Source organism: Lactuca virosa, chromosome 8 (assembly GCF_052849685.1).
Source record: "Lactuca virosa cultivar CGN04683 chromosome 8, Lactuca_virosa_CGN04683_v6, whole genome shotgun sequence".
In the NCBI taxonomy this organism is placed as follows: Eukaryota; Viridiplantae; Streptophyta; class Magnoliopsida; order Asterales; family Asteraceae; genus Lactuca; species Lactuca virosa.
This window is the reverse complement of record NC_136433.1, coordinates 1,401,773-1,473,861: the sequence shown is the minus strand read 5'-3', so window position 1 is coordinate 1,473,861 and position 72,089 is coordinate 1,401,773. Positions and strand designations below refer to the sequence as shown.

At 38.9% G+C, this 72,089-nt stretch overlaps 1 protein-coding gene and 2 long non-coding RNA genes across 10 annotated transcripts in view; 2 read left to right on the top strand and 1 right to left on the bottom strand.

The window, feature by feature from the left end:
• Positions 1–17,836: 17,836 nt before the first annotated feature.
• On the bottom strand, positions 17,837–19,958 carry LOC145134946 (UPF0426 protein At1g28150, chloroplastic). The gene is made up of 3 exons (XM_079069749.1): positions 19,788–19,958; positions 19,466–19,594; positions 17,837–18,119 (listed from the first exon to the last, which is right to left on the bottom strand). The coding sequence occupies exons 1-3, from the start codon at positions 19,827–19,829 to the stop codon at positions 17,931–17,933; spliced, it is 360 nt and encodes a 119-aa protein (XP_078925875.1). The 5' UTR covers positions 19,830–19,958; the 3' UTR covers positions 17,837–17,930.
• Positions 19,959–25,328: 5,370 nt separating this feature from the next.
• On the top strand, positions 25,329–44,564 carry LOC145128908 (uncharacterized). 6 transcript variants are annotated; one of them, XR_013717167.1, is made up of 7 exons: positions 25,329–25,714; positions 25,789–25,863; positions 26,010–26,089; positions 26,203–26,315; positions 27,135–27,196; positions 27,551–27,663; positions 44,176–44,564. It is a non-coding gene; the product is annotated as an uncharacterized LOC145128908 (long non-coding RNA). The 6 variants fall into 6 exon arrangements; XR_013717168.1 differs by adding an exon at positions 26,646–26,783 and having other exon boundaries at positions 25,789–26,089; positions 27,564–27,663; XR_013717165.1 differs by adding an exon at positions 26,646–26,783 and having other exon boundaries at positions 25,789–26,089.
• A 26,979-nt stretch (positions 44,565–71,543) lies between these two features.
• The window catches only part of LOC145133401 (uncharacterized), a 2,722-nt gene continuing 2,176 nt past the window's right edge, over positions 71,544–72,089 (top strand). For all 3 annotated transcript variants that reach the window (XR_013718574.1, XR_013718573.1, XR_013718572.1), the window contains exon 1: positions 71,544–72,089. This exon is cut by the window's right edge and continues 1,218 nt beyond it. This is a non-coding gene — a long non-coding RNA (uncharacterized LOC145133401).

The window sequence follows — 72,089 nt, the reverse complement described above, 5'->3', positions numbered from 1 at the left end:
CCGATCATTTTCAGTCCGCCTTTCACAGCCGGTTAGCGCAGCTCTGCTTATCAACAAACACCTACAACTCAACCACTCTCAACCCCAGTAACCTAACAGATCTACGCTGCCAATCGACTGCTTCCTCCGACCAACACACTACATCGACCTCATCCAAAGTGTCTCAAGTTAACCATCTTTTGCTGATTCCACCTCATACCCTAGCACCTGTCGACCTCCTACAACAACAGCTCCAACAACCTTTGTTTCTTGTTCACCGTTAGCAACTGGAACCAGAGTATCACCGCTGTTGACCTGAAATAAGCATCTTCCAGTCGAGGCAACCCAACACCGCTGCCTGTAGACTACCTCCCCCGACAACAATTGTCGTGGACCAGATTTAAAGCACCGCCATTCGACAACCATCGCTCCCACCTGTTGCTTTGGCCCCGCAGCTCCATATCGTCGGCGTAATAGCAGCACCGATCCTCCTTATCGGTGACAATCCCCGACGAGGAACACAAAAAAAAATAAGAGTTTAACTACTGCTGTTTGCTAAGATCACCAGTCGATGTTTTCTCCTTCCAAGATGCTTTTCACTACAGATGGCGACGAAAGGAATTCGGTGGCTGCCAGCGTAACCTATACGTTCCAAAAAGAAAACAGACAATTGGGCTTACATTGTGCCAATCCGATACCTTTTGTTTCTCGAAACCCACATACGTTTTTAAAAAAAATTGAACCACACATTCAATGCGTTCAAAGATAAGAATGTGGGCCAATAATTTGTTTTTTAAAAAAAAAGAAAAAGAAAAAAGAATGATGTACCACATGCAGTCAATGACTCAATACGTATAAAAAAAGGGAAAGCAAAGAAAAAGAAAAAAGAGGTGGACCCCACTTTTAGTGCGTACACAAAAAAAAAAAAAAAAACTTGGGCTTACTTTTTGCAAATGGGCTGCCAACACTTGTCTTGGGCTCCTTCTTATTATTGAGCTGCAATGCATGCAATACATATATTCTGGGCTTCTATAAAATTGGCATTTTATCACACTTGAGCCACATCAACAAGTAAAATAGGCCCAGACAAATTCCACCAATAAGTACTAAACAACTCAATGTTCGCTCACTACAAGCACCGCTCACCAAAAAACGCGTGGCATTCGGACCGCTCGACATTCACTAATTGGGCTACAACAAAATACTTGGGTTTTTTTTCAAACTCTTTTATGGACCACCTCAACAATAAAAGTGGGTTACTCTTGCAAGAAAAAATTAGCGAGTTAATACTCGTGCACCGCAAGCTCCGTTCAACAAAATACGCTTTCAGAATATCCGTCGCAGCCCGGACCGCTCGAGGTTTGCAAAAAAAAAAAGGGAGGGAGAAGAGTAGTACGCTACTACTAATTGTGACACATTTCGAAATAACCCTCAGTAACTACGTTGCCCGACTATTAGAAGCCGCGTCGACCAGCTCCATGCAGTCTCGCTACTCAACCCTCATCAGTCGTGTTGGCAAAAATCCCAGCAGTCGCGCTGCCCAGCTCTCGGCAGCCGCGCTACCCAACTTTTGTCAGCACTTGCTCGCCTTGCTTTTTCAGCAGTTGTGCCGCCCAATTTCCAGCAACTATGCATCCATCGTTTCCATTCCTTGCCTCCTCTAAGAAAGGGGGAGTAGGGTTGGTACGACGCTATGCAGAAGTGATTTTTATTCCGAAGGCGCAAAGTTAAAGTACATGAAGAGCTGGTGCTATGCACGACAGTGCATTCCCAATGTGACATTAATATTCCGGATTGAAAGAGCAGCCTCGTAGTTCAACCCTCGGGAGTCTCGTTGTCCAGCTCTCAGTGGTCGTGTTGCTCATCTATCGCTAGTAGCTCGATGCTCAATTCTCAACGGCCCTGTTGACCAGCTCTCGATGGCAGTCTCGCTACGCACCACTTGACAACAGCTACATTATCCGACTCCAAGTAGCATCGCCGCATGGCCCTCGACAGACACCCAAGATAGCGGCAAACTACGCATGCGAGGTTAAACACCCTCGCCTTGAGTCGTCTGGCTTCTCAGCCCGACTCCATTGTAGCGGCAAGCTCCGCATACGAGGTTCAACACCCTCGCCTTGAGTCGTCTGGCTTCTCAGCCCGACTCCATTGTAACGACAAGCTCCACATGCGAAGTTCAACATCCTAGCCTTGAGTCGTCGGCTTCTCAGCCCGACTCCATTGTAGCGGCAAGCTCCGCATGCGAGGTTCAACACCCTCGCCTTGAGTATTCTGGCTTCTCAGCCTGACTCCATTATAGCGGCAAGCTCCGCATGAGAGGTTCAACACCCTCGCCTTGAGTCTTCTGGCTTCTCAGCCCGACTCCAGTTTAGCGGCAAGCTCCGCATGCGAGGTTCAGCACCCTGGCCTTGAGTCGCTTGGCTTCTCAGCCCGACTCCATTATAGCGGCAAGCTCCGCATGCGAGGTTCATCACCCTCGCCTTGGGTCGTCTGGCTTCTCAGCCCGACTCCACTATAGCGACAAGCTCCGCATGCAAGGTTCAATACCCTCGCCTCGAGTCGTTTGGCTTCTCAGCCCGACTCCATTATAGCGGCAAGCTCCGCATGCGAGGTTCAGCACCCTCGCCTTGAGTCGTTTGGCTTCTCATCCTGACTCCATTATAGCGGCAAGCTTCGCATACGAGGTTCAGTACCCTCTCCTTGAGTCGCCTGACTTCCCAGCTAGACTCCATTATAGCGGCATGCTCCGCCAACGAGGCTCAAAGGCCCGCAACCTGCCTATATGAATCCACGCGATGCTTTCCTGCATGATGTACTTATGATCGCTGGCAGCCAAGCCCGACCCATTCCACGCGATGCTCTCCCGTGTGATGTATCTACGATCACTGGGAGCCAAGCCCGATCCATTCCGCGCGATGCTCTCCTGCGTAACATCTCCATGATCGGTGGCTGCTAAGCCCAAGCTATTCTCCTAAGTCGCGCAACATAAGTCGCGCATCGTCGTGCACCATAAGTCACGCATCACAAGCTTATTCCACGTCTAACACCATGATCTTGGTGTTTCCTCTCTCATAGTCATCATGGTTCTCTTGTGCTCGGACGATCGATGAAGTGTTATCCACATTACATCCTGCTATAGTGAGGTCACTCTCCAGCAAGAAGGTCATCCCGACAGCGGCCCTGCTACCTACTACCTTTCAGCATCGCTGTTTCCTGGCTCTCAGAAACGGTCTTGCTATGCAACCTTACCTATAGCCTCGCCGCGTACCCCACAACATCTCTGTTTCCTGGATCTCGGAAACGGTCTTGCTGCGTAACCCTACCTGTAGCCTCGCCGCGTACCCCACAACATCTCTGTTTCCTGGCTCTCGGAAACGGTCTTGCTGCGTAACCCTACATGTAGCCTCGCTGCGTATCCCTCAACATCACTGTTGCCTGGCCCTCGGAAACGGTCTTGCTGCGCAACCCATACCTCTGGCCTCACCGCTTATCCCTTAGCACCTCTGCTGCCTGGCCCTCGGCAACAGTCTCACTGCATATTTCATATCAATAGCCTCACTGCCTGTCTGTCAAGAATTCTGTTGTCTGGCTATCGGAAATAGTCTCACTGCGTGACCCTCGCTAGCAACCTAATCGCCCAACTCTCAGAATCTCTGTTACTCATATTATGACTGGGGGGAATCCAGCTAGGTGTAGCCCAAGCAAGAAATACCTCCAAGACGGTTATTAATGCAGACTATGTAGATGGTTATCAGTGACATTCCATCTGCGCATGACTACCACAACAATCGTGTCGAATAACAGTCTCAGAGACTGAATGGCGAGCTTACGCTTCTTAGCTACCTCGGATCGACGCCTCATCGACGTCATTGTCGTATAACAGCCCCACTCCGCATAACATTATTAGCAGCCTCACTCTGCATGATCGCAACGACAGTTACGTTGCATCGCACCGATCGACTCACAATCTCCTCAATGAGGGAGTATCACGTCAGCTTAAGCTGTATAAGCAATGTTTGGGTCATCGCACAACCCCACGAATCTCGTGGGCGAGGTTCGGTCGTTCTCTCTATTATTTTATGTATTGGTGCTTTGTCTAGTCCGATCCGATTGTCAGCAACCCAATCGCATCGGACTAGGGGGACTTGACGACACACAGTTCATATGACTAAGTCCAGTCCGATGTCATTGGCCGCGTATCAATAACATCATACTGGGGGGGACTTGATGATATATGGTCTACTAGCATGGCCTAGACTGCTCTAGCGCGCTAGCCTGGCCTGGCGTACTCCTGCCAGCCCTGCTTGGCGTTCCCTTGCCAGCCTTGCTAGGGACTCCCTTGCCAGTCCTGCTGGGGACTCTCCTGCTGGCCCGACTTGGCGCTGCCTTGCCAGCCTGATGACACACAGTTCATATGACTAAGTCCAGTCCGATGTCATTGGTCGCGTACCAATAACATCAGACTGGGGGGACTTGATGATATATGGTCCACTAGCATGGCCTAGACTGCTCTAGCGCGCCAGCCTGGCCTGGCGCGCTCCTGCCAGCCCTGCCTGGTGTTCCCTTGCCAGCCTTGCTGGGGACTCTCCCGTCGGCCCGGCCTGGCGCTCCCTTGTTAGCCTCTCCTGGTGCGCGCCCGCCAGCCCCGCCCGGCGCCTCCGGGCAGCCTTGCCCAACTTCTTGCTAGCTGGGCCTGAACTGGGCTGGCCCAAGGCCTGATCTAATTCCCCTTGACCTAATTGTCCACTATAAATAGAATAGTGCCTCCTCCATTAAGGAGGACCTTTCCCTTGGATCCTTCCCTTTGGCTCAGCCGCCACCCTAGACTCCGGCCGGGTGGCTCAGCCGCCACCCTCCGCCGTCAACCACCATACACCACCAGCACCAAGATGGTTCTCTCTAGCTAAGGAGAACCATCTCAGATCTACTAGATGATCTAACTTGACCGTCGGAGTCCGCTCCCGGGGCACAGTCCCTGGGGCGGCTCTAACGGCCTTGTCTGTTGTGACCTCGCAGATCCGTCTCCGGCGTAGAAGCACTTTCTTAGAGCAGGTGGTCGGAGCCGATGTCGCATCAATATATATATATATATATATATATATATATATATATATATATATATATATATATATATATATATATATATATATATATATATATATAAGCGTTGTAAAAATCGGCCTAGGCGGCCGATTAATCGGTGCCTAAGTGCTAGGCGGACTGCAACTGACCACGTTTATATGTAATCGCTCAAGCCGGTAAAACTCGAAGCCAATTGGGTCTAATCGGTGCTAATCGGATCTAAGCAGTTTAATTGGTCAACTTCGGTCAACAGATTTTCAAAAAAGATTAGGGGCAAAATTGTTAAAACTGAAAACTTTGCTAGGGCGTTCTCTCTTCACTCATTCCATCGCCCCCTGTGAAAAAGTTTTATGTGGTTTCTCACTTTCTCTCTTGACTCAAAGCTGAAATCGGAGAACTTGAAGCTCATCCTCGCCCTTGCCGTCACCTCTTACAGCCCGAATCCGTGAAATCCGGTCACACCCTCCCGTTTCTCCTCCGTCTTCGTCGTTGTTAGAGTTCTCACTTCACTCATTCCATCGTCCCCTGTGAAAATGTTTTCTGTGGTTTCTCACTTTATCATCTACACAGGTTAGTTCTTCAAACTCGATTTAAGCTATCAAATTTTGATTTTATCTATTAACCTCGATTTAAGTTGTTAATCAATGGATTTGTGAAGAACTGATGGACTCGTCCTCAACTGATTAACCTCAATTTGACCTCTATTAATCTCGATTTAAGCTGTCAAATTTCGACTTTACTCTATTAACCTCGTTCTCTTACTTCTAATTTTTGTTCTTTGATTTAAGTTGAAATGTACTAGTTCAACAATCAACAGATGCACTCGTTCTTTGATTTAAGTTGTTAATCAACTGATTTTTTTCCTGCATTTTCACTACTGGAGGCTTGTGATATGAAGCTTAAGCATTTAATTTTTTCTATACCTGTCTTGGCTTGTGATATGAAGTATATACTCAATTTTTCTGTTAAATTGATATGAAGTATATATACAGAGCCTGCCGATTTGTGATGATATTAGATAAAGTGATGATAAATTGATATGAATATGGTGTTAATGTGATGATATACTCAATTTTTCTGTTAAAATGATACGTGAGTGAATATTTTTAGTGTGTTAATATGATTTTTTAATGTGTTAAACTGATATGAATATGGTGTTAATGTGATGATATAGTCAATATTAGATGAAGTGATGATAAATTGATTTGAGTGAGCATTTTTAATGTGTTAATGTGATTTTTTATAACAACTGACAATCAATGGCATCTAATGCTTCGACTACAGGTGTTGGATCAACCTCCACTGGTGCACATAAACGTAATTCAGATGATGTTGGTTGGGAATATGGTGTTATCCCGGATAAAAACAACATGGATAGATTGAAATGTACCTTGTGTGGAAAAGTGTTTGGTGGGGGGGTTTTTAGGATGAAACAACATATTGCTCATGTGACGGGGAATGTATATTCATGTCCAAAGTCTACAAAAGATGATAAATTGAAATGTCTAAATTATCTTAATGAAGAGAAGTTGAAAAAGAAAGCTAAAAAAGTTCATATTGAAGACTTAAGGGTAGAGGCGAGACAAGAATTACATGATAGCGTGGATGAAGTAGATAATTCTTTGGGGTCGAAGGCACCAAATGTTATAGGCCCCATGCATAACTTCGCAAACATAATAAACCCTGAAGAAGATGTGAAGGCGGGAAAGGGAAAAAATGTTGATCTTAACAATATTGTCCGGAAAGAAAGAATATTAGCAGTCCATAAATTTATTAGTAGGTGGGCATATGAGAGTGCGATTCATTTTCATGCCTTTGAATCCATATTACCATTATAATTATGCACAACTCCAATTTGATCCCAGTGTAATGGATGCGGTTCTTGATTTTTTTGATACATTATATATTGAAGATTATTTAGAGATGCAAAGGCAAGTCGTAACTATTGACTTGCCAAAGTACAAGCAAAAAGTTGATAGATTTGGTTCCGATCTTGCAATTAAACATTGTAAGGTGAATGATGCCGACTTTGATCCGAGTAATTCGTTTTCCTTCTAGTTATCTATTTTATAAATTTTTGATATTTATCGATTAATAATGTGTTTTTGTTTCAAAATCGTAGCTAGTTGGTGGGACTATTTGGTGGCAGAACTCCTCGTTTGACAAAGATTGCAATGATGATTCTTTCTTTAACTAGTAGTTCATCGGGTTGTGAAAGGAATTGGATCACGTTTGAAGGGGTTAGTAATCTAAAGCGTCAAATTTATATTTTATAAAATTTAAATATTAAGCACGTTTAAACTCTTTGTTGTGTTTAAATTTGTAGGTACATACAAAGAAACGAAAGAGATTGGAGACAAACAAATTGAACAATCTCGTTTATGTTCAATTCAATGCTAATTTAACGGAGAAAAACAAAAAGAGAAAAGATAGAAACATGGAAGTGCTATTATCAAATCATTCTCTCTAACCTCAAGAATGGATTGTTGATTGCGATGATTGTGATGTAGATGAAGTGGACCCCAAAACAATTGATGAAGCTCTTGAAACCGATGTTATTCAAGCACCCCAAGAAAGTCCAAAAACGAGGGAACTTTTCGATGAAGATTTCGAGTCCGAGAGTGAGGAGCAAGTGTTAGAAGAAGATGAATATGAGTCAGATGGGGTTCAAATAATGGAAGTATGTGGAGAAGGTTAGAAGAAAATTGTTGTGCTTGTTAAACTTCTTATTAAACTTTTATGGACTTGATGGATGATGATTTTGTATGCTTGTTAAACTTATTATTAAACTTTTATGCTTATTTTAGATGATAAATGGTTGTGCTTGTTAAACTTATTAAGTTATTATTAAACTTTTATGCTTATTTACTTATATTCTTAGTATTAAAGTTAGATTTATAATTTTTGAATTCTTTTTTTAATAATTAATGGTCCCCGATTAATCACCGTCTAACCGAGTACTCCCTAGACTCCGGTCCACCGCCTAGCTAACGTCTAGCATTTTCTGCATCCTTTATATATATATATATATATATATATATATATATATATATATATATATATATATATATATATGGGAGCGTTCAATCGAGAACATTTCTTATTGTGAGAACATTTGAGAACAAATTTGGACCACACAATTTTTTTAATTAAAATTATAAAATAATATTAATATAAATTAAAAAATAGTTACAAACAATTAAAAAACCCACTAACTAACACCACTCACCACCCACCACCGGCACCCACCACCACCACCCATCACTAACCACCACCACCCACCACCCATCACTACCCACCACCACCCACCACCATCTCCACCATCACCACCTACCACCATCACCACCCAACCACCACCATCCGCCACCGCCACCCACCTCCACCACCCATCACCACCGCCCGCCACCACCGCCCACAACCACTACCTACCACCCATCACCACCACTCGCCACCACCACCACTCATCACTACCAACCACCACCAACCACAACCACCACCCATCACTACCCACCACCCACCACCACCTGCCACCACCCACATCCACCCACCACAACCACCACCCATCACTACCCGCCACCACCCACACCCACCACAACCACCACCCACCACCCACCACCCACCACCACCACCACCACCAACCACCACCCATCACCACCACCCATCACTACCCACCACCACCCACCACCCACCACCACCACCACCCACCACCCACCCACCCACCACAACCACCACCACCACCCACCACCCACCACCCACCACGCACCACCCACCACCACCACCACCCACCACCCACCCACCCACCACAACCACCACCACCACCAACCATCACCACCCAACCAGCACCACCCACCTCCACCACCCACACCCACCCACCACCCACCAAAACCACCTCCCATCACTATCACCACCATTCGCAACCACCCACCCATCACCACACACCACCACTACCAATCACCACCACCCCGCCTCCACCACCCCACCCCACCTACAAAAACCACCACCATCCACCAACCACCGTCATCCACTACCACCACCAAACATCACCACTACCCATCACCACCACCACCGTCACCACTCACCCATCAACAACACCACCACCTACCACCCACCAACCATACAACCATCACCCACCAACCACCACCCACCACCCCCACCACCCTTCACCACCACTACCACCTACCTTCCTTCACCAGCCACCACCACCCAACCAGTTTTCACCCACGACCCCCATCACTTACCACCCACCACCACCACCACTCATCACCCATCACCACCACCCACCACACCTCCTCCACCACCACCATTATACATCCCCATCACCACCACCACCCACAGCTACAGCCACTACCACCATATGTGATTAAATTCATATAATTACATAAATAATATGTGATGATATGTATTTAGTCACATAAATTACATGTGATTAAATACATATAATCACATATGATTATATGTATCAAATCACATATGATTTATATAGACAAGATTCGTTTTCATATTCTTCATTCAATAATTTTTCTCATGTATTTAATCATACCTGATTATATAATATTTAATCACATATGATTAATGTGGAAACAGATTTGTTACTGTGTTTTTGATTTATTAGTTTTTCTCGTGTATATAATCACATGTGATTATATGTATCGAGTCACATGTGATTATATATGATTTATATGTTATTAAATACATATAATCACATGTGATTAAATACACATGAAAAACTAGTGAATTGAGAACTCAAAAATGAATATTGTCCATGTAAATCATATGTGATTAGATACATATAATTACACGTAATTATATGTATTTAATAAAATATTATTTACGTGGGCTGTATTTATTTTCGTGTTTTCGATTTAATAATTGGCATCGTGTATTAAATCACATGTGATTATATGTATGTAATCACATATGATTTACATGGCCAATATTTGTTTTCACGTGTTGATTCAATAGTTGTTCTTGTGTATTTAATCACATATGATTATATTTTTTTAATCACATATGATTTGTATGGAAAATATTTATTCTTGCGTTGATTCAATAACTGTTTTAATATAATTAATCACATGTGATTATATGTATTTAATCACATATGATTTATGTGGACAAGATTCATTATTTCTTTCTCAATTCAATAGTTCTACTCATGTACTTAATCACATGTGATTATATGTATCAAATAACATATGATTTATATTGATAATATTCATGATTCAATATTTTTTCTGATGTATTTAATCATACGTGATTGTATGTATTAATCACATATGATTAATGTGGAAAAAGAAAAACGTGGAAATGAATCTTGTGTACAGAAATCATATGTGACTAAATGTACAAGAACAACTATTGAACAAGAATGTGAAAATAAATATTGTCCATATAAATCATATCTAATTAGATACATATAATCTTATGTAATTAAACACACAAGAACAACAACTGAATTGAGAACGCGAAAATAAATATTTTCCACATAAATTCTATGTGATTAGATACATATAATCACATGTGATTATATGCATTTAATCACATATGATATATGCGGACAATATTTATCTTTGTGTTCTCGATTCAATAGTCGTTCTTGTGTATATAATCATATGTGATTATATGTATCTAATCACATATTATTTATATAGACATCATTATTTTTTGTCCGTATAAATCATATGTGATTAGATACATATAATCACATATGATTATATGTATTTAATCACATATGATTACAGTGGACAAAGAACAATTATTGAATCGAGAATGTGGCAATGAATCTCATCCACATAAATCATATATGATTGGATACATAGAATCACATGTGATTATATGTATTTAATCAGATATGATTTATGTAGACACTTATTAGGTTCTTTTCGGACAATATGACAAACACCTGGTGTGCATGAAATTCTACAGTGACCATCAACTCTCTAATAAACTCCAATTCAGCCCCTAGAGCATATAATTTCAATAAAAACAAACCAACTGTACATATAATTCCTCACAAAAGCAAGCAAATGAACAAGCAAGTTCGTAATTCATCAACAACAGGAAAACATAAGGGGAATTTTCAAGTAGAACATCTTCTATGATGTGAAATCAAGTATTAGACATCGATTAGTCGTTCATTATAAGCTTAATTTCATGAATTTCGTGAAAATCGAGTCAATTTAGGTTGAAAAAACGCAGGTGTATAGACTGACAAATTACTACCTGGAAGCTCTCATAGACCGTCTTTGTAGAGATCAACTTCACTGTCGATTGGGACTTGCGGGAGAGATAGTTAACGATGAGCTCCGTCAAATGGTCATGTTGGTTCAAATTACCCAGAAAGATGTATAGAGAGAGAAAGCTATGTAAAGAGAGAAACGAAAGAAAGATATGTAGAGAGAGAAATAGAAGAGAGATATGTAGAGAGAGAAATATATGTAGAGAGAGAAATAGGAGAGAGATACATAGAGAGAGAAAGATGAGAGAGATACGTAGAGAGAGAATGTCTATAAAAATAAAAATAAAGTTCTAATTATGTTTTAATAAAATTAAAATATTTTTTTAACATATCATTAAAATTTCAACATTTAAAAATTAGTAGTTAAAATTTATTCTCAAATGGACATACTTTTATATATATATATATATATATATATATATATATATATATATATATATATATATATATATATATATATATATATATATATATATATATATATATATAACCCTTAAGTTTTTTTCAGGAATTTATGATTTTTCCCTCCGACAAAATTTAGGTTCGTTTATGCCGCAAATTTATACAAAAAACGGTTTTGCCATTTTTACAGGTTCAGCCGATTATTTGTATAGGTAGCAAACCATGTGGACGTTGAATGGGGCACATTTGCGGACGTGTCAGTCGCATGTATGTTGTCGGATGATTTCCTTTTTTTTATTATAAAAAACTAACATTTACACAAAAATAGGGTATGTAAGAGTAAACATGCATCTTCCACCTCAAAAAGTAACAACCATACCACTAACCTACAACACTTCTTTGTTTTTCTCCAAACATACGGAACCGTCGCCGTCATCGTCACCACCACCACCACCATCATCATCATCATCATCATCATCATCATCATCATCGTTGTTGTTGTTGTTGTTGTTATTGTTATATTTTTATGAGTGTATACATACATTAAATTACGTTTTTAACGGTATAAATATATTTATAAATGTAAAAAAAATATGTTAAAATAAATTTTTTAAAGGTATTTATACACTTATAAGTGTATCTACACCTTTAAAAACATAGTTATATATATATATATATATATATATATATATATATATATATATATATATATATATATATATATATATAAAGGTCTTTATATTTTTGAAAGGGTATCTAGACCTTTAAAAACATATTTTTACATTGAAATTGTAGACTTAAAAACTTTTTATTTGAAATTTCAATATAAATATTGTTTTTTTCCGTATTATTAATACAAATATGTTTTTTATATTTTCAATGAAGAAATACATTTTGAAATGTATCTATATATTAAAAAAATACGTTTCAAGTCTAAATACAATTTTCATCATAAAACTATGTTTTTAAAGGTGTAGATACACTTATAAGTGTATAAATACCTTTAAAAAATTTATTTTAACATATTTTTTTTACATTTATAAATATATTTATACCGTTAAAAACGTAATTTAATGTATGTATACACTCATAAAAATATAACAATAACAACAACAACAACAACAACAATGATGATGATGATGATGATGATGATGATGGTGGTGGTGGTGGTGACGATGACGGCGACGGTTCCGTATGTTTGGAGAAAAACAAAGAAGTGTTGTAGGTTAGTGGTATGGTTGTTACTTTTTGAGGTGGAAGATGCATGTTTACTCTTGCCTACCCTATTTTTGTGTAAATGTTAGTTTTTTATAATAAAAAAAAGGAAATCATCCGACAACATACATGCGACTGACACGTCCGCAAATGTGCCCCATTCAACGTCCACATGGTTTGCTACCTATACAAATAATCGGCTGAACCTGTAAAAATGGCAAAACCGTTTTTTGTATAAATTTGCGGCATAAACGAACCTAAATTTTGTCGGAGGGAAAAATCATAAATTCCTGAAAAAAACTTAAGGGTTATATATATATATATATATATATATATATATATATATATATATAAAAGTATGTCCATTTGAGAATAAATTTTAACTACTAATTTTTAAATGTTGAAATTTTAATGATATGTTAAAAAAATATTTTAATTTTATTAAAACATAATTAGAACTTTATTTTTATTTTTATAGACATTCTCTCTCTACGTATCTCTCTCATCTTTCTCTCTCTATGTATCTCTCTCCTGTTTCTCTCTCTACATATATTTCTCTCTCTACATATCTCTCTTCTATTTCTCTCTCTACATATCTTTCTTTCGTTTCTCTCTTTACATAGCTTTCTCTCTCTATACATCTTTCTGGGTAATTTGAACCAACATCACCATTTGACGGAGCTCATCGTTAACTATCTCTCCCGCAAGTCCCAATCGACAGTGAAGTTGATCTCTACAAAGACGGTCTATGAGAGCTTCCAGGTAGTAATTTGTCAGTCTATACACCTGCGTTTTTTCAACCTAAATTGACTCGATTTTCACGAAATTCATGAAATTAAGCTTATAATGAACGACTAATCGATGTCTAATACTTGATTTCACATCATAGAAGATGTTCTACTTGAAAATTCCCCTTATGTTTTCCTGTTGTTGATGAATTACGAACTTGCTTGTTCATTTGCTTGCTTTTGTGAGGAATTATATGTACAGTTGGTTTGTTTTTATTGAAATTATATGCTCTAGGGGCTGAATTGGAGTCTATTAGAGAGTTGATGGTCACTGTAGAATTTCATGCACACCAGGTGTTTGTCATATTGTCCGAAAAGAACCTAATAAGTGTCTACACTTAACACCTAAATTAACATTATTTGATAAATTACAAACATCAAAAAATATAAAAGTTCAAAAAAATCATGTATTTACAACATTCAAAATTTAAAATTTACGTTTTTCATTGAAGAACTTAAATATTGTACAAAAAAATCATTTATTCACATATTAAAACTTATAAAAATCTTGCATTCGTAGTTTAAAACTTATAAAAAATCATAATAATCTATATAAAAAGTTTTGCATTCACAACTTAAAACTTATAAAAATCAAGCATTCGTAGCTTTAAAGTTATAAAAAAAAACATTGCATTTAAAGCTTAAAACCTATGTCTTTCATTGAAACATAAGATCTGTATAAAAAAAATCATGAATTTATTTCTTAAAATTTCTAAAAAGAATGTGTTTTTAGTTTAAAACTTACACAAAATAATATATTGACACAAAATTTATTAACAATTCTTAGTTTAATACAGTGATTTCACAACTTAATACAGTCAATTCACAATTTATTACACAAAATTCACAACTTAATATAGTGAATTCACAACTTAATACATACTTTATTCAAAATTTAAGAAAAATCATAAATGCTTCTTTCATCTTATATTTAAGAAGAAAACACAAAATTTATATTAAAAAAATCACAGCTTAATATAATCAATTCACAACTTAATACAGTTAATTCACAGTCTAATACACCAAATTCACAACTTAATATAATAAATTCCCAATTTAGTACACAGTTCATACACTCATTCACAGATTAATACAGCAGTTCAGACACTCATTCACAGTTTAAAAAGTTATACTAACCTACTAAAACATTTCATTAAACATCTTGTCTAATCAATTTTAAGGCTATAAAATTTATCAATCTTACATTAAAGTTCATTTACTATATATACTAATGAGTAGATAATCATTAAATTAAAGCTTGTATTATTCCACATAATCAATCTCACATTAAAAATATTAAAAGTTCATAGACTATATATATTAATATGGAATTGATAAATTAAAGGTTGTATTAATTAAAAGGTATTTGTGTTTTTTTTATCTTTACTTTGTCGCTAATTCTAACAGTTTATATGAGAACCTAAAAACAATTTATATTGACTAGATTTTAATACTTATGGGAAAAATCGGCAAATTTTGAAAGATATGTGTTGAAATTGTAATCACCACAAATAGGGGAGTAAGTTGACATCCCCTAAAATTTGTACAACCAAAAAAAGGGACATTGGTAGATAAAATCCAAGAGTGTTGTGACAATAATGTTAAAGTTGTCAAAGTTGAGAAAATATGGTGGCAAAATTCAAAAGGAGGTTTTTTGTGTTTTTTATGTCAAAATGTAAAAGTTTTGACTACAAGGACGAAAAGTGTCAAATTCATTAAAGATTTGTGGCAAAAACACCAAAATGTAAAACTTTTCACTGCAAGGACTAAAAATGTCAAAGTCACTAAAGATTTGTGGCAAAAACCTAAAGACACAAAAACTTAATCAAAACATAAAAATGTAAAAGTTTTGACTTTAGGGACTAAAAATGTCAAATTCACTAAATTCTTGTGGCAAAAAACTAAAGGTAAAAAAATACTATTGCTGAGCTCCCTTGGATTTAATATATATATATATATATATATATATATATATATATATATATATATATATATATATAATATGTCTGACTCAAATTCTATGCATTAATGTCATAGGCAATTCAATTAAATATAAATATGTCAGTCTCAACAACCGTAAGGCCACGTTTGGTACGTGGACTCGATGTAACGAGACTGGACTGTATAGAACTGAACTGGACTAAACAAAATATTTATATAGCGTTTTGTGTGACTAGGACAGAACAAAATATAATCTTAAAATTACTAAATTATCCTTATTATATACTTACATATTTTTGGATTGTGTCGAATATATTTCAACAAATTCTAATTATATATAATGATAATTAATTGGATTTTTTATATATATGTATGAAAAATTAAGAGTTTATCTTTACCTCTCTTTTCGTGGCCTCATCCTTTCCACCGTCTATCCCTCTCTTGCTTTACCCTCTTTTCTTACTACTAATCAACATTAGTTCCTTAACGAACAATCATTTTAGCTTGTCATATTTTAATGAAGCCTAAGATTTGCTTCGTCATGTTCCATACAAATAAATTACGTAATTCTAATGAACAAAAGAAAAATATCCTATTAACCGAAGTAGAGTGACAGGCCTGAACCGTGGTGAAGTCATCGGAATCGTTGGACAAAGTGAGATGGGTAGATGGTAGAAGTAAGGCGATGACTGTGGATGGCGATTTAGAGTAAACGACGACTGATGAGTTTTTTGGTAATTCTGGTTTCTGTCCCAGTTTGTTCTACCATTTTGGACGGGACTAAAATTTAAGGTTTTAGTCCCATTTGACTTGGTCATTGTCCCGTCCCATCCACTTGTGTTCCATCTATGCCAAACGCCTTTAAATTTTCTTTTGTTCCATCCAGTCCTGTTTTGTTCCCCTCACCAAACACTACCTAAAGGAACTAAGACACGTCTTGCACAGTCTCGATGTAAACAAATGAAAAAAAATGATATAAAAGAAGAGAAAAAAATAAATTAAATTAGATTCGTACATATTTACCTTTCAATTTTTCCGGCATCTCTCTAACATCTTCGGTGGTGAGAGAATCCATTGCCGGAACTTTTGTGGGGATGAAACTCACAAACGGAAATCCATTACTCCATCGGAAACACCGCCAGATGCATCTCACCAAAGTCTTTTTTGTTGTGCTTTGATTTTCAACAGAGATATAAATCAACGACTACAGATCTAGATCTGTTTTTCGCTATCTCAACACTGTAAATCACATTTTTTTATGCAAATGCCAGTTCACCGATGTAAAAATTACAATGGAACTCATGTCGATCTCAGCAATTACTTTCACATCAACACACATACAACCTCCATCTTCTTTTTGTAGTTAAAAACACATCAAAGGTGATAGGTAGCAGTGGTAGACAACGGCCTGAGGCGGTTGTAGAGCTATGGTCTGGTGATCGACGAGAGTAGTGGCGATGGTAGGGAAACGTCAGAGGGAGGAGACGATAAGCATAGCAACTGTGGTGACGGTGTTAGATTTGTGTCTTCTTGAAGGTCGAGGGTGGAAATCGACAGAGATAGGATGAGGAGGAACAGATCTATAAAACGATGATGGTCCAATGGTCGCAGCGGCAACGTATGGTGGTGGTTCGACGGAGATCGCATTTATGGAGTGGTTGGTGGTTTACCGGAGGTCGCCGGAGAATGTAACATCGGTGATAGATCTGATAGTGGTGATCGATTTTTGTCCGGTTTTATTGCAAAAAAAATAGTGGTATTCCGCCAGTAATTGTAGGATGCGACAGATGAAGAGAGGTGATGGTGGTAGGATTGTCGGAGGAGGCAACGGAGATTGGGCCGGAGCGGCAACAGTGGTGATTTGTTGGATGTGGTGGTCCTGTAGCTATGGTAGGAGATAAAAGATGGATGAGAGAATTTGAGTCGGTGGTTTTGTGTTAATTAGATCTACAAAGCACAATATGATGTTATGATTAAATATTTAGATTCTTTATTTACCATTATGCCATTGTTTTATTGATAGAAAAAAATACTGGTTATAAAGTTACATACAATATGCTAAAAATAAATGGTTCTTAGAGTTGTTAATTTTTAAAGTTTCTCATTTGAACCTTTATATATATATATATATATATATATATATATATATATATATATATATATATAATTTACATTTTCGAGTCACGAGTTTGACAAGAATGACACATACACCATTGATTTATAGTAGTTGAGATTTAAGAAGTGATTTTTAATGTTTAATTTACACACCAGAATATCAATATCTATTCAATCTGTATCTGCTGGGGGGATTCTTGTGATTTTTTGATAGGATCAGATTCGTCTTCTCCTTCTTCATCTGTAGACATCCCAGAGGCTTCCACAGTCCTGCTAATCCATTCCTTGAGCGGATCTTCATTCAAATCCAGCCTCAGAAGCCCTGCAAACATCCCACCCATGAAAGCAACAGGCTCCTGCATGTATTTGTATTTCTTCTACTTTTTTAAATCAAACAAAACCAAAACCCAACAACTCAACTACTTTTGGATAATATTCGGATACAATAACCAGAGTTATAATATCCACTTAACTAAACACGACTGCGACTGTGGGATTTTTTGTTAAACTTGCATTTTTTTTTATATATAACTTCTAGGGTTGAAAAACCCACACAAACTAATAAGAGATAAAAACAAAAAAGTTAGATTTCATAGGATATTCACATCCTATTTTGTAAGTCTCGGTTTCTATCATTAACAATAACATCCTTGTCAATGAAGACACCATTTGCCTAATATCCTTGTCAATCACCACTTAAACACAATTCAAACAACCCAAATTATGTTGTTATTTATATTATATACCACATATTCCAAATTTAAAATCCATTAATTTAAAATCTATATCTATCTATACAGTTAACTTCTTCTGTATCTATTCAACAAACTAGAAAGTACATAGTAAAATCAGCCATCTAAAAGTTTAAAATTTGTATCTTTTCCATTTTTCTAAAGTTCAATCTGTTTTTTTTTTCCAAATTTGTATAAAGTAAAGCTGCAAATAGTCAGCCTGGTCATAGTTTTTACTTTTTAGGGACTGGCTAAGGTAATATATCAATTTTAAGAAAATATAAGGTTGTATTTGAGTAAGGATGTGTAAGGTGAATAATATTATAACTATGATCACAATTAAAGGGTTTTAGATGGATGCTTAATACTTTACAAGGATTTTGTAAAGTAAAAAGTTATCACTAATAAACTATACATTTTATTTACATATTATATAAAAAAATCACTCCATTAAAAAAAATTGAAACTATGTTATACTTAACATCAACTAGGTTTTTTTTCCCGGATTTCTTAATCGAGTACATCCCTCACTAATTAATTAATTCTAAAATCAATATATATATATATATATATATATATATATATATATATATATATATATATATATATATATGTGGTTCGGATTAGATGATTTCATGATGAATTGGTACCAAAGTTTATGAGGAATTCAAGAATAATTGTAGTAAATTGGTAGAAACATGTCATGAATAGCTTCAGGAATGGAAGTAGTAAATTGGTTATAAAATATAAAAGGTACGCAGTTTCCATAATGTCATAGAACGGATCAATGGGATCATTATCATTACTCACATAAACAAAAAAGAAAAAAGCAATTGCACATAACAACCAAAATCAATTATAACAGATATTAAATAATAATAATAATAATAATAATAATAATAATAATAATAGAAAGAAACAAGTGTTCAATTAAACAAATGTGTTATGAAAATCAAAATAACAAAGATTACCTTAAAAGCTTTTTTAAGAATACGCTCATCGGAAGGATTGAGGAAAAATGCTTTGGCCCCAAAATCATTAGTACAGTTGATAGACATTCTTCTTACTTGCTTTCGACCAACAGTTCTCACCGATTTCCACTGTTAGATTTTGACACAACCACAATTTCATCAACTAGTCTAAAAGCATTATTCCGGAATACGGAATTCCAGCTCAATTCTCAATTGAAACGAGTCTTTCATCCTTACAATTGAAATTTATAACCGACCAGGCTTGAAAACAAACTTACGGGAGATTTAAGGAAGATAGCAAGATATGGATAGAGAAGGTTACCGATGCGCACGATGGAAGAGGAATCAGAGACAACGACGACATCTTTCACCCTGCTGATGCTTTGATTTTCCTTTCTTAAACCTGATACCAACCGACTCTTTCTTCCTCACTCAGAAAAAGCCCTAATTTTGTTTTAATCTTTAACTTTTCCCTCTTATCGTCCCCAGCAGCTTCCACGACAATGCTTTATTAGGGGTGTTTGATTCCTTTTCAAAGGGAAAAGCCCTCTTGTAAAAGGATTTTTTTTTTTTTTTTTTGTACTTTTCCAAAAGATATCGTTTAAAAAGTGTTTGAGATTTTTTTATTTTTCCAACCTCAAAAGTTAAAAAGATACAAAAAGTCACGGATGTGTGACCTTTGCAAATGCTAGTTTTTATGTTTTGGTAAAGGGATAATGACTTAAAAGGGTAATATATTTTTCAGTTTGTATACATTTAGTCATTGACGTTTTTTTTGTCAACATTTTCCCATTGAACTTGTTTAACTGTCCGAATAACATCCTTATGACCTGCTATAGCAGGTTTAGTCGGTTTCCGGCATATTTGGCAGATCCGGCGATACTCCGGTGAGTTTTCCGATGATTTCAAACACATTTTGAATTCCTTAATCGGATTTATAGATGTTGCTCTTGAAGACGACCCACCATTTTCCCCAATCTTGAAAATTATGAAATCCCAAAAAAAAAAAAAAAAACATGGAGCTTAAAGAAGATGCATCAAACAAGAAACCTACTCATGAAGGGTTTCTTTCGGATTTGCATATCTGATGAAGGATTTAGATTTCCAGATCTGATGAAGATTTGTTTGTGAGTGTGTGGGTGTTCAATTTGCAAACTTAAGAACTCAAACCCAAAAATCAATTATTCATCTTCATCTTCTTCTGTTCAAACTCAAGAACACATATCATTATTTCTCTCTCTAAAAATGATTTTTGAGTGTCTTCAAGCTGAAGCATGATATGAAGATGAACGAAGTTCATGTTCTTCATCAACTTCGACTTTCCATTTTGTTCAAGAATACAAGTTTGATTTTTGGGTTTGTCTTTATGTTCATCATCAGAGTGTTGTTCCAGATATGTTGTTCATTGTGCTCATCTTCTTTGTTCTTGGAAGTCAACAAAGTACAAACAATGCAACACAATGTACAAGTTCGTCGATGCATTATCCTTTGAACCAGCTCACATAAAATCGATTTTTTCTATGTGCTTGGAAATTGTTTTCTGGAAAGAAGAACATGATCGAACATCAGATTTAGGAAGAAGATGAAGACAATGAAGATCTACAAACCTTGAAGATAATTGTGTGTGTTCATCTGATACCTCTTCAGTTCAAACTCAAGCACATATATCATTATTTCTCTCTCTAAAAATGATATTTAAGTATAGGGTGTTTGATCTTCAAGCTGAAGCACATTATGAAGACACCGAAGTTCATGTTCTTCATTAACTTCAATTTTCATTTTTGTTCAAAAACACAACTTTGATTTATGGGTTTGTCTTCATGTTCTTCATCAGATTTTTCGATTTATGTTTTTGAGTTCTTGTTTGTTTTAGATTTCTGGTTTGGAGATGAAGTATTGTGTGTTGTTGATCAAAAAATAAAAAATTAAATAATTTTAGATTTATGGTTGGAGACTCACCGGAGAAGACGACCGGAGTGTCGCCGGAGGTGGAAAATATGTCGGAAACGGGTTTAACCTCCGATAGCAAGTCATAAGGATGTTATTTGAACAGTTGAACAAGTTCAATGGGAAAATATGAACAAAAAAAAACCTCAGTGACTAAATGTGTACAAACTGAAAAATATGTTACCCTTTTAAGTCATTATCCCTTTGGTAAAAGTTGGTTTTAAAATTCTTTTTCCATTTGCCAAACAACTTTTGGACTTTTCTAACATTTTGGAAAAGTTAAAAGTCAAAAAGTTAGATTTAAAAAGAAAAACAAAAACCCCCAATTACTTTGCTTATCCTTACCCAATTTATATGTAGGGGTGTTTGGGATTGTTTATTAAATTCTAAAACTAAAAATAATTTTGACAAGATAATATTGTAAAAATGGTCCCTATGGTTGTCAAAATTCTATAGTTTTGGTCCAAAACGAAATCTTGGTGCACCACTGGTCCAATTTTAGATATCTTGTGTGGTTTTGGTCCTTATGGTTGTATTTTCTTGTGCTTTTGGTCCACATTCCACCTAAAATGACTAATATGCCCCTTAAATAGTTATATTTTAATTTCTTTTATTTATTTTCTTATTCTTATAATAAAATGAAGTCATAACTTTTTTTTCCTCTTTGAAAAAAAAATCTGAAAAAAAAGTTATAAAAATTTATTTCTCTAGAAAATGAGCATAATCATGAAAATTTGAATTTTTGTTTTATATTTAAAAAAAACTCAGGAAAAAAATCTTAAAAAATTATAAAAAATTTAAGAAATGCTTATACTCACAACTCTAATGACTTTGTAAAAAGTTTTTTTTTAAATAAGGTGTTTTAGATACCAAACATGATTTTAAAATATTAAAAGTTTAAAAAAAAATGAACGTAATATGATACAGATAGAGATCATTCCAAATATTTATGATTTAAAAAATATTATGATTCAATATGTTTCTGATCTTTAAGTTGTTATGATCTAAAAATATTATGATTCAAATATTTTATGATCGTTAATTATTGTATCTTTTATGATTAAAAATTGAATGATTCAAAAAATATAATAAACCAAATGTTGTATTGAAAAAAAAAAACTTTATTTAATTCAATATATTATGATCCAAAATCATATGATTCATAAATTATATGATTCAAAATAATATGATCCAAAATTTTATGATTCAAAATGTTATGATTCAAAAAAATTTATAATGGTTAAACAACACAAACTCGAACCAATATTTAATTGAAAAAGTTATAAAAAAATTTAAAAAGAAAAGAAAAAAGAAAAAAGAAACGAAAAAAATAGAAAAACTGAAAAACCAAGTATATTAATCAAAAAAAGTTATTTTTTTTTAAAATAAACAAAATAAAAAACAAAAAAAATATGAAAAAAAAACTTAAAAACTGAATATACTATTACCTAAACAAAAAAATGTAAATATTAAAAAAAGATGAAAAAGGAAAAAAACGAGAAAGAAAAGAAAAACTCATTTAAATGACGTTCCATGGACGTTCGTCACACAAGATTATTCTCTCGTGTCCGTATTACGTTCCATGGACGTGCGTCGCGTGCGAACTCATCACGACCAAGTAAATAAGTTTGACGTTTGTGTCATTGACAAAATGATTGGTAAAATATAGTCATCATGGTTCCTACCAACTTTTGGATTCCTACCGGATCCGAACAATATATATATATATATATATATATATATATATATATATATATATATATATATATATAGTTTGAGATATCTCATTTTTTAGAGTAAATTACACGAATGGTCCCTATGGTTTGGGGTAATTTGCGCACTTGGTCCCTAACTTATATATTTAACTCGGAAGGTCCCTACTGTTTGTTTTTGTTACACGTTTGGTCCCTACTGTTTGTTTTTGTTACGTGTTTTGGTCCTGTCTTACCTAAAAAAATTATTATTTAAATAGGGAAAATTTGTGGGGTAGGTAAGATAAGGTGAGGGGGTGGGGTTGGGACTGTGTTTATTTAAATAAATTAAAAAACCAAGGACAAATAGTCTTTTTAGGTAAGACAGGGACCAAGCGCGTAACAAAAACAAACAGCAGGGACCTTCCGAGTTAAAAAATAAGTTAGGGACCAAACGCGCAAATTACCCCAACCCATAGGGACCATTCGTGTAATTTATTCTTTTTTTTTTTACTTTACAAAACTAATAATAGCTACTTTATATATAAAATAGCTGGAAAAAAAAATTAAAAAAAAAATTCAATTTTTTTTCAGCGAATTTATTAAAAAACCTACGATTCGTAGCCCTATAAAGCAATGTTTTAAAAACCGGTTTTTTAGTTGAACCGGTATGGTGACCGGTTCACGATTTAACCAGTTCGACCGCTGGGTGAACCGATTTCTATATTTTTCATGTTTTTTTTCCTACACATATATACATATATAAATTATAAATTTGATGTTTACAAGTTCAAACATTAAAAATACATATACAAATAAGTTGTAAATGAATTCAAATACATTAAAATAGCACATAACCATAAGTTTTAATATTTTACATCAATCCATATACGTCAAAAAGAAAATAAAGTATAATATCGAAACGAAATATAGTTTTAGATGAATACAAACACATCAAAAAACTTTATAATATTTATCATATGTTTTTATTTAGAGAAAACAAAATATATTTGAAAAAAAAATCACCAAAGTTTCTATGTAAATGGTTTTTTTTCATGTGTTTTTACTTTTTATTCGGTTTAACCGGTTTATTTTGACCGGTTCAACCGAGATTTTCAAAAAACCGGCCGATTCAATCCGGTTTAGAAATCAATGTAAAACCGGTGATAGTTGAACCGCTCCCTTCTCCGATTCCCGGTCCAACCAGTTCGACCGGCCGGTTCAAAACGGTTTTTAAAACATTGCTATAAAGTAAAAAATAAAAAAGATATTAAATATCGTAAAGTATTTTTTTCTATGTATTTCTATTGATTTTCTAGGGTTTAGGGTTTCCAAACTTTTATACATTTTTTATTGATTTGCCCCTTTTATATATATATATATATATATATATATATATATATATATATATATATATATATATATATATATGATCTTAAGACATTTAAATAGGAAATATATTCCAACAATAGCTTCATGTGGGTTAAAGTGACTTAATAAAATGATAAAATAATAAGCACATGAAAATACAACATGATTATACATCTATGAGTTTGTTAGAAAGGAAGTACAACCCACAACCACCCTCTCATGGTGGTCTGTGGTAGCATTGGAGTGACACCGACAACCACCATCACATACGATGGTGGTGGTTCTTAGTGGTGTTTGGTGGTTTATGAGAGAAAAAAGTCAAAAAAGAGCTAGATGAAAAAGAAACTTACCATCTTAAAAATGTCTAGAAAAACCACTTATTCTTCCTCCGGCCAACCACTCTGGCGATCCTCCTTCCGGCTGCCTCTCTCTTTCTCTTTTGATCTCTCTCTCTCTCTTGTGAGCACCACCAAAAGAAAACAACAATAACGATTAGGGTATGGTGCAAATTTTAACAGTGGGTTGCTTACGGTTGCGTCGAATGAAACTAGAAGAAGGGGTACACCTATGATAATTTCGATACAAGGAATGCTAAGATTAAGATTAAGATTTTGGCACTAATGGCCCTACAAAGAATATCTCTATATTAGAAGTTCCGAAATACCTCCAAATAGTTCCTCATAATCTTTGAAGGTCATAAAGATATATTATTATTATTATTATTATTATTATATAATTTAATAAGATTAAAAAATGTTCCCTTATGAACAGTACCTGACCATAGGTATTGTTCATCGGTTACTTACTAACTAACCATGGTCACAGCTTCTTTATCCTACCTTCGAGATATCCCACCTGACCGTCCCACCGCTTACTTCCTACATCCATCTCTCGATCCTTTTCAAAGAGGCGCTCCACCGACCATCATCCTATTTTTTCAATTGATTTCCTTCTTCTCTCCACCGCTTCACCTCCGATTAGACTAAGCCCCGACTTTCGGTGTCGATGTTTTGTTGCATCTTCAGGATACGTGCCTTCAAATCTTCAATCGGACTGTCGATATCGATGTTTTGTTGCATCTTCAGGATACGTGCCTTCAAATCTTCAATCGAATGGGCTTTTCCGTCCGATCACGTCATCGAGAAGGAAAGGGAATTCAAACTTATAATTGAATTCAACAACCTCATTAATTTTGACTCATCAATTTTTCTCCCAGTCTCCATCGTCTCCAATGAAAGAGGTTCACCAGGTATCCCATCTTCTCTATTAATTTTATTCAAAAATACTCCTCTATATTCTAAGAGTTTTTTCCAGGTGACATTGGAATCCACCTCACATCAGATTGACCCCTGAAATCCTCACGCTTGAAATCTTCACCCAAATCACCAAGTATCCCACCCCAATTTCTCTAAGTTTTAAGATTTGGGTTGAAATAATCACAAATTAGTCTTTCTTCTCACATGGGTTTCTCTAATCATAGGAAATTTGTTGGGTTTTATAATTTGTCTTCCACTTTTTTTTTTTTTTTTTTTCAGGACAAGAGCTTGATTCTCAAGAGGTCATCTCTTTGATGCATCATATCCTAGAGAGTAAACTTTTGACTGATACTACTAAGGTAAGTCGTATGCTATTCATCTTCAACTAAAACATATTTAAAGTTTTCATAGCTTAACAAAAGTCTAATTAGTTACATATATCATATATTTTCACCATGTGTGTGTATTGCAGCCAGAAACTTCCATTATCTTTCATATTATGTTATTCCACAACTACAAGCCCTGACCGCTTTATATTGGGAAGTGTCGACTCTAATGGACATCGATGGGATACTGATGGTAAAGGTACCAATTTTATTGTTCCCTTTTTATATATTTTCTAACTGGATTGTTTAATTTTCTGTTTCAATCTTGAGATCGCTAATATTCATCTTCACCATCTTTTTTCTTTTTATGTCTGAGTATACATTAATTATTAGTCTTTCCAAATCAATAATCAGATGTATAAATATAATCAAATACTAACTTTAGGAAAATCCATGTCAATACATTTATCTAATTTTTCTTATTTTTATAAACATGGGATTTTGTATTTTTTTAAGAAACATTATCACTTATCATCGTAAATATACTTTGGTAACCTTGACATCTAATAGCATATTTTTGTTCTCAAAGGCACACTACCTTCACATATGCAACCCAATTCATCACTCAAGAAATCCAAATCATGGTGGAGTATGTGGATTTCAGAAATGTACATTCTGGCGCGGTCCGCTTTAAATCATATTGGCTAAGATTAAACGAGATCTTTAGGTAATTATGAAAAGGATCAAATATGAACCCACCACACTGTATATGTTTTTGGGGTTGGAAATTTGAAAACTTTTAAAAAATATCAAAATGTTATGTTTTTGACAGATTATCAAAATAGAATGCTATTTTGAAAGGACTTCCTGTTTTGAGATACTGTCAAAATAAAAAACCTACTCTAAAAATCTATCAAAATATCAAACCTGATACAAAAATCTGTCAAAATAGCAAAGTTTAAAATGAAAATATATCAATACCATGTAGGAAGCATATATCGAGTTTTGTAGTTTTATATATATATTTTTGTTTACAACTTTTATCATCAAACAAACAAGTAGTGATTTATGCTCTTAGGTACCTGAATCCAAGTTTATAGAGTGTTGATGTGCTCATATTGTAACATCCGTATCATTGAGGTAAAGCTAATTATTTAATTTGTAATTTAATTGTTGGACTATGAGACTAATGTTTGATTATTGAGTTTGGGACATTATTGTGTTGGGCTTACTGAAGACGTACGCTGGGCGTAAGCTTGGCGTACGCGTGGCGTAGTGGGAGCATTGGATTCGGGGGAGGGATACACGTGCGCGCAGCGTACCAAGGAGTACGCACAGCGTACGCGAGCTTACTCAAAACCCTAATTTTTAGGGCTTAGGCAATATATATACATCATTATGTCCCAAACCCCAACCTCCTTACCAACCTCCTTAACTCAGAAAACCCTAGAAATCTAACCCTCTTCATCTTTTTGTGATCTTGATCTTGTGAAGTCCATTTTGGTAGCTTGGAGCTTGGAAGGAGAAAAAGGAAGTTGGTGAAGAAGAATTTGTGAAGCTTGAGCTTAACGATCTGATACAACATCATCCTTTAGCACTCATTTAAGGTAAAAAGCTCAAAACTTGCCTCATGAATGCCTAGATCTATTGTAATGGAGTTTTGGACCTTTTGGGTCCCAAGAACGAAGCTTTGCGATTCCAAATCCGTTTCTAGGCGTAGGGTTGCCACCCTTGGTGCTATTTGAGTCCCAAATACAGAAAAGTTACCATCTTGAAGGTCTTAATGTGGCCATGCATGCGTATTAGTCATTTCTATGGAAGTAGATTGCCATTTTTCAAGTTTGGGTCCATTTGGGGGTTTGCAAGCCACCAAGCAATCGACTTTATGGGTTAAGACACTTTATTGGACTCAGATCTGTGTTTGGAGCTTTAAGTCTTAAGGGATTATGCTTTTTTTGAGATTATGGCTTAACAGGATAGTACGATGGGCGTACAAGCCCGTATGCGCAGCGTACAAGCCATGTAGCGTGTACGCCTAGCGTACAGAGGAGTACGCCCCACGTACTCACTGGATTGGGCTTTACGTCATTTGGGCCTCGGTTTGGACCATTCCATGGACTTTGTTATTTTGGGCCATAGTGGGCCATCAGGAATCAATTATTTTGGGCTAAGAATATGTTTGGGCTTAAGGGAAGGCCTATTTGAGGAATTGGGCCCAATTTAGAACATTGGGCCAATGGTGGGCCGTTAGTGGGCTTGGGAAGTCTACCTAGTATTGGGCCTTTCATGTTATGGTGTTGGGCCTTAGGCATGTGTGAGAACAAGATCGATGCGCATGGACAAGGTTTGAAAACTCAAACCTTGAGTGAATGCTTAAGATCAATGTCTGCTTACTAAAAGATGTTCAAGTCAAGGCTGGAAAGACTAGTCAAGTCTTAGATAATGTGTTCAACAAATGATCAAGCCATTAATGAAGAATAAGAGTAAATGATCAAGGTAAAGCTAATAAATGAAGAACAAGAAGAATGTTTTGAATATGCTTAGAGTAAATGCTAAAAAGTGAGCGAAAGATCCGTAGTTGACTTGTATTGAATGCTCCTATAAATAGGAGTGAATGTTACAGCGAATTAACCCAAGTGTTTACATAGGACGTGACAAAAGACATAAGTCTGACATTCAGATTGTCCAAATACAACTTTAGACTAAGTCCTATGAAACGTTACATCAAATACAAGACAAAAGTAATACAGGCACAAAATACAAAATAAATTCATTCCGGACAAGCATCATTCCGGACATGAAGGTTAGTTCCGGATCAGCATGCATTCCGGATATGAGGATCAGCTCCGGAATGCCTTCATTCTTCTTTCCTTCTTACTTGGTCCGGACAGGTTCCAGACCACTCTTCATTTCGGAATTCACACACTTCGGAATAAGGAGTTAGGATTGCTAGAGGTTCACTTTCAGGTTTTAACAGCATGGACCAAATTAGATCAGGGGTAAAATTGTCATTTTACCCTAAGAAGGATTATTGGTTTTGACTAAGTGTTATTTTGGTAATGATAGCTCCGGGAGTCGTCGGATCAGCCGGTAGAGATTCCTTACCGTGAGATTCTACATTCAGCTTTGCGAGGTGAGTTTCCTCCTAGATTGAGCAGGTCTAAGGCACCAATGCCGGCCCGTGTATGTTATGTGAACTGATTAGTAGCCGAGTGTGGGCGAGGCCCGTATCTCATAGATAGTTGAGTGTGGGCGAGGCCCGTATCTCATAGATAGTTGATATGGTATGGATTGGTATTTTTTAGTTATACTTGTTGTATGTGTGATACTTGTATGTGTTTCTTATTAGCCGAGTGTGGGCGAGTCCCGTATCTCATAGTAGCTGAGTGTGGGAGAGGCCCGTATCTCATGGATAGTTGAGTGTGGGCGAGGCCCATATCTCATAGTTAGCGGAGTGTGGGCGAGGCCCGTATCTCCTAGTTAGCGGAGTGTGGGCAGGGCCCGTATCTCCTCGAGAGTGGGCGGGGCCCGTATCTCCTCGTTACATGTTTTGTGTATAGTATGTGGTAGTTTGGGGAGCTCACTAAGCTTCGTGCCAGGTACTTCTGGTAGAAAAGGGACGAGTTTATTAGCTTCTCTCATGAGCTGAGCAGCAGGAACATGTGGACCTTCAGTGACGGATATCCATATTTCTTCACCTTTTTCTTTGGCAATTAGAAATCTTTCCATTCTAATTTTCCAGTGATCATATTCTTCCACAACTAGTAATGGGGCACGTGTAGGGCCACCCACACTATTTGCGATTTGCATTGAAATCATTTGCTGATAATTAGAAGCAGCCATTGAAGTTAAGGTATCTTCAAGCTAAAGTGGTATATAGAAGAACTTTTATCCTTGACACAAAAATGGTTAAAACACCAAGGTAATTTCAAACCAACTATAATCTGATCTTTATGGATTCAAAGGACAACCACTCAAGCTCTGATACCAATTGTGAGAACAAGATCGATGCGCAGGGACAAGGTTTGAAAACTCAAAACTTGAGTGAATGCTTAAGATCAATGTCTGCTTACTAAAATATGTTCAAGTCAAGGATGGAAAGACCAGTAAAGTCTTAGATAATGTGTTCAACTAATGATCAAGCCATTAATGAAGAATAAGAGTAAATGATCAAGGTAAAGCTAATAAATGAAGAACAAGAAGACTGTTTTGAATATGCTTAGAGTAAATGCTAAAAAGTGAGCGAAAGATTCGTAGTTGACTTGTGTTGAATGCTCCTATAAATAGGAGTGAATGTTACAGCGAATTAACCCAAGTGTTTACATAGGACCGGACAAAAGACATAAGTCTGACATTCTGATTGTCCAAATACAACTTTAGACTAAGTCCTATGAAACGTTACATCAAATACAAGACAAAAGTAATAAAGGCACAAAAGACAAAATAACTTCATTCCGGACAAGCATCATTCCGGACATGAAGGTTAGTTCCGGATCAACATGCATTCCGGACATGAGGATCAGCTCCGGAATGCCTTCATTCTTCTCTCCTTCTTAGTTGGTCCGGACAGGTTCCGGACCACTCTTCATTTCAGAATTCACACACTTCAGAATAAGGAGTTAGGATTGCTAGAGGTTCACTTTCAGGTTTCAACAATCTCCCCCTAAGTGAACTTAGCAATCCAGCAGGCTTAGTTCATTTCTTCCTTGATGAAGGTGTAGGCTCTGAATAACCATTCTCGCACCACAATATACCACGCCAATTGACTTACAAACTTTGCCTTGACCTTTTCCGGAGCATCAGACTTGGATGCACGGGATATGAACTTTTGCAGAGCTTTGGTTGGAACTAGGTGTTTGTCAAGGACTCGAAAGAAGTCCTTCTTGTTAGTTCTTCTGGTGGTGTAGACAAACCCTAGAACCGGTTCTTCAATCGGACCATCTGCAAGAATTTCAGCTTCCGGAAGAACGAATTTAATCTTGGCAACGAATTGTTCTGTTCCGTAGAGGTGTGCAAGTTCGTAGTCACATCGACAGAAGTCAGCAACATAATCTTTTAGAAAGCTGAGAGTTACGTGGTAAGCACCCATACTGATGTCATCCTTTTGATTTTCTCTGAAGTAAGCCGCTAAGGTGAGGATGTCGTTCGGATTCACTGAAGGAAAATCCGCATCAGTAACGGTCCGGGGAGTTGGCTTGTTCCGGATGAGGTGGAAACGGAATAAGGGACAGTTCAGCTCAAATTTCACCAATATTTTTCTTCCGAAGCCTTGAACTTTGGTAATCCTCTTCCTTGACCATACTTCCTTGAAGGGTTGAGCATTTTTAGCATAGAAAGTTTTGAGCCTTTCTCGCTCTGTCCGGATGATTACTTCCGGATCGTCTGATGGATGAAGTGGGGCAAATTTGGTGTAGAATTTGTTGTAAGGAGAGAGAGGAAGATCCAGCTGGTCGGTGTCATTGATGGGAAGGTCGTAGTAAAGGGTTGGAATGATTTCCTGTGCTTGAAGAATGCCTTCACGGCAAAGAGGAGAGATGCCACGCATTGGATCGGGATTATCTTTTAAAGCTTGAATCTGGATGCTGTCCTCTAATGCCTTATGAATTTCCTCCTGAGACCATACATGTTTTTGCTTGAGAGGATGTCCGGAGTGGAAGGATTGTTGTTCGGAAGTCATTGGTTTCTTCCCTTTGTCTCTTTGAAGCGCATCAATGACCAGCTTCATGTTTTCATCAATCGGGAATTCCAGAGTGGGAGTTGGAAGTGGTTCTTCCGGAATTTCATCAGGGGTCCGGAGGGGAGAGCCCTGGTCGATTGGAGCTATTTTTGGTTCCGGAATGGGAGGCTGAACTGAAGAAGTGGCTTGGAAGGCTTGAGCGGTCAATAATGATTTTGCCTTTGCCATTTTAACAGCCATTTGAAAAGCGTCCGGAAGAGAGGATGGCCAAGAGACTGCGGACCAAATCCTCTTTTGTTCTTCAGTCATTTCCTTCAGTATGGTCAACTTTGGAGCTTGAAGACCAAGAACTCCTTTGGGAGCTTCATCCGGAACATATACATTTTCATCTTCACTTTCTTCTCCTTCTGTGATCCCTAGAATTCCGGAGACGATTTGAACGTCTTCTTCTTCAGAATCCAGATCTTCATCCCGGAGTACAAATTCCGAGGCGGGTTTCCATTGTCTACTTGGGACTTCTCCCCCTCTTGCATCGGAGAATTATGGAACCGGTGCAAGCATTAAAGTCTCCTTGAGATCATCGAATTTGGAGAAGACTTTTTGAAGGCCGGTGGAGAGTTGAAGAGTGAGAGTGTCGTAGGCTTCGGCCGTGGGGGCTTGATCAGAGAGGTGCTTGAACATGTTGCTGAGGATGGCAATCATCTCATCAAACTTCTGGTTCGGAACATCAACAATATTCCAAGTTGAACGAAGAAGTTTAATGAGGACTTGTTGAATAATCATGTTCATCTCGTCCTTCTTTCGGATCTCTTTCTCCAGCCGTTGAATTTGTTTCTCATGACGAACGTGGGTCTGCTTGATTAGGTCGTTGGTAGCAGACACCAGATCATCATGGACCTTGAGCATGGAAGTGATGGTGTTGAGATAATTATCCACCAAAATGTCGTACTTGGAGTCAACTTCCTCAATTGTGTGCTTGAGCCGGATGGAGATCAGCTGATCAAGGTGGGCTTCTCTTTCAGCAACTGATGGTCTGGACTGCTGGGATAGTGACTGGAGAATGGCATCAAGTTTGGAATCAAGTCCGGAGACTTTTTGATCCAATTTAGAGTTCAGCTCTGTTACAGATGTCTCCACAGATGACACTTTCTGCATGGTGTCAGAGACATTGGTTCGGATCTCGAGAAGAGCGAAGGGGTCAACGTAGTCACCGGCTGAGGATTCTAAATCAGAATCAGAGTGTTGCGGAGGAGGTTGGTGTACGTTCGGATTTGAAGAGCGACCCGGTTTGGTTGCATCATCATCTTCTTGAAGTTTGGAGTTGGAACCGCCATACAGAGTGGTAGAGGAGGAGGATCCGAAGTCATAAGCAGACTTGGATATGGATGCCTTGGATTGGTAGTGAACTGAAGTCATGAGATGTGCATCCGGAATGGTTTTTGCCTCTTCTTCCAGCATGATTTCTTCAGTGATATCTTCTTCCGAATCGGTATGGAAGATGCTTTGATGAATTGTGAGGGGAGGCAGTTCCGAAGTGAGCTCATTTATAGCATCGGCATCAGTGGGAGGAACATAGGGCAAGTTGCTTTGGATGGCTCTGTTCCTCATGGAGATTAGAGTGGACTCCACTTGAGCTCTGGTGAGGTCCAGACGTTTAGATGCAGCCCTGTTGACAAAATCTTCCCATTAGGGATCGTTAACACCTGGTCGTCCTGTATGCCTTCCGGGTATCAGACCAGTTGAGGCTTCCGGAGGAGGGGGGACTACTCCAACTCCGGACAGCTTGGGGTCCGGAACAATGGTTCCGGAGTGTGTGCGTGTAGAAGAGATAATGGGATCATCAAAGGTGACTCGTGGGTGTGTTCCACGGGGCTGCAAGGAACTATGTTCAACACCGGCATCACCATTTTGTGAGTACGAGGGTGGATTATGTGGTGACTCCCCGTGAGTGTGTGCTTGTGCTTTTGAAACATCGAGGGGTGCCTCGAATGAGTGGGTATGTGGGGTGTGCGGATGGCTAGAATCAGCCGGAATGTCATGGGTGCCCTCCTATTGAGAGGGAGCATTGACTTTGGCTTTCTTTTTGGTCTTAGGCTTGGTGGGAGACGCCTTTCGTTTGGCTGGTTTCTTAATTTTGGGTCCGGACGTAGTTGGATTGGCCTCTTCTGAGATGGGCTCAACAGAGACAGGGGCAGGTTGTGTTGGGTCGAACACAACCGAAGTCTCTAAGTGATGTTTTAAATAAGGGGACTCGGAAGGAATTAGGGCCAACATGTGGTCCGGAAGTCATCTGACCGGACCAAAAGAGGATTGGTCAGGAATCCTATAAGATTTTACAAGTTTAAACGAGACACATACCTCCGGAGGGATGGTGTTAACCAGAAGTGGTTCGGAAAGCTCCTTGAAGACTTGTTCGATCGTCAGAGCCCAGAACCTAGGGCTTGAAATTTCATTCGGCTTCCTCTTGGTAGAAAACTTGCAGAAGTCGCCATAAAACTTCCAGAAGATCAACAACATTCTCGCGTCCTTGCCCCAGAGAAACTGACCAACAACATAAGCCACCGCAAGTTTGGCATACAATTTCCTGTCTAATTACCAACCCACCCTCCTTCATGGATTTACAAATGCTGTCCCAAGCAATCTAGTGGTGCCTGTGCTCACCATTGGAATCCCATAATAAATTAGCCATAACACTTTTCATCTTAGAAATCCGGGGGAGACCGCACTGCCAAGGTATGTATAGGAATAGGGGAAAGGACCGGAGTAGATGCTGAATACGACATTGAGCCAGTCCTTGCTTAAGGTGTCCGCTCCTCCATGCTTTCCGGACAGTCCTCTAAGGATGAAGTGCATCAATACAGTCCATAGTCCGGACACAACAGTCTTCTTGAAATCTTTGGCTTTGTAGGCTTGTGAGTATCCAATGTAGTTCAGGAACGTCTGAAACTCTTCAGACGTTGGTTCAACAACTTTGAAACCCCTTGGGTTAGCTTTAACACCAATCGCCTTGAGAAAGGTCGATTTGTAGATTGGAACGGTTCTGTCACCGATGATTGGGATCATTAGAGCACCATCATCGAGTTGAATGCTGGTGAAGGCGAGATGAAGGTGATGAATGGGAAGGGGCGGTTCAGGGATTTTAGTGAGAGGAATGGAGATGGGGTGGTTTGCAATGAACTTGATCATCACTCTTATCGATTCATCATAATCTAGTGGGTTGAGAGAAAAGAGTTGTGTAGTGTCTCTCAAGAACGGTTCTGGATCGGCAGAGGAGGAGGAGCCTTTTAGAGCCCTTGGATGACTTCTTTCTGGCGATGGACTTCTTTGGAGTAGGGGTAGTTTGAGTGTGTTCTGGAGAGGACGCCATTGTTGCAGGTTATGAGTTCTTGAAGAACACGAAGAACAATGAGAGAATTTGGGAGATTTGAGGGTTTTGAGAGCGTAAAGAGGTAAAAGGGGTTTTGAAAGGGTATTTATAGGTAAGGTAAATGGGTCGGGTTAGAAAAAACGATGATTAGGATCCGAGAACAAATGGTCGCATTTAATGTTTAGGAGCGTGATTTGACAAGTGAGGTGAAAGGCAAGGTAATTTGGGGCTAAAAATGGAGAATTCAACCGTCAATTCGATGTCTATTTTGTGGGGCGTGCAATCGTGTCATGCAAATCGAGGAGGATCAGATAAGGATCTTCTTGAAAAGTAACCGTTGAGAAAACCGTTTCACCTTATTACCTTTTGGTATTCCGGATGAGCTGTTCCGGACAGTGTATGATCCGGAGGGTAAGAGTCGTGTTCCGGAGCATACTTGTTTGAAAAGGGGTCCGGAGCAAATTTTGACATTCCGGAGCACTTTTGAAAATTCCGGAGCACATTTGAAATTTCGGAGCAACTTTGAAAATTCTGGAGCACATTTGAAAATTCCGGAGCAACTTTGAAAATTCCGGAGCACATTTGAAAATTCCGGAGCAATTTTGAAATTCCGGAGCACATTTGAAAATTCCGGAGCAATTTTGAAATTCCAGATCAATTTTGAAATTCCGGAGCACTTTTGAAAAATCTGGATCAGTTTTGAAATTCCGGAGCACATTTTGAAGGTTCCGGAGCACAGTTGAAAAATTTCGGAGTAAGTGTTGGAAGTCCGGAGCGCATAATGTGACACCTTTTCCGGGGTGGAATTCCGGAATTCGATTATGAAGTATATTCCGATCATCATGACAAGGTGGGTTATAAATAGCAAAGAAACAAGGTGAACTGTACAGTTTAACAAACTCAAGTGAAGGTCAGAGATAAAGACAAGTAAAATGATCCTATGTATTCAGAGAGAAAGTAGTTCCAAAAAAAAAAACGGATCGAAACTAATTTTCTTTCAAAATACGTCTATCAAAGAGAACAAGTCTCTTGAAAGAACTGAGGATCTGGTATCATCATACCCATCTTATTCAAAAAACCGTTAAATTTGGTTTCGTCTAATGCCTTGGTAAAGACATCAGCAATCTCATCGTTAGATGGAACAAAAATGAGTTCAATGTTACCATTTAAAACGTGATCTTTTATGAAATGGTACCGTATGTCAATGTGCTTGGTCATAGAGTGCTGAATTGGATTGTGGGAAATCGCAATGGCACTTTGAGAATCACAATAAATAGGAATGCGTTGAAAACGGTAACCATAATCCAAGAGTTGAGATTTCATCCACAGGACTTGAGATGTATAGCTGGCAGCAGCAATGTATTCAGCTTCGGCTGTAGAGAGTGCAATGCAGTTCTGTTTCTTGGATGACCAACTGACCAACCGACCACCTAAGAATTGACAACCACCTGAAGTGCTTTTTCTATCGAGTTGAAGACCACCATAGTTTGAATCTGAGTAGGCTTGAAGAAGGAAGCTCTCATTTGCTGGGTACCAGAGTCCGAGACTCTTTGTGCCTTTAAGATATCGAAAGATTTGTTTCACAGCCAAAAGATGAGACATCTTTGGGTTGACTTGAAATCTGGCACATAAACATGTTGAGAACATGATATCCGGACGACTTGCTGTGAGATAGAGTAGAGATCCAATCATTGCGCGGTATTTCTTTTCATCAACAGGAACACCGGAAGGGTCGGCTAAAATCTTGTGTCCGAAGCCCATTGGTACCTTGGCAGTGGCACAGGTGTCCATAGAGTATTTATTGAGGAGTTCCGAGATGTACTTCTCTTGGTGAATGAATATTCCTCGGTTGGTCTGTTTGACTTGGAGGCCAAGAAAGAAGCTTAACTCCCAATTCATACTCGTTTGGAATCGATTGATCATCAGTTTAGCAAAGTCAGCAACCATAGATGAATCTGTAGATCCAAAAATGATGCCATCCACATAAATTTGTACCAACATGAGATGCTTTCCATTTGATCTTCGGAATTGAGTGGGGTCTAGAATTCCTCTTTGAAAACCGGAGCGTTTGAGAAAATCAGTGAGGGTCTCGTACCATGCCCGAGGAGCTTGCTTGAGTCCGTAGACAGCCTTCCGGAGTTTATAGTAGTAATTCAGAAAGGAAAGATTAATGAATCCGGGGGGCTGTTGAAGGTACACTTCAGTGTCAAGTTCACCGTTAAGAAATGCACTCTTAACATCCATTTGGTAAACTTTGAAGACTTTATGAGCTGCATAAGAAAGAAAGATTCTGATGGCTTCAAGACGTGCAACAGGAGCAAAAGTTTCGTCGTAGTCGAGCCCTTCTATTTGAGTAAAACCTTTAGCCACCAGTCTTGCCTTATTTCGGATGATAACTCCTGCATCATCAAGCTTGTTTCGGAATACCCATCTTGTACCGACAATGGGATGATTCTGGGGAGGAGGCACGAGAGTCTAAACTTCATTTTGGTCAAATTCTGCCAGTTCGTCTTGCATGGCTGTAATCCAGTCAGCATGCTCCAATGCTTCCTTGATGGATTTGGGTTCAAACATGGATATGAATGCTGAGAAATGACATTCGTTTTGAATATTTGTAGCAGACCTAGTCTGTACACCAGCATTGGGGTTACCGATTACTTGGTTCGGAGGATGATCCTTCGTCCAAACATGTAATCATGGGAGTTCTTGTGCAGCCATCGAACCGATATCAACAGTGGAATTGATTTGCTCCCCCTGAATGGTTTGAATGTTGGGATGATGCTCCCCCTGAACTTCTGAACCAGAGAGGTTGACATCATCATCAGAAAGGAACTCAAAGAAGTGTTCATTTTCATCATTGTTGAGCGGATTGGAGTCATCGAACTCAGCAGCTGCATCTTAGAAGCCATCCACATTTGATTCAAGAGAGGGATTGTCATTATTCCCCCCCTCAACCTGAGAAGGTTGAAACAGATTAAAATCAAATGGAGAGAGGCTTGGGATCGGACCGGAGACATTACGAGAGACTGGAACTTCCGAAGAGGGGATTGGAATGAGAGGAGGTCTTGATCGAGATTCCAAATCAAGAGCGGTTTCGGAAGGACCAAAGAGAGTTTCAAAGTCAACTTCAAGAACTGTCTGAGGGTTCGGACATCCTGGCGGAGGAGCATCGGACTCCATAATGTGAGTTGTAATGTGAGTAGGGCCAGAATTCCGAACGAAGTTGTCATCGAAGGTAATGTCGAAGCTTTCTTCCAGAACACGAGTTCTCCGGTTAAGAACTCTATAAGCTTTCGATTTTGAAGAGTACCCAAGGAAAATGGCTTCATCAGCTTTACGTTGGAACTTGGTAAGCTGATCACGGTTGTTCTTGATGAAGCATCTGCATCCGAAGACATGTAAAAACGAGATAGTTGGCTTCCGACCATTCATTTCTTCGTACGGTGTCATGTTGAGACGTCGATTGATGATACTCCGATTTTGAGTGAAGCAAGCAGTAGATACGACTTCAGCCCAAAGGTAGAGTGGTAGATTTGCGAAATTCAGCATGGATCGAGCAGCTTCAATGAGAGTTCTATTGCGTCTTTCGACTACACCGTTCTGTTGTGGAGTATAAGGAGCTGAGAAGTTGTGGTCGATTCCTTTATCTGTGAGAAAGTTCTCAATGGTGGAATTAGTGAATTCCGATCCATTATCACTTTGGATTCTCCTAACTGGGAGTTTTGTAAGAACTTCTATTCCTTTGATGAAATTTATGAGCTCTAAGGCTGTTTCGGATTTCAGCCTTAGGAAGAAGACCCAAGTGAACCTTGTAAAATCATTTACAATCACAAGAATGTATTTCTTATGATGAAGACTTTCTATAGTGGATGGTCCACAGAGATCAATGTGTAGAAGCTCCAATGGTTCTGAAATGGACTTTTCGATGATAACAGGATGACCCTTCTTCGATTGCTTACCACACTCACAAGCAGCACACAAATGATCATTTCGAATTTGAGAAGAGGTAAACCTCTTACCATTTCGCCGGATACAAGATCATTCATATACCGAAAGTTTAGATGAGCGAGCCTTCGGTGCCATAACCAACTGACGTCAGGAACAGCTTTGGAGAGAAGGTAGAGTTGTGGTTTGCCAATAATCATGTTGATGTCGAGCGGGTACATGTTCTTGTTGCGAAGCGACTTGATTAAACACTCTTTCCGGTCTTCGGTCATTACATAGCTGTACTTTTTGCAAAATTCCACACGTCGATTTGAATCAGTGAGCTGAGCAACACTTATCAAATTATGTTTTAGATCAGCCACATAAGCCACATGTGAAATAGAGAAGTTTCCGTTGGTGAGAGTTCCATAACCACGAATTTGAGAGTTGGAGTTGTTGCCATACGTCACGTAACCAGCATTTGGAGAAAGCCTTAAATCTCGCAGAAAATCTTTCTGCCCCGTCATGTGCATGGAGCAAGCACTATCAATATACCATATTGTTTCTTGCTCCGAAGCACAAAGTGCCTGCAAAATCAGTGAGTGATGGAGTTTTAAGGCTCCGAATTAGACTTTGGGACGTAGGCATGGGCTTTGGACTTTGATTGTGACTTAGGAACAACTTTGTGTTTCTGGGTGATATTCTTGGAATTCTTTGGAAACAGACATAATGCTATTGTCTTTTCATCTATCCAGCAGTCATATTCAATGACTTGAAGGTTCCGAACTGTCTTCTTCGGATCTTTGACGTCCGGAGGGTTGGTATCATTTGTTTCCTCCGGAATTGCTGTTCCAGCAATGGGAGTTTTGACTTTCCACACATAATTTTTCTTGGAAGATTTTAAAGATGTTTTCTTTTCATTTGTGGATTTTCTTGATGACACATTGGTTTTTGAAAGATCTGGTTTAAAAATTGTGCCATCAGATTTTGCAATAAGGACAGATGAAGCATTCCGAGATTCTATTGGAGTATTTCGGACGGATTTGGCAGCTACATGAGCTTGAGACTGAGTTGAGCTGATGACTTTCTTAGGTTCTACATGACCAAGAGGTTCGGAAGGTCTTTTGAGAATCTTAGTGGGAACAAAAGAGTTTTGACTATGAGTGGATACATGAGAATTCCGGGATGAACTTGGTTTGGAGTTAGCAAGGAACCTGGAATTTTGTCTAGTCTTAACTTCCTTTTTATGAGCATTTCGAGCTTCTACTTTGGGATCTACAATATCCTTCCTATTCAGCATTGGTTTTCTCTTAGGATGAGATGAGGATTTTGAGGTTTGTCCTACGGATGTATTCTTAAACTCAGGAGTAATGGGAACCAATCTAGTTTTTGAGATGACTAAGGAATCCGATTCACAAGAATCAGAGGACACACAGCTTGAGACTTCAACTTTATCATCTAAGGATGCCCATACAACCTAAGAAGCAGTGGTTTCAGTTGTCACCGGATCAATTTCTTCAATCACACAATTGTTCACGTGATTACTTTTTGGAACATAGTCTACACAATTTGTAAGACTGTGATGAAAATCTGTGGTCCGATTAAGGTCCAGGTTTGTCAGAGGCGGAAGAGGCGTGGAATCAGGACATGTGACAACTATTGGTTTGAACTCAGGAATTAGGGACTCAAAATGGTCTGTAGTCTCAGGAAGTGGTGAAAAGGGAGAAACAGGGGTGTCCGAATGTTTGATACTCGGAACCTCTCCCATGAATGTCAAATTTTGCAATTCCTTCAAGGGACTGACAACTAGTTTCGGAAACTCGCTTCCGAGACCAGGTGCTTTAGACCATGGATGAGGAAAATTGTGAGTCATCCGAATGTCCGCTTCAAGCATATCAACAGAATTATGCAAAGCATCTATTTTTGCATTGAGACGTTTGTTATCAGCAATTAAAACATTTCGTTCAGAATAAGTGATTTCACATTTATCTTTCAAAATGATATATTCATCGTTTGACATTACAAGCTCATGCTCTAAAGACTCTATTTTCAATTTTTTATCCTCAAAACGTAACCTAAGACGATTTAGTTCACAATCCTTCTTCTCACTGGCTTCTATGGCAGACTTATAGGCTTTATAAATGGTGTTCATATCTGTTTGGATTTGGGTCAGAAAAGGTTCACAAAGAGATAAATCAAAATTATTATCAGAGATCATAGATTTTACCTGCTGAACAATGCTTCGGCAAGGTGGATCGTTGGTTGCCATGTAGCAATGGTGAGGTTGAGTAACATCATCATCATCTTCGGACCCAGAAGACCAGTATCCTTCATCACATTCAACCGTTTGTCTTGCCATCAAACACATGCTTCTTCCAGTTACCAAGTCATCATCATCTCCGGATGACCAATATCCTTCAACATCTCTTGAAACCGTTGTAACAAATGCTTTCTCACTTTCAGCTATTTCTTGTGCTCTTCGGACATAGTAGGCTGAATCCTTGACTTTTGGTTTTTTTGGAGCATCAACCAGGCAATCTTTGGCAAAATGATTTGCATGTCCACACTTATGACACACAATCTTTGGTTTGTCCGATTTGGAATTCTGAGAGGGTTCCGGAGTAGTGTTTGGTTTAGTGATGTTTGGTTTATATGCTGGAGGATTTTCGGAAGTTGGTTTAGGTTCCGGAGCAGAGTGAGGTTGAGGATTGTTATGGTGGGGAGCATTGAATCGGTTTTGGTATGGTTTGTAAGAGGAGTTTAATGGACGTTTGTACTTCATTGAGAGTAGGGCGAACTCCTGTTGAAAACGGAGTTCAGAGTTCATGGCTTCAAATTCATCAACCGGATAGGTTTGTATGGGTAAGGTAGGTGCGAATGTTTGAACCAATGGAAAAATGGGTGTGAAGGGATCCGAGGTAGATGAGTTCGGAATGGTTGGTTCAAAGGAACTGACAAGGGCAAGAGGACCTACGGAGAGTTCCCTTATGTTCTGAGCAACATTTGATTCATGTCCTTGAAGTTCATCAAAAAGTTGATAGAGCTTCAACTTTTTCAAGGAACCATTGCTTTGGAGACAAGATTTCACATTTCCCCATCCTTTGCCGAGACTGTTGATAAACTTGAGATTGTACTCCAAAAGGGTTCGAACAATCCCATGAGCAGTCATGTTGTTGACAATGATTCGGTAACGACTGGAAGCTGAGGCCACAGATTCACCTGGAGTGGTAGTGAAGGTGTCGAAGTCGTTGACAACTGAGGTGAGGCGCTTGTCCTTCATGTTTTCGGAACCTTCAATTAGGTCCTGAAGAGTGTCCCATATCTCTTTGGCAGATTTGCACAGCTTAATGTGCTCGAAGAGTGAGGGAGGAACACCAAACACCATTTCAGAGAAAGCAACTTGATCAACATGAAGCTTTTCAATATCATCTGCAGTCAGAGGAGCAGGACGAGTTTCATCTTCTCTCATGAGCTGAGCAGCTGCATCTCTTACAATTGTTCTTACAGGAACATGTGGACCTTCAGTGACGGATATCCATATTTCTTCATCTTTTTCTTTGGCAATTAGAAATCTTTCCATTCTAATTTTCCAGTGATCATATTCTTCCACAACTAGTAATGGGGCACGTGTAGGGCCACCCATACTATTTGCGATTTGCATTGAAATCATTTGCTGAGAATTAGAAGCAGCCATTGAAGTTAAGATATCTTCAAGCTAAAGTGGTATATAGAAGAACTTTTATCCTTGACACAGAAATGGTTGAAACACCAAGGTAATTTCAAACCAAATATAATCTGATCTTTATGGATTCAAAGGACAACCACTCAAGCTCTGATACCAATTGTGAGAACAAGATCGATGCGCAGGGACAAGGTTTGAAAACTCAAAACTTGAGTGAATGCTTAAGATAAATGTCTGGTTACTAAAAGATGTTTAAGTCAAGGATGGAAAGACCAGTCAAGTCTTAGATAATGTGTTCAACAAATGATCAAGCCATGAATGAAGAATAAGAGTAAATGATCAAGGTAAAGCTAATAAATGAAGAACAAGAAGAATGTTTTGAATATGCTTAGAGTAAATGCTAAAAAGTGAGCGAAAGATCCGTAGTTGACTTGTATTGAATGCTCCTATAAATAGGAGTGAATGTTACAGCGAATTAACTCAAGTGTTTACATAGGACCTGACAAAAGACATAAGTCTGACATTCAGATTGTCCAAATACAACTTTAGACTAAGTCCTATGAAACGTTACATCAAATACAAGACAAAAGTAATACAGGCACAAAAGACAAAATAAATTCATTCTGGATAAGCATCATTCCGGACATGAAGGTTAGTTCCGGATCAGCATGCATTCCGGACATGAGGATCAGCTCCGGAATGCCTTCATTCTTCTTTCCTTCTTACTTGGTCCGGACAGGTTCCAGACCACTCTTCATTTCGGAATTCACACACTTCGGAATAAGGAGTTAGGATTGCTAAAGGTTCACTTTCAGGTTTTAACAGCATGGACCAAATTAGATCAGGGGTAAAATTGTCATTTTACCCTAAGAAGGATTATTGGTTTTGACTAAGTGTTATTTTGGTAATGATAGCTCCGGGAGTCGTCGGATCAGCCGGTAGAGATTCCTTACCGTGAGATTCTACATTCAGCTTTGCGAGGTGAGTTTCCTCCTAAATTGAGCAGGTCTAAGGCACCAATGCCGGCCCGTGTATGTTATGTGAACTGATTAGTAGCCGAGTGTGGGCGAGGCCCGTATCTCATAGATAGTTGAGTGTGGGCGAGGCCCGTATCTCATAGATAGTTGATATGATATGGATTGGTATTTTTTAGTTATACTTGTTGTATGTGTGATACTTGTATGTGTTTCTTATTAGCCGAGTGTGGGCGAGGCCCGTATCTCATAGTAGCTGAGTGTGGGCGAGGCCCGTATCTCATGGATAGTTGAGTGTGGGCGAGGCCCATATCTCATAGTTAGCGGAGTGTGGGCGAGGCCCGTATCTCCTAGTTAGCGGAGTGTGGGCGGGGCCCGTATCTCCTCGAGAGTGGGCGGGGCCCATATCTCCTAGTTGCATGTTTTGTGTATAGTATGTGGTAGTTTGGGGAGCTCACTAAGCTTCGTGCTTACGGTTTTCAGTTTTGGTTTCAGGTACTTCTGGTAGAAAAGGAAGAGCTCGGGATGACTGCATTGCACACACCACTATGATTAGCCTGGGATGTTACTCTGATATTTTGATATACGATTTGATATGATGTTTGAGATATTATAACTTATATTTGATGAAATGATTTTGATAAATATGGTTTACTTACTAATTTAAAATGAAATTTTTGGTCTCGATTTTTGGATTGTTTCAAGTTGGTATCAGAGCCTTGGTTTGAGGGATTCGGGCACACTCTCGGCTGTGTCTGAACTCAAACTAATGACTTGGTATAAAAATTTTGAATTTTTTTTTATAAAAAAGGATTTTAAAAAGAGAAAAAGAGAAAAGGGTGTGGTGCATGCAATCAACCGAGCTCAAGTAAGTTCTCCCAAATTACCCATACAAGTTTGTTATGATATGATATGATTATGTGAACTGCATGCTTGATTAGGGCTAAGGATCTATGTTGGTTGTCGAGGCCAACAAAATAAATACCCTAAATATTACACACTAAAATAGTGTATAGTGGTAAAGGGATCGAATCCACGGAGATTGGGTCAATTTTATAACTCTATGAAAAATCTCTTTGTAAAAATACTTGTAAAATGACAATAAATTAAAAATGGGGGTTTGGTCTTTTGAAATAATTGAAATAAACTAGAATTAAACTAAGATTTAAATAGACAATTTCAACAAAAATAAGAGTTTGATGTAAAATCAATAAGGGAATGATGGTTGACTTAAGGGTTCCTCACTTTGACTTTTGATGAACATATCATTAAAATCCAATGGTGCAATTCTTGTTTTAAATCCTTAATTTGGCTATAGTAACCCAAGAATCTTGAGATTACCTAGACTTTTCTTAGTTGTTAAAATGGTTAGAGAAGCTCATAACAATTTCCTTAGTCAAAGTCACAATTTCCATTAAGCATGTAATTAGTGAAAGTCAACTAGCATTAAGAACCAAAAAGTCACCAAATCCAAGAGGAGTCAAATGCTTTCACTACCATGTTGGAGGAAGTGTTTTTATGATTGTGTGAAGCAAAACTAACACAAAAATCACTTGTTGCTTGCTAATTTGAAGATCTTTTACTTAATCAAGAAATTAGCCAACTAATCACCACAAACACATTTAAACTCATGAATAAAAACATACAAGTAGTGATAAGATGTTAAAACACAAAACATTTTCATAAAGATTCAAACACAAGTTCATGGAATCTTCAACATACAACAAATAGTCATAGGATTTCACCAAAGTCAACCAAGATTAGTTTAGCCAAGCATGGCTAAACTCAAAGAAACAAAGTTAGAGAAGATTGTACCAAACATTAAACAAGAATCAAGAGATGAAAAGATGATGTTCTTGAGGTGTTCTTAGCCTTCAAAACCTTCAAAATCTCCAGAGAAAAAGCTCCAAAATCAGATGTGCAAAAGTCTCCAAAAGATGGGCACCAACCTTCCTCAAATAGCCTTCCAAATGAAATTCTGAATTTGCCCCTGCAGTGCTGTGCGCGACCCGCGTGCTGTTGCGCGGGTGGGTCCTAAATGTGGCCTCTTTGAGGTGAGGGCCTCCATAGCTTAGCCCACTTGGCCCAATTCGAGTCCAATCAGCTCCTAGCCCATTTTTCTTCAAGTTTTCTTCATTTTAAGCCCAATTTGGCTTCTCCAAATTCTCCATACCTCGTAAACTCGCCCGATTAATAATCTCCACACGCTTGAATATTCTCCCGCATCTTGCAAATTTAAAGTCTATTTCTCTCTAAGCCTTCAAATAATCATCAAGCTCGCTCCATGCATCATCTCCACTACCCATCAAGCCCAAAATCCTCGACGTCCTCTTCTTCCAATCGCTTTCCATACGTCCCGAACATTCCCGCTCCACTAATCTCCATGAAATCTGCAATAAAGATCACGAAACTAGAAAGTACCCGAAATGGTCATAAAATAACAAAAAGGAATATATGCATGGAAATTAACTAAATTATGGATGAAATATGCTAAAATAAACTATAAAAAGAAGTAAATAAAATGAAACTATCAATCTAGGAAGGATGCCTTGTATGCTTGTTGTACGTGTATGAGAACTGCATGCTAGATTAGGGTTGAGGATCTAGGAAGGATGCCTTATATGCCTGTTGTATGTGCTTATTGAACTGCATGCTAGTACTGATTAGTCAGTGATATGATGGCCTGATTAGAATATGTTTGATTTTGGTTACTCAATGCTCGAATGCTGCTTGCTTTGTGCTTATAGGAGTCCTAGTTATCTTTAATTAAATAGTAAACGAATACGAGAAGTTACATATTACGAGGACTAAATAATTTGAGAAATCTAGGTTTTAATGCTATTGCACAACTCTTGTTTGAGTCCTAACCGTTTAGTGTGAGACCTCTCATTCGAAGAATTATCTAGTCTTAGTAATATGTAATTGTATTAGCGAGCTAGTTAGGGAAAGGTAGCATGGACTTCTTATGCAGCAGATGGCGGAGAGTGGGTCGGAGATTACCCTAGGGCAAGCCTAAGATGAGATTAGCGCGAGAAGTAGTAGTAGTAGAAGGGACTTGGTGGAGTCAAGGCAATTCTTGAGGAAAGTACTGATAGATGTGGAAGGTAGTATGGGCCTGTACTACTGAAAGCAGAGGATCCGTACTCGAGTCAAGGAGGGATGAGATGAACCCAGGGAATTTGTAGTATGTGAGATCCCTTGTTAGTCTTACATACAGTGTGCCAGGAGCCGCCTCCTAGTCTTTCATACATAATGCCAAGGGCTAACCCCTGGGTCTTTCTACCATACACAAACTAATTGGGCCGACATTGTGGCCGTAGACCCATACAAACAGTGAGGAGACTCACCTCGCACTGCTGAAGTCCCGCGAATAAATCTCTGGTAGCTGGCTGACAGATCCCCAAACTGTCGATCATCAAAACAACACCCAATTAATAATTAGGTTCCAAAACATAACCATAAATACACACTTGGGGTAAAAGGACCATTTTACCCCTAAGCTAGCTTGGTCCAAGACCAAGGCCCAAACTCAAACTCTAGAGGCCCAAAAACCAAATAATAAATCAAGGCCCAACATATGGAAAATTGGGCCCAAACCTTTACAGGGTCTTACCTTAAGGCCCAACCATTTATTCTAGTCCAAACATTTGGCATTTCGATGGTCCAATATCTCATAATCATCAAGGCCTAGTTATGGCCCATCTATGGCCCAATTTTCCCAATTGGACCCAAGCATGTCCAATGGGCCTTATCCTAAAGCCCAATCCAAATATTCTAGTCCATACATTTGTTCTTGGATGGCCCATCAGGAGCCCAATCACTAAAACCCACAGGAAAGGCCCAACTCAAGGCCCAACCAAAATTAGGGTTTCTCACATGAAATGACGATTAGGGTTAAGTGTTCTCACTTAACCCATTAAGGACTTAATCCATTAAGTCTATCACTCTACTAGGCCATTCATATGATGTAGTTGGACAACACTCAAAATTCCAGTCTAACAGTCCAAACACGGGTCATGGAAATTCCCAAACTAACATTCCCAGAATTAGGGTTTTCAACCTAATCACAAGACAACTATGTCCATGATTAAGCTATTGGGCCGATTAGGGTTCCACTAGGCCAGGCACTACCCACTGCCACCTCGGGTAGTGTTGGTCGGTGGCGACTCACGGCGGCAGGCGGCGGCTGCCACCATTTCCAATGGTGGTGGTGGTGGTTCCTGCCAAAAATTTCATATACAACTTCACACCCATAAAGTACACACTTGCACACACCAAAACACACACATAGTCACCCTTCACGGTGGCTGGTGGCGGCAGAAACGGTGGCAGCCACCACCTCATGGTGGTGGCGGTGGGTCTTCCTTGGATATCTGGCCAAACACGGCTCAACTAACAACACAAACACCGACAACAAGGTAAATACTCGTACATACACCCACACAGCCACCTCTTAGGCGGCAGTCGTCACCGGAAAAATAAAACAGAGGCCCCCATGACCACCGACGACGGTAACGACATCTCTAACGTCGTATCCACAGTAAACAACGAGAGAGAGAAGAAGGTGGGTTACGGTGGACTTAACGGCGTTTCTGGTGGCTCACGACCCACACACGACGAACCGAGCTTACTACACCGGTCTCGGCGATTCTCCGGTTACACACATGTCTCCGGCAACAAGGTTGCGTTTCGATGGCGAAGTGGCTGCTTGGCGGCGTTGTCTGATCGGAAGACGAACGAAGAAGAGAGGTGGCGGCTGAGAGGCTCACGTGAGGTGGTGGCGGATGTATTGAACGCTAGGGTTAGGGTTCGATCACGGGGAAAGAAGAACACCGGGTATATCCCGTGTTCTTTCCAAAATTGTGTGCCATTTGACAACTTCAGTCCCTCCTCACGAGATTTGTTTTCAATTTAAGTCCAAATTTTACCTTTTAGCCCTTGCTTCCATAATTCCTTTCATAGTAAGTCCCAATAATTACCAAGCATCCACTGTCTTCAAAAATCCTTTCAAATTAAACCCATAATTTACTAAACAGCCCTCAACCCTCAAATTTTTTTACAAATTAATCCGAAATTTACATTTTAACCCCCAACTCCTAAAATTATGACAGTTAACTCCTCGAACCAACACCTTGCTAAATTAGTATTGATTTTAGGGCCACCATTCATTCATTAATATGTCTATTTATTTATTTAATAAAAGGGGTGTTACAACTCTCCCCCACTTAACTTAGATTTCGTCCCCGAAATCATTCTTTACCATTCATGTCACGCCAACCTACTCAGGTGACATGGCCACAATCCCGGGCACATCCTAGCCTTTCCTGGGTAACCAAAACCATCCCTCGTAAGGTTTTAAAACCCGAAGATGAACGAATTCCTTGCAACATGATCACCTCTACTTAGTCTGAAATCTGTAGTCTCGAGATGGCCTGACTCCCTAACAGGCCGCCCATACTGAATCATTATTGTTGAATCCAGTCCACTTATCTCTCAACTAACTATTCAACTTCTGATAACCGAAGGTTCCCACTGGAAAACAGAATCACAGACCTGATTATCCCTGTATATCACTTATAGTTGACATAAGGCTCAGATAATCCTTCGAGTAGAAGACTCATCCCTGTAACGGTTAGATTCAGACGAGAGCTGCACAACAGGGTCAAATCTATTACTCTAAGATTATTTAATCCAACTTCAAGTGACTTAGCACTTCCGATCGACGAGCTACTCCACACACACGAATCCCCAAATTACTACTACTGTCCGAAGCATCACGCTGCCCCCTTTCTACTTTCCAACGGTGACCGAGACCTCCCTGGTCCCCAACTTATCTGGAATACTAAATTCTTGTCTGGTTACTGAGCCAAGAGTAATCTCACAGTCGCCCCACGCGACTTCCGAAGAGGACATCAGCTATCGAAATCTGCCCTAACCATATTGGCACTCATGGCTCCATTATTCCTTCTGATATTCCCGATCATGACAGTCCGACTACCTGTCGCCATCGAATCTAATACGAAAAGTGAATGCTACCAGTACCACTGTAGTCTTACATCACGCCTGGTCTCCAACGACCTACCGTTTCCCGAATATGATTATACTGTGGCCTACTCACATTCGTACGACTGACCCACCCTGACCTAAATAATCTGAAGGAATCCGTGAGTGAATCACAGATATGTCACATTCTCACTGTCGAATAGGGACCGGTGAATGCTACGGGCCACCCTGCAGTCTTACAACACTCCCATACTAACTGACCACTAGTAAATGCTACGGGCCACCCCCCGCAGTCTTACTATACCACTATACTAATGGCTAACTAACGAATTCTACGGGCCACCCCTGTAGTCTTACAACGTTTCTACTCTATCTGCCAACTAGTGAATGCTACAGGCCACACCGTAGTCTTACAACACCTTCCATGCTATCTGGCTACTGGTGAATGCTACGGCTATCCCACAGTCTTACAACACCTTCCACGCTAACTCAACCATTGACCATAGTCTTACCGCTGATTGCCAATCCGAACACACCCAAAGTCGATAACCCACGCGGTCTAACATCCCACACTGAACTCATGTACTGACTGGGATCCTCAACCTAGTTCCCCATAGTCTGTTACCCATCATTCAGATATGGTCTCAAAGTTGGGAAGTTTCCCGAACTTCTAATTCAAATTATCCCCCATCCAGGCAGCCACTTGGGCCACCTTTTCCTTTCCTGATGGGGATACGAGCTCATACCAATGTCATGCTTTCTTCTGTCCTGGGTACCTGAACGGTTCTTCCCCACTTCGATCCGACCAAGTCTCTACGACATACGGGAAATGGAAGGATTTCCGATCCTTCTTACCTTCCAATAATCAATATGCTGGCATCCGGTTCTTACTAATGCTAGCGATCCATTACTAGCCAATCTCAATGATTACCCAACTCCTGGAATCCGGAAGAATACACTTGAGACCTTAACCAGTCCGATAATCCAAACCACCTCCCATGATACCATACCAATTACTTGAGTTCTTATGCCGACGACTAAGAACCATAACTCTTGCCATGTACTGACGAATCTCTACTATAATTTCTATCCATAAGGAATCATTGAACTCTAATCGACTTCAGTCCACGCGAAGGTACGACATCCAATGATCAAACAACTCACTCAACTGACACCATAATCTTCGTGCTCCATTATTTCCTAGCAACGGTAGTTCCTAGAACTCCAAAGTTTTTCCATAGGTAGATGTCGATCATACCCGAACAGATGACGGAACCACTAAACTCGGACTTCACTGGAGAACTATCCCACTAATTCCTGACCAAGGATCCTCCAAGAAATACCCCTGAACTGATTCCGAAAAAGACCCAGAACAATAACGGTACACGCGGGTCCCTCTCCGCAAGATATGTCCATCTAAAGATTCATAAAAGGCTCCTCGTCATGCAGAATGGCATATGACAATCCTTGATTACTCAGACAATTAGAGAGAACCGACCCGAGATCTAACTTATTCAAACTCAATCAAAATTCCAAAGCGATACAAATTCCCGATATCCACTTGAAGTGGCAGAAGATAACATTCCCGCAAACACATGAAGGTATCCTGACCACCTCCTCCTGAGTTACCTCTACCATCCTGAGGACCTGGTGCAACACTCCCTTCCGATCCCAATAACAGGAACTAACAGTAGGATCCTCCTTCCTGAAGGATTCTAGGGATCTACATGCTTTGGGCTCCAGATGAGCCCCTAATTGCCCCGCGATAATTCCGGCCCGAAAGTCCCTGAGACGACTATCGAGAGCTCCCAAAATCCCTTCCTTGTATGAACAAAAGACCAGCAAGGTCCATTCCAAAACTCTGCGAGTAATCTCCGATGAGGTGAACTTCCGCGATCGCGCATCGATTTGGTCCAGGTCCTGCTCCTGAGCCGGAGCCAGAGTCTGGATCCCATTCCTGAGTGCTCCAAATCATTCTCCCGCTCTCGAGCTCTAGAAATCATATCATTCAGGGTCTCTCCCCCTGACACACTTACCAACTGAATCGTCCATGGCTGAACTGCAGTAGCTGAAGCAACCTCTGCCCTAAACCGGACTACCACCTACTCCCAAGACATAGTCTCCAATCCCGAAAACGCTATAGATCGCACAATCAATGCTTGCCACCCGATACCAGAGATCCAAGGCGAACCGAACCTTAGCTCCTAAGGGGTAGGTACTAGTGCGGCAAACACTTCCCATCTCCTTAAACCAACGTGAACTCAAAACCCTGGCAGTCCTTCCACCAAATGGCTCACCACCGGAGCCGGGACCCAACCCTGGTCCTTCCCCATATGTGCTCATCCTCATCTGGTAAAGCAGCTATCCCCACAATCAGAGCGTAACCAAGAACTCTCCTTCCCAGAAGCTTCTTAGATTCTCCAAGACTCTCACTGATTCGAGTGTGGATCCTGTTCTTTCAGTAGTACGGGCCCAATACTACCTTCCACACTATACATACTTTCCTCGGCAATCCTCCTGAATCCTCTAAGTCACTTCTTCAAACCATTATGCCAATACTCACTGAACCATACTACCAACCCACTGCAGCATATCCTAGGCTTTCCTAGGTTACCGACCTCACCCAGCCCTCAGCTGCTGAAGGACTCTTCATAATGCCAATTAGCCAACTTCATATTTACCATCACATGTAACTAAGCTCATATAATCCTTCGAGTAAAGGACTCCTCCCTACAACAGTTAGGACTCATACAAGAGTTGCGCAATAGGGTCAAATCCATCACTCTGAGATTATTCAACCCTTGTCACAAGTGACTTAACGTATTCACTTAGTAACCAACTCCCATCACTCAGATCCCCAAAAAGCACAAAGCAAACAACATTCAGACAATGGAAAATTTAACCACATACAAAAATCAAGCCATCCTATCCTCTAATCAGGAATCTGTACTAGCATGCAATTCGAAGGCTCATACAATCAGGCATAACCTAAACAGATCATCCTACTACTGGCTGATCAGTTCTAGCATGCAATACTACGAGCTCTTATAAACATTCAAAGGCATCTCTCCTAGATCCTTAACTCTAATCTAGCATGTGAATCACATAATCATATAATATCACATAACAAACATGTATTGGTATTTTGGGAACCACTTACTTGAGCTCGGCTGATTGCACGCATCACACTCCTTGTTCTTTATCAAAACTCTTTATTTTAATTTTTGGGTAAATTACACGGATGGTCCCTATGGTTTAGGGTAATCTGCATGTTTGGTCCCTAAGAACTTTTTTTTAACTCGGACCATCCCTACTTTATATTTTTCTTGCACGTTTAGTCCCTGTCAATTCTAAAAAGACTAATTTACCCTTATTCTTTTTTTTTCTTCCTTTTTTAGATTTATTAATTTATTCAAAATAAAATAAAATATGGGCCATTTATTCTTAACCCTATCCCTAAAGGTTGAATCTTACTCAAACCCCTTTGCCTTTACCTTGTTGCTCTCGTCCGACACCACCTCCACACACTGACACATCCCTTCTTCTTCCTCCCTCGTCTCTCGTCTCTTCACTGGAAAGTTGCACATGCTCAGTCACACACACACACACATACACTCTATCTATATCTATTTCACACACACATACATACTTTCTATCTCTCTCTCTCTCTCTCTCTCTCTCTCTCTCTCTCTCTCTCTTCGAGTCTAAAATCATCAAGTTCTGATATCGGTTCGTGAAACAGTAACGAAGATGAGATGTACTTCGGCGATTATGGATTTGTGGTTTTTGTGGTTCATTTTGGGTATTTCACCCTAGTAATTCAAAGTCATGAACGATTTCAGGGTTGTTTTGGGGATTTCTGGTTTGTTTTTGTGTTTTTTCTAGTTCGTCGTTTGGGAATTGGAAATGCCAGTGGGTGGTAAAAGGAGATCAAAGAGAAGCTTGGAATGAGATAGATGAAAGGTAGAAAAAGAGATTAAAGCTCAACTAATCGAGTGTTTCATCTCAAGAAAAAAACCCAGAAAAAAAGTTTGATTTCCATTGTTGGTGTTATGCTTAATCAGGATGTTCTTGTTTCTGATGGTGCCCACCAAGTGTTCGATCATTTGTATAGTCGGTTTTTTCTGAAGATCATGGTGAATCATATGTGAAGTTTTGAACCCTTCAATTAATTGGCATAACTCTTGGTGTTATGCTTAATCCCGGTGAATAAACTTCTCCCCACCACCATCTTTAAATCCAGATCTCGACTCCCACATAAGCCACCACTGTCACTTAAAATAAGAAGAAACTGATTTCAAATTAACATGTAATTCAGTTTTAACTTTTTTTTTTCTAGAATGCGTGGGAGTTGATTTCAGTTTTGCTTTCAAACAACTTAGAAGATTCAGAGTAATCCAAACATGGAGAACCAAGGAGTTTTTAATTGCAATAGATTATTTGCTTTTGAGATTTTTTTTTGGTGGAATCTAGTATTTTCCGGTGGAGTCCGACATTTTCCGACGAGAGGAGTGAGATTTTCCGGTGACTGAACATAAGGTGGGAGGGAAAGGGAAGAGGGTTCGGTGGTGTGGGTTCATGAATCAAACAAATATGTTTTTAATTAATATTTTTTCTATATTTATTTAATATTTTTTAATTAACTAGGAATCTAAACAATATAAAAGAAACCAGTAAGGGTAAATTAGTCTTTTTTATAACAGACAGGGACTAAGCGTGCAACAAAAATATAAAATAGGGATGGTCCGAGTTAAAACAAGTTGTTAGGGACCAAACACGCAGATTACCCTAAACCACAGGGACCATCCGTGTAATTTACCCTTAATTTTTAGAAAAAATATTTTCTTGTAAAAATCTTTAAAACCCCATATTTGAGTCCAGACACACCCGAGAGTGTGTCCGAATCCCTCAAACCAGGGCTCTGATACAAACTTGTAACGTCCCAAAATTTAAGACCAAAAATTTCATTTTTAGTTTAATAATTCATAAAACCAACAGTATAAAAACATCCATAAAAACATCCCACGTCAAAACCAAAGTGTCAATAATCAAAACATGTTATCATAAAACAATATCAGAGTGTAATCCCAAAGATCTCATGTGCGGAAAAGATAGTGTGATGCGCTGCGATCGAGTCGACTCATTTCCTTTGAAAACGAAGTACCTGAAACATAAACTGAAAACAGTAAGCACGAAGCTTAGTGAGCTCCCCAAATACCACATACCATACATATCCACGGATCCATACATGCCATACATAACTGTGGGCCATACATATATCACAATCAAATAAGGTGCTATGTGTCGCACATAGTCATGCCGATATGCCACGGGCCGCCACATGGTCTTTCTTGCCAAGCCGGGGGCCACCCCTTGGGTTTTACAGACAAGTTCCAAGAGCCACCTCCTGGTCTTCCATGCAAGGATCACAAAGACAACTAGCATACATACTACTCTACTTAGCTAATCAGTATACAGTGTGCCAGGAGCCACCTCCTGGTCTTTCATACATGATGCCTAAGGCTAACCCCCGGGTCTTCCCTACCATGCATAATAACATACAATGTGCCAGGAGCCACCTCCTGGTCTTTCATACATAATGCCTAGGGCTATCCCCCGGGTCTTCCTACCATACATAATAACATACAGTGTGTTAGGAGCCACCTCCTGGTCTTTGATACATAATGCCTAGGGCTTAACCCCCGGGTCTTCCTACCATACATAATAACATACAGTGTACCAGGAGCCGCCTCCTGGTCTTTCATACATAATGCCAAGGGCTAACCCCCGGGTCTTCCTACCATACAAAAACTAAATGGGCCGGCATTGTGGCTGTAGACCCATACAAACAGTGAGGAGACTCACCTCGCACTACTGAAGTCCCGCGAATAAATCTCTGGCTGCTGGCTGACAGATTCCCAAACCGTCGATCATCAAAACAACACCCAATTAATAATTGGGTTCCAAAACATAACTATAAATACACACTTGGGGTAAAAGGACCATTTTACCCCTATCCTAGCTTGGTCCAAGACCAAGGCCCAAACTCAAACTCTGGAGGTCCAAAAGCCAAATAATAAATCAAGGCCCAACATATGGCCCAATTTTCCAAATTGGGCCCAAACCTCTACAGGGTCTTACCTTAAGGCCCAACCATTTATTCTAGTCCAAACATTTGGCATTTCGATGGTCCAATATCTCATAATCATCAAGGCCCAGTTATGGCCCATCTATGGCCTAATTTTCCCCATTGGGCCCAAGCATGTCCAATGGGCCTTATCTTAAAGCCCAATCCAAATATTCTAGTCCATACATTTGTTCTTGGATGGCCCATCAGGAGCGCAATCACTAAAACCCAACAGAAAGGCCCAACTCAAGGCCCAACGAAAATTAGGGTTTCTCACATGAAATGACGTTTAGGGTTAAGTGTTCTCACTCAACCCATTAAGGACTTAATCCATTAAGTCTATCACTCCACTAGGCCATTCATATGATGTAATTGAACAACAATCAAAATTCCAGTCTAACAGTCCAAACGCGGGTCCCGGAAATTCCCAAACTAACATTCCAAGAATTAGGGTTTTCTAAACCCTAATTAGGGTTTTCAACCCAATCACAAGATAACTATGTCAAAGATTAAGCTATTGGGCCGATTAGGGTTCCACTAGGCCAGGCACCACCCACTGCCACCTCGGGTAGTGGTGGTCGGCGGCGGCAGCAACCATTTCCAATGGTGGTGGTGGCGGTTCCTGCCAAAAATTTCATATACAACTTCACACCCATAAAGTACAAACTCGCACACACAAAAACACACACAACCACCCTTCACGGTGGCTGGTGGTGGCAACCACCACCTAATGGTGGTGGAGGTGGGTCTTCTTTGGATATCCGGCTAAAAACGGCTCAACCAACAACACAAACACCGACAAAAAGGTAAATACTCGAACGTACACCCACATAGCCACCGCCTAGGTGGCAGTCGTCGTCGGAAAAACAAAAATGTGGCCCCCACGACCACCGACGAGGGTAACGACATCTCCAACGTCGTATCCATAGTAAACAATGAGAGAGAGAGAAGAAGTTGGGTTGCGGCGGACTTACCGACGTTTCTGGTGGCTCACGACCCACACACGACAAACCAAGCTTACTACACCAGTCTCGGCGGTTCTCCGGTTGCATACATGTCTCCGGCAGCAAGGTTGCATTTCGATGGCGAAGTGGCTGCTTGGCGGCGTTGTCTGATCGGAAGACGGACGGAGAAGAGAGGTGGCGGCTGAGAGGCTCACGTGAGGTGGTGGTGGCTGTATTGAACGCTAGGGTTATGGTTGGATCACGGGGAAGGAACACCGGGTATATCCCGTGTTCTTTCCAAACTTGTGTGCCATTTGCCAACTTCAGTCCCTCCTCACGAGATTTGTTTTCAATTTAAGTCCAAATTTTACCTTTTAGCCCTTGCTTCCATAATTCCTTTCATAGTAAGTCCGAATAATTACTAAGCAGCCCCTGTCTTCAAAAATCCTTTCAAATTAAACCCATAATTTACTAAACAACCCTCAACCCTCAAAGTTCTTTACAAATTAATTCGAAATTTACATTTTAACCCCCAACTCCTAAAATTATGATAGTTAACTCTTCGAACCAACACCTTGCTAAATTATTATTGATTTTAGGGCCACCATTCATTCATTAATTTGTCTATTTATTTATTTAATAAACGGGGTGTTACATCAGAGCTTCTGGAGCTCCAGACCATTATGGGGCCAGGGACCCCATTTCTAGCAGCAGGTGGTTGGCGGATGTTGCCAACACCTTCCACTCCAGCAGATGTCCCGAGGGGGACAAGGTTCGACTTTCTTCCGGTCTCCTGAAGGACAGGGTACGTGACTGGTGGGAGGAGATTGGGCGTGCGATTGGTTATGATTCCCTTGATACTGTGACCTGGAGCGAGTTTTCGACCAGGTTCAGGGTCGAGTTCACACTTGTGATATAGGTGCAACATCTTGCGCGGGAGTTCTAGGACCTCTTGCAGACGACTGAGACGGTGATGGAGATCACTGCCAAGTTCAGGGCGAGGGCCCTTCTCGTTCCGCAATATGTGGTGGACGAGGAGATAAAAAAGGCCTGGTACCACGAGATGCTGAGGAGCGATATTCGGCAGTTTGTGAGCCGATCCAGCTGCAAGACACTGGAGGATATGATAGCGAGGGATCGGGAGAGGGAGATTGATTTAGAGATGGAGAGGAAGAGGAAGCCAGAGACGGTGTCTGGCTTGGAGGGCTCAGGCAAGAAGCCCAAGGTAGATTACCGAGGGAAGGGCTAGTAAGGCCGAGGCCATTGCGGAAAGTATAGTAGGACGCACGGGGGGACGTGCAGGGCGGGTAGTTCGGGCTGCTTTAAATGCGGCCGAACTGGACATGTCAGCAGGGATTGTACTACTACCACCACCACCACAATATCTGGTCTGATTTGCTTCCAGTGCAACTAGAGGGGCCACAAGAGATCCCAGTGTCCGAGTTTAGCAGCAGCAGGACAGGTGGTGGCACCCGCTCCTGCTACATTGAGGATTACAGAAGGCTATTAGGGCCAGACAGAGGCGCCTGTGGCGAAGAGCAGAGCCTTCCAGCTGATAGCAGAGGAGGCACGTGCAGCTCCCGATATTGTGACGGGTATGTATCTTCTCCTTATCTCTTTATTTATATTTATTGTCGCTTATCTTTATGTGTTTTGTTATAGGTACGTTCTTAGTGAACGGTATATTTGCTCTGGTATTGTTCGATTTGGGGACTACCCGATCTTTTGTATCTCTCGCACTTAGTAAGCGATTTGTTGGAGCTCCGGGGGAGCTAGACTGTCCACTTGATGTAGAGATAGCAGATAATAGGACCGTCCGGGTCGTGAGGGTTCATCGGGGATGTACATTGTAGTTGTTCGATGAGCAGTTTTCTGTGGATTTAGTCCTCATTCCCCTGCGAGGGAATAAGGTTATCGTGGGTATGGACTGGTTGAGCCCCAATGGGTCAGTGATCGACTGCGAGCAGCATCTAGTGAGAGTTCGGACCCCAAGTGGGGGAGGGTTAGTGATTCAGGACGAGAGGCCACAGTGTGGACCGACTTTGTGTTCAGCAGCGAGGGCTAGGCGCTATCTTCAGCAGGTTTGCACAGGTTATGTCACCTATGTTATGGATACCTGAGATAAGGGTAAGGTGACCGTGCATGATGTACCGATCGTACAGGATTATCCGGACGTGTTCCCAAAGGATTTGCCTGGGGTGCCTCCGGAGAGGCAGGTAGAATTCAGGATTGACCTAGTTCCTGGTACGGCTCCGATAGCCAAGGCACGATATCGGTTGGCTCCTCCCGAGATGCAGGAGGTTTCTACACAGATGCAAGAGCTGTTAGACAAGGGATTTATCAGGCTGAGTAGTTCACCATGGGGAGCCCCGATCCTGTTTGTGAAGAAGAAGGATGGGTCACATCGGATGTGTATAGACTACCGGGAGTTGAATAAGGTAACGGTGAAGAACTGTTATCCCCTCCCGAGGATTGGCGATTTATTTGATCAGCTTGAGGGTGCATCTTGGTTCTCCAAGATTGATCTGCGATCGGGTTATCACCAGATGCGAGTCATGGACGATGATGTGCAGAAGACAGCCTTTTGGACTCGCTATGGTCACTATGAGCTCGTGGTGATGCGGGTTATCGCCAGATGCGAGTCACCAATGCTCCTGCCGCGTTCATGGACCTCATGAACCGCGTGTATAGACCGATGATGGACCGGTCTGTGATAGTCTTCATTGGTGATATGTTGATTTACTCCAAGACACAGGAGCAGCACGAGGAGCACCCGAGGGAGGTGCTGGAGACACTGAGGAGGGAGAAGCTTTTTACAAAGTTCTCCAAGTGTGAGTTCTGGTTGCGCGAGGTGCAGTTTTTGGGGCACCTTGTCAACCAGAAGGGTATTCTGGTCGATCCGACCAAGGTAGAGGCCGTGATGCAGTGGGAGGTTCCGAGGTTTCCATCCGAGATTTGAAGTTTTCTTGGTCTGGCAGGTTACTATCGAAGATTCATCCAGGATTTCTGCAAGATTGCTGTTCCATTGACCCGACTGACCAAAAATTCGGTGACATTCCGCTGGGGGCCGGAGTAGCAGGCAGCCTTCGAGACTCTCAGACAGCGGTTGTACGAGGCACCGATTATGACTTTTTTGGAGGGTGTCGACGATTTTGTGGTTTACTGTGACGTGTCGATCACAGGTATGGGTGAAGTGTTGATGCAGCGGGGTAACATGATAGCATACACTTTGAGGCAGTTGAAGCCTCATGAGGCGAATTACTCGACACACGATTTGGAGCTGGGGGCTGTGGTTTTCGCCCTCAAGATTTAGCGGGACTACCTCTATAGGGTTCGTTGTACCATTTACACGGACCACAAGAGCTTGAGGTACCTGATGGATCAGCCGAATCTGAACACGAGGCAGCGTCGTTGGTTGGATGTGGTGAAGGATTATGACAGTGAGATCCTTTATCACCTGGGGAAGGCCAATGTGGTGGCCGATCCTTTTAGCCGCAAGGCGATCGCGGCTCCGATTCGGGATATATGCTTGAGGATGACTGTAACATCCGGTTTACCAGGTATATTGTTTTGAGTATTTAATTCAAGGACTTTGGAGGGACTCGACGAGTCGGTGCCTCAACTCGTCGAGTAGGGTCGCGACTTGGTGACGTGGTTAATGAATGGACTCGACGAGTCGGAGAGATGACTCGCCGAGTCAGCACTGTTGGCAGAAACCCTAATTCTCTCGGGCCTGGGCCTATTTAAAGGCTCTTAAGGCCTCCTATTGCGGCTACCTTTCAGAAGAGAGAACCCTAAACGAGTCCTTAGTGTTTTGGGCAAGAGAGAGAGAGCCATTTTGAGCTTCTTGGTGGATGGTTTGCAAGGAAGAAGGCGGTTTCAAGCTAAAGGGGGCAGAGGAGGTTGTAGATCTGCGATTTACAACCTAGGAGCATCAGTTGGAGGTATCAATTCGGACCCCTTTTCTTCCCTAATTGTGTATATCTTCCTTTTGGGGATTAGGGCTTGTATTATCTTCTTGGTGGGGTTTTGATTGCATCAAACCCCTCTTGTGAGCTGGTAGCATAGATTTGGACCTTGTAAGGTCCAGAAAGTCAGAAAGTAGAAAGCCATTGTTGTGCAACCATGGGGTTTGGAGGTTAGGAAGCTTTAATGGAGTCTAAATGGCATATTGAGCGAAATATGCCATGCATGGACATCAAGATCAGAACTTTACATGAGTTTTGGGTGCTAGAAGGCCAAATCTATAAGTTAGAGAAACAGATCTGACCTCAGAAGGTCAAATGAGTGTTGCCATGGAGGAAACTCGCTGAGTCCATGAGAGGACTCGACGAGTCGGATCGTGTTGCCCCGCGATTCGTGATTAGTGGAAACCCGTCGAGTGAGAAGTTAACTCGACGAGTCGAGTGGGGCCTTAGGAGGAGTCTGAGGACACACATGGACTCGCCGAGTCACCTGAGTGCACTCGACGAGTCTGGTCAAAGTTAGATCGTTGACTGGAGTTGATTTCAGTTGACCTTAGGGTTTGGTCAAACTGATTCAAGAGAGGCTATGGAGGGGTAGAATGGTCTTCTACCCATTCTTTAGAGATGAGGATACAAAGAGAGTATTGATTAGAGATATTATCATTTTGATAGGCGGAGGCTAGATTGGGGATATCGAGCACGAGAGTTTACTAGACATCATCGAGGTGAGTCTTCTCACTATACATTACCTAGAGTGGTAATTATGTGTAGACCGGAAGGTCTTATGTGTTATGTGTATGTTGAGTTTATGTGCATTGTGATATATGTATGCTATGTGTTATATAGACCGGACCGGAGGGTCGTACGATTTAGACCGGATCAGAGGATCCAACGATTTAGACCGGACCAGAGGGTCCAACGAGCTAGACCGGACCAGAGGGTCCAACGAGCTATAGGACCGGAGTCGGAGTTTACGGCCTCAGTTTACGGTCTTCGGTTTCCGGTCAGCAGTTTGTGGCCAGCATCGCTTCGGACGTTTACGGTCCGGAGTTTGCGGTCCGAGATTACGGCCCTCGGAGTTTATGACTCGCACGTGTTCGGCTCAGAGTTTACGGTCCGATCCTCGCTTCGCAACCTCGTCCTCGCATCTCAGCATCCTCGCATCGCACACTTAAAAAAAAGGGGGAGGAATTTTCGAAGCTCCAAGGATTCGAACCCGGGTGCTTTGAGTCAACAAACTCGCGCCTTACCAACTCAGCTAGGCTGCTTCTTGATTCAAGCCTTTCGATTTTAATTCAAAACCTGTCACTGTCGCACCTTATTTCGCATTTTTTACACTTTTAACCCCAAAATTCATTTTCTTTTCCTTTTAAATTACATTTTCAACCCAAAATTTTAGATTTTAATTATTGACTTTTAATTTTGACTTTTTACTTAAAATTTTGACTTTGACTTTCAAGTTTGACCTTTGACTTTAAACTTTGACTTTCTCGTTTGACCTTCAAATTTTCAAATTTAGATTTTCGGTTTGACTTTTTAAATTTGACTTTTAAAGTTGACTTTTGAGTTTTTAGTCAAAGAATTAAAAAAAAAAGAGTTCCGAATCCATTCCGGTAAATGAAGTTTCATGTACTCCAGCTTGTGAAACTACGATTAAATTTCTTCGGGAACAAATTGATTTATTAAAAAGAGAAGTTGAGGACCTGAGATATGAAGGATACCAACTCAGGAAAGGACAGAAACCCCTAAAGGCTCAGTTAGAAAGAAAAATAAAGGACTTTAGGAAACTTCAAGAAGACTACGGTAACAAATGTGGAAATTATGATTATATCAAGAGACAGAATGCTGAGTTAATTACTGAGATTGATACATTAAAAGGGCAATTTGAAATTGCAATTTGATTTTAAAAGGTTTGATGTATCAAGCGAAGTAGTTGCGAACATGATAGACCATTGTTTGCAATTTAAAAATAACCAGCAAAAGGGTTTAGGATACGATAAAGTGCCTCCTCCTTTCAATCATACTTATCAGTATCACCCTGTGTCTAAAGAGGAGATTGCCAACGAACCATTCATGGTTTATGGTAAACCAGCTGGTTTTGTTTCAGGAGGCATTATTAATGTTGAAAATACTAATGTTTCTACTTCCCATGCAGATCAATCCTTAAATCAATCAAAGCAAGAAGCTGTAGGATATGTTTCTGAATATAAAAATGTTTTTGAACCTGCTGTTTCTGTTTCAAATGATAACCCTGTTGTTTCCGATGTTCAAATCAATGATACATCTTATGATGCTTCTGCTCCGGATCATGTTGAGTTAAATTTTTTTGACATATTTGATGATTTGTTTGAAAATACTGATGTTCCTGTTTCTAGCACATCTACTTCATGTGCAGGTAAAGTAGCAGAGGATGAGAACAAGGAGAACAACATCGAACAAACCAACATCTCCTTGAACTCTGAATCTATTTTGGGCTAAGAATATGTTTGGGCTTAAGGGAAGGACCATTTGAGGAATTGGGCCCAATTTAGAAAATTAGGCCAATGGTGGGCCGTTAGTGGGCTTGGGAAGTCCGCCTAGTATTGGGCCTTTCATGCTATGGTTTTGGGCCTTAGGCATGGACCAAATTAGATCAGGGGTAAAATGTTCATTTTACCCTAAGAAGGATTATTGGTTTTGACTAAGTGTTATTTTGGTAATGATAGCTCGGGGAGTCGTCGGATCAGCTGGTAGAGATTCCTTACCGTGAGATTCTGCATTTAGCTTTGCGAGGTGAATTTCCTCCTGGATTGAGCGGGTCTAAGGCACCAATGTCGGCCCGTGTATTTTATGTGATCTGATTAGTAGCCGAGTGTGGGCGAGGCCCGTATCTCATAGATAGTTGAGTGTGGGTGAGGCCCGTATCTCGTAGATAGCTGATATGGTATGGATTGGTATATTTTAGTTATACTTGTTGTCTGTGTGATACTTGTATGTGTTTCTTATTAGCCGAGTGTGGGCGAGGCCCATATCTCATAGTAGCTGAGTGTGGGCGAGGCCTGTATCTCATGGATAGCTGAGTGTGGGCAAGGCTCATATCTCATAGGTAGCAAAAGGAAGAGCTCGGGATGACTGCATTGCACACACCATGATGATTAGCTTGGATGTTAGTATGATATTTTGATATACGATTTGATATGATGTTTGAGATATTATAACTTATATTTGATGAGATAATTTTGATAACTATGGTTTACTTACTAATTTAAAATAAAATTTTTGGTCTCGATTTTTGGGTGGTTTCACATATCATATAATCACGAATTCCAATTTAAATAGTAAGGTAAAATTAATTAGTTTTCTCATTTCATTGACTTGCTATTAATTTAAATTATTAGTACAATGCTTCTAGTAATTGTTTTTCTCAGGTTCCGTTGGAGCATTTATCACCTATTATGCAGGAAGAAAATGAAGGAACCAATTGTTTTAATAATGTCCAACATGCTGAATATAAGAAGGTTGTTATTATGGGTAAGAAAAATCATACAACACTACTGGAATTGTAGGAGAAAACGAGGACCAAAATACCCTCACCATCACCAAGTTGCCAGTTGTAGATTGATACATAATTAACTTAATTTCCTAAATCTTTATATTGTATAGTTTTTGATATTTTTTTTTTTTGTAAAATTTCAGTAATACAATGCTTATAACGGCGATACAACACTTAATTTTGAATTAATAATGACTTCAGATTAAATAACAATTTAATTACAACTGAAGGCTTTCAACCCTTGCAAAGCAGGAGACACTTCACTAGTTATTATTATTAATATATATATATATATATATATATATATATATATATATATATATATATATATATAGAGAGAGAGAGAGAGAGAGAGGTTCAAATGTTTTTAGCAACTATTGTGTGCCTAAATGCACCAATGAGAATTGAGGAAATAATAAATCATTAAATAAATTAAAAAAGGGTATAATGGTAATTAGTATATCTAATTATGGTAAAAAAAAAGAATTCATTTGATCTCTCCTTAATTAGTTTAACCCTACAAAACCAACATCCCTAACCCTAAAACCCCCATTCCTACTTTGGAACGAGAGAAATAGGGAAGACAGTCGACTGCCATCGTTGAGCCACCACCTTTCACGACCTCCGCCTATTCCGTCGACTGAACCACCCAAACCCACCCTCTTCTTCTTTCTTCTTCCGCTAATCGGAGTTGCTAAAACCACCCAAATCGATTGTGGCTTATTTACCTTTCTTCTACTGGTTCCATCCTGTTGGTCAATGATCCTCTGCTGCCGATTGCTGTTGATGCTTCCCACATAAACGCTGTAAAATCGATTAATGGGAAAGAGAAACCGAGAGAAATAATTCTAGGAAGAAATATGCACACTACTTGCCTCGAGGAAACAGAGCTTGATGCCGATGATGAGGTTACCGGAGAAAGAGAATCTTATATGGCCAGCGTGTTGGTCAGATATAGAAAATCCTTGCTCGAAAGGACAAAACATCATTTGGGTAACAATCTTTTTGCCTATTTTTTAATTTAATTTTATGTTTATGATCTTGTTCTGTATTCAAAACCCCAATTTGGCTACACAATTGATGTCAAATTTTCTCCTGAAAGTTGTAATTTTTTAATAGGGTATCCTTATAATCTGGACTTCAATTATGGTGCGTGGTCTCAGTTGCAATATTTCTCCATTAACAACCTTGGGGACCCATTCATCGAGAGCAATTATGGTGTCCATTCCAGGCAGTTTGAGTTGGTGTATTAGACTGGTTTGCTCGTTTATGGGAGTTGGAAAAGAACGAATACTGGGGTTACATTACAAATTGTGGAACAGAGGGCAATCTTCATGACATACTAGTCTGGTAATTTATATGAATTTAGGCTTTTAGCTCATTTCTTGGATTTTTAAAACTTGAATACTTTATATTTTGTGTAAATGTAACAGGAGTGAAGTGTCTCCAAAGTCAAAGGTAACAAAAACAATCACTCTACATCTATTTTCTTTAAATTTGGTTGTTTTCATTGTATATGTATATTATTGCACTCTAGTATTCAAGAATCTTAATATTCCATAACATACAACTGAAAGTGTTTGTTCATACAATTTAGGAACCAGAAGGTGTTTGTTGGTTTCAAGAATATATACATTCTATATCATATACACATTATGTTAGAATTTTGCATTGTAATTGTGCTTTTAGTTTAATGATTCTTTAAGAATGTTTTATTTTGCATTGTTTTCAGTGTTATTTGTGAATTTTTTATTAAGGATTAAACTCTATAATATGACACATAATTGTTTTTTTTCAGTATCTTGATTACAGCTTCAATAAAGAATTATTCTGTTAGAATATTCAACAAAGAATGTATTATTCTGATAGAATAATATACAATAGAATGCTGAGATTTTGGCCAGCAGGTGCAGGTAAATCTAGGGTTTCAAATTTCATTCTTCTCACAACTTAGATCTGTCAGAATATATTCTATGTATTCTCTCACATTCTATGTATTCTACCAGAATATATAAAGTGATAGTTAATTGTAAGTAACATGTTTTTAACCATTATTAGTTTTTGTTGTATTTGTGATAGGAATGGCTGGAAGCATGAGTTGAAGACCTAATAATGTTGTTATTTTAATAATGTTGAAGAATGAATAAAGTTTGATCATACTCTAATTTTAATAATGTTGTTATTTTTTAAGAATTTTATTCTTTTGTGTTGATATTCTTTTAGAATATGTATAATTATATTAAAATGTATAAGACTTTTAGTCTGTAAGAATATGTATGAATTTGTATTTAAGTTCGGATGTATAAGAATATATTAGAATTTTGTTATTTTTCAACCTCGGATTTAAGAATTTTGTTATTCTTCAATAATATTCTAATATAATAAAATTCTGAAAGAGCATCATTCTAAAAAAAAAATATTCTGACAGAATAAAATCGGTTATGTTTACAAATTACGTTAGAATTAAAATTAAATTAATTAAAAAAATTCAAAATTTTAAAATTATGAGAATTAATTATCCCTAAAAATCCGAAAATTTCCTTTTATAATTGTAGTTAATTATCCAAAATACCCTTTTGCTAAAATTTTGGTGATTATATGGTACATGCTATCCCATTATAATATCATACACTCTCAAATCATGTTCATTGATTAATTTCATCCGTTGGTCTAGATCTGTACATTCTAACACACAATAGTTAGTAAAAACAAAATAATCTAACCCTATATATATATATATATATATATATATATATATATATATATATATATATTAAAAAAGTCCAAAGTTAGGAATAGTGAACATGCATGCTTTTTGTCAGTTTTGCCCCCTATTCTTTAGTCATTTTGACACCTTTGGTCATTGCAATCAAAATTTTTACATTTTTTTATGAATATTTTAATATTCAAAGTTTGGCCACAAAACTTTAAGGAATTGACGACTTTGGACACTTTTCTAAAAACTTGCTAATTTCAACCCCTTTAATTCTTTAGCCATTTTGACATTTTTGGTCCTTCAGTCTAAACTTTTATATTTTTTCATAAAAAACACAAAAAATGGCCAGCAAAGTCCGGTTTTGTCCTCATATTTAATTTTTTTGTTTTTTTCCGTCCCTTGCACTTTCTGCCGTCTGCCATTTTCTTCTTTTGGTATATTTTTTATATATTGGTTTGCATATTTATTTTTTTTTGTTTTTTTTCCTGCCTCTATCTGTCCGTCTCCGTCTGTGAAAATTAGGGGTCGAATTATCCCACCTGTATCTTTTAACAAAAGCAACATTCAAATCAGACATACACGGCCCATGCGGAGCATGGACAACATATCTAGTTATTATTATTAGATATTACTTGTTTATTTAATTAATTAATTGACCATTAGATGACAAAAATCTTATAAATACATTTTTCATTAGTTAAATGCCAATGAGTCCCTATTTCAATATATTTAATTATTCTAATATTTATATTCTACTTTTAAAATAATTAAACCGAAAACATGACGTTGCACATATAAAGTGGAAGTGTGTCTCCACTCAGCCACTTTTTCATATTATAACAAAATAACAACAAAGCATGTTAATTAATATAGTTCAAATTTCTCCACCAAAATACTAATTACTACTCATGCATGAACATTGATTTTTTCACTTTCCATTTTCGTTTAACCGTGTATCCTTTCTAATAAATGAAAGTTTTTTTTGCTTGTCAAATTCTCAAGAGTTTTGCCACATGTAATTTTGTGGGAGTTTTAGAATTATTATTTTTCACTTGTCATTTTTTGAGAATTTCCATTTTTTAAAATAAAATTTCATATAAGGAAAGAGAATCATTCTATTAATTTGATAATAAAGTTTGATAAATACTCTAAAGAAGATTTGATTTTTTTTTTTATAAATGTTTCAAAAGATTACATGATGATATGTAAAAGTATTAGTTTATAAAATATTTAATGTTAAAATATTGATATTAAATTTTTATTTTTAATAAACCCGTGTAATACACGGGTCTCACAACTAGTACATAAATAATCATCGCTGTCAAGACGCAATGTTATCTATACTCAAATATTTAAGGGTTTGGTAGATTATATTCAATCACATTTTAAATATGTCGTTCCCATGGAGATACACATTTCTATATGGGAAGTGATTCGTACACAACAGTTTTTTGCCATACACAACAATTTATGCATTATAGAGTTGTACAATACAACATTTTAAAACATCAATTGTTGTGTATGGAGAAAAATTATTGTGTACAAATCAGCTTCCTTCCTATATGTGTACTAACATATGTTAAGATAAATATGCAATAAAAATCCAACCCTAAAATTTAAGACTAAGATACTTTTAAAATTTATTTAAAACATATAATCACAAGTAATAATAAATTTTAATGGACGTTCTTGTACTTATGATTGGTCGAATATGGTCCACATGTTTTTAGAAGAATCTTAGTTATGAAAGGACTAGGAACAATGAGTCTGCGAACAAATGGTGATTAAAGAAGTATTCATCCATAAACATACAACATGCAAACTTTCACAATATTCCTTTAAAGAAAATGTTCATATCATGGTTTGTTATAAACATTATTGTCCAAAGCTTTGTAGGGGTTACATATCGTTTATAATATGCTTATTCTTCAATACATATTTGTATCGGATAACTTAAATATCAATGTAAAAGTTTTACTCAATTTTATTCACATCAACTAAAAAAAGAAGAAGAGTATTATTGAAAAATATTGTTTTATTAAATTTAAATAAATTTATATGTAATTAATATAATTGTGAAAATATTAGTAAATGATTGTTAAATCTTTTTTATTTTAGTTTCCATAGAAAAACATCTATAGTAAATAAAACGCCTAACTAATTTAGTATACATCTATAGTAAATAAAACTCCTAACTAATTTAGTATCCATACTAATCGATCTATATTTTTCCATATTACATGTTTTACTTGTTTTTAGTACCAATTTTGATTTATTTGACCATAAATCTTAAATTTAACTTGACTTAGTTTTTAATGATCTGACAACGTTAAATCATACCCTAAATTCTAAATTTTGGTTCATTTTGCCCCTTGACCTCCTGAAATCGGTTATCGGTTCCACTGCCTATATGACATTCTAAATTAAACCATTAACTTTTGATCATGCTAAATTATACATTGAACTCGGAATTATTTTTTAATTTTTTTTTACTAAATCTAAACTCGGTTTAATTTTTTTGAAGTCAAAACTAAACTCATATATATATATATATATATATATATATATATATATATATATATATATATATATATATATATATATATATATATATATATATGTAATTTTGGTTATTTCAGTTTTTTCTAATGTTTTTCTATTTTGATTCAAGTAAATGAAAATTTATAACTTCAAAAACATTAATATATATATATATATATATATATATATATATATATATATATATATATATATATATATATATATATATATATATAGGGTAAATTATACGGATGGTCCTTGTGGTTTAGGGTAATCTGCGTGTTTGGTCTCTAACAACTTTTTTTAACTCGGACCGTCCCTATTTTATATTTTTATTGCACGCCTGGTCTCTAGCAGATGTAAAAAAGACTACTTTGCCCTCATCTATTTTTTAAATTAATTTGTTATTTATTTAAACAGTGAAATATATTAAAATGAAAACTCATCCCCACCCCTTACCCCCCACCCCACCCCTCCTTATGTCTATCCATCCGAAAACAACCTCCGGCCACCACTGCCACTAACCTGCGGTCACCTCCACCGTCCACAATAAGAACAAAACCAAAGTTCCAAAAGAAATATGTAACATCGGAGCCCAGGTAAGCAAAAGTGATGTTAAAATCTGCACAAAAAAACCAAAAACTGGAATTAGAACTCTTCATCCCCTTCGATTAAATCCCATCTTCATCATCATCGTCTCTAATAACAATCATGACCATGACTGTCTCCTGTAGCCACCATCGTCTCCGACATCTTCCAACAATGATGCTTGCTTTTACAATTTTTAGAGGATGAAGCTAATGAATATCAAACCAAATCAAAACCCAAACCAAAATAAAATTGTTACCTTGTAATCAAAATTGAACAAAATCAACATCAAAATGCTGAAAACCAAAACCTGATGAAAATTCTGAATGTAAAAAACAAGCGAGGGTTCCAGATTCATCATCTTCCTCGCTTGAACCACCATCTGAAATCATCGATGAAACCCACCATGATTAAACCTACAACCTTCATATCTACTATGCTGCCCCTTTTGAGCCTGCCTGGTCCGACCATCTTCTTCGACCACCCCAATCTGAGTCATGTTTTCATAACTACTGTAACTCAGAAATGGAAAAGCACCAGCACCCTTTCAGAGAAATCAAATTTCTCTTTTGTGGCTCCTGTGAAAAATTAGGTTTTTGAAAATTTCTACTCAGATATGCAGTAAATCGAAACAAAATGAAGCAATCCCATGATTCTGGTTCGACGTTTTTTCGATGAATTCCTGCCTCTTGTTTTTCTGGTGAGTAAAGGATGGAGAGCTCTAATCTGAGAGGGGAAGAGGCAAAGATGATGAAGCTTCGTGGGTCAAGTTTTCTGGTGAGAAAAGGAAGAAGACAGAGAGGGGGCACCGAAGATGGAGTTAAATTGTCTCTAGCGGTAGCCCTACGGATTCGCCGACGAGATTTGAGGAAGGGACGGGGACGAAGGAAGGAATAAGGGGAAAGCAACTTTTCTTTTATTAGGGTGTACGATTAGATTAGAGGTTTAGGATTTTTTAATTTTAATTTTTATATTTATTTTATATATAGATAAACCAGACAAAAAAAAAGAAAATAAAAAAATAAGGGTAGTATAGTCATTTTAGGTCTATCAGGGACCCAACACGCAATAAAAATACATCCTAGGGACCGTCCGAGTTAAAAAAAAAAAGTTTAAGGACCAAACGCGCAGATTATGCCAAATCACAGGACCATTCGTGTAATTTACCCATATATATATATATATATATATATATATATATATATATATATATATATATATTAAAGGAAGCACACTCCTTAGGAACAGTAAAGTTCCTAAAGAGCTGACAAAATAGTCCCCTGTTTATGTATATATGTTAAAAACCATCCTGTTTGGGTTTTTTTTTTTTTGTCATTAACTATATTGTTGTTGGAGACGTGTTGTTTGTGCCTTTCTCAACCGTTTTCTCAGCCAATGATATTCTGATTTCTGTAATTGTTCCTTACCCCATCTCTTCTCTCATCCACCCAGAAACCCAAAAACCCACCGACTTGATCTCGATCCTTCCTCAGCCCTTTATGACTCTCTCTCTCTCTAGAAGTGATTCAGCACCACCATCACCACCGTCTGCTCCAGTTTGTCTCCACCGTCTCTTCCTTCTTCATTTGAAATTGATTAGACAACGATCATTACAGGTCTATCTCCTCCAATCGATTGGGTTTTTCAGGGAGTTTCCTAGGTATTTTTTGATGTTGGGGTTTTATTCTCCACCGCCTTATCTCAAATCTCTTTTCATTTGAGCGGTCGGTGATAAATCCATCCCTAAATCTGTTTTGGAATAAGAAGCGAAGTGGCTCAACAACGTTGGTCGGAGAGTGCACCAGCGTCATCGTATCTTAACCCATTTGACTTTCTTCCTTATCAGTTTCCGTTTGGCTCCGCCGCTTCACCTTCGATCGTATTCTCTGTCTATCATCTCACCCTCTCTATCCATCAAAGGTCATTCGCTACAAGCAGATGACGTTCTTCTCTTGATTATCTCTCATCAAAGGTCATTCGAACGAAATCTTTG

Coding starts and splice junctions, on each gene's coding strand:
- LOC145134946 (XM_079069749.1), bottom strand. CDS start 19,829: ATGTCGTCGTTGTCTCTGATTCCTCTTCCATCGTGCGCATCG. Junction 19,595..19,787: donor CTCTTCCATCGTGCGCATCG/GTAACCTTCTCT, acceptor AAAATCTAACAG/TGGAAATCGGTGAGAACTGT. Junction 18,120..19,465: donor TTCTTAAAAAAGCTTTTAAG/GTAATCTTTGTT, acceptor AAATACATGCAG/GAGCCTGTTGCTTTCATGGG.